Source organism: Callospermophilus lateralis, chromosome 11 (genome assembly GCF_048772815.1).
Source record: "Callospermophilus lateralis isolate mCalLat2 chromosome 11, mCalLat2.hap1, whole genome shotgun sequence".
In the NCBI taxonomy this organism is placed as follows: Eukaryota; Metazoa; Chordata; class Mammalia; order Rodentia; family Sciuridae; genus Callospermophilus; species Callospermophilus lateralis.
This window is the reverse complement of record NC_135315.1, coordinates 31288346-31359841: the sequence shown is the minus strand read 5'-3', so window position 1 is coordinate 31359841 and position 71496 is coordinate 31288346. Positions and strand designations below refer to the sequence as shown.

The following is a 71496-nucleotide window of genomic DNA, read 5'->3' as shown; positions in this document are numbered from 1 at the left end:
AGAACTACATGTAAGAACTACCAAACTCTTAGAATGAAACACATAGGTAAATCCTTGTGACCTTGGATTAGGCAGCCATATCTTAAATGTAACACCGAAAGCATAAGAAGCAAAAGTAAAAGTAGATAAGTTGAACTTCATTCAAATTAAAAATTTTGTTCAAAAAAGAACACTATGAAAAACATGAAAAGACAAACCCATAAGATGGGAGAAAATACTTCTAAGTCATGTGTCTGTTAAAGGTCCAGAATATATAAAGACTTCTTAATAATTCAACAACAACAACAAAACAAACAAAAACAGACAAAAAAAAAATTTAAAAACGAAAAACTTAAATTGACATTCCTCCAAAGAATATATACAGGTCACCAGCAAACACATAAAAAGATGCTCAATATCACTAGTAATTAGGAAAATGAAAAAACCAAACCACAATGACATACCAATCCACAAGTACAGGAATGGCTAAGGCATAAAAGACAATAACAAACGTTGGTGGGAATGTGGAAAATCAGAACCCTCAGATATTGTTCGTGGGAAGGTAAAATGGTTTAGCTACTTTATAGCATCAAAAAATCAAACACATGATTACTATATAATGACCCTGCAAGTCAATCCTAGGCATATACCCAAAAAGAAGTGAAACGGGTGTTGAAGCAAAAACTTGCACACAAATGTTCATAGCAGCATTATTCACCATAGCCAAAGGGCAAAAACAACCCATATGTCCATGAACTGATGGACAAATAAAAGGAAGTCCATTCAGACAGTGGAATATGATTCAGCCATAAAATGCAATGGCTGATTCATAATGTTAACATGGATAAACCTTAAAAATATTATGCTAGGTGACAATAGCCAAAGAGAAAAAGACCACACATGCTACTAAATGTCCAGAACAGGCAAATCCACAATACAGAAAGTAGATTGGTGTTTGCCAAGGACTAAGGAAGGGGGAACTGAGTGACTATTTAGTGGGGTTTCTTTTGGGATAGTGAACAGTTTCTGGAATTAGTGATCAGGTTTGCACAGCACTGATGCTAAAAATCAGTGACTTTACACTGGAAAGAGGGTAAAATGGTGAATTTTATGTTGTGCTAATTCTACCTCAACTTTTTTTTATTTCTTTCTTTTTGTACTAGGGATTAAACCCAGGAGCACTTTACCACTGAGCTACATCCCCAGGCCTTTTTATTTTTTGAGACAGGTTCTCACTAAATTGCTTAGGGCCTCACTAAGTTGCAGAGGCTGGCTTTGAATTTCCAATCCTCCTGCCTCAGCCTCCCGAGTTGCTGGGATCACAGGCATGAGTTCAGCCTAGTTTGTTGTTGTTGTTTTTGTTGTTCATTTGAAAGAAATAATAAATGGCACTTCAAGTTTTATTTGCTGGAAGAATCAGTTTCCCAACGTTGAGTCTACTTCTTGGCTCTCTGCCATGTGTATTGACACCAGCCTCTTGGGATTTGTTTTTTTGTTTTTCTTTTTTTGTTTGTTGGGGGGGGGTGTTTTTGTTTTTTGTTTGTTTTGTAGCTTTGGGGAATGAACCCAGGACACTCTACCATTGAGCCACATCCCCAGTCCTTTTTATTTTTTTATTTTGAAACAGGGTCTCACTATGTTGCCCAGGCTGGCCTCAAACTTGCAATCCTCCTGCCTCAGCCTCCCTAGTAGCTGGGGATGATAGGCAAGCACCATGACTCCCTGGCAGCCTCTTGTCTTTACTGGTGTGACTTGGAATATCTCTTCCCAAGATTGCAAGCTTCCTGAGGGCAGAGACAGAGACTGGATCCTAGAAGACTGTCACAGCACCAAGGAAATGCTGAAAACAGGCTTCAAAACTTTGAGAAGCCACCGAGACAGCGAGTCCAGGGAGGAAATGGGACTTTATTCCGTCCAAATATCCAGATGATCGCCCCCCCCCCCCAACACAAGACAGTGCAGAAACCCTTCTGAATTTCTCTTCTTCTTCCCTTCCTACAACATTCTAAGGCATCAGGACAGAGAAAGCAAACACGCTTGGTCAGGGGGTGCAGCGAGCACCACGGTCACTAAAGGAAATGGCATCCATCATGGAAACAAGAAGCTCCCTCCACGTGGCCCCAGGGAGCCCTTTCCACGGAGGAGTAAGGACTGACGGTGACAGAGCTCAGATCGTTCATTTTAGAGCGAGCAGGGAAAAAACCCAAGCCAAAGTCGTCCTTCATCGGCTGACCAGTCGCCCTTCTCCCGGGGCTTGGCCAGAGTCCCCCTCTCGGATTCTCAGACACTTAACTCATCTTTTCCCCTCACCACTGTGAAAATCCATCAAGGGCCGTGGGCGACCCAGCCCTTCTCAGAACCGCCTGGGTCTGCTGGGTCTCCTGCCCTGAGCCTCGGGTTCTGCACCTGGGTTCAATCTTGCAGCCTCTTGCAGGTCGCTAACCACCCACCTCCCCGACCTCCCCTAGAGCCTCAGTCCTCTGCAAGACTCAGCAGAGGCTCCCTCTCTGGAAGGAGGTCTTTCCTGATCTGCAGGCTGGGGGAGACCACCCTCCTCCCTACTCCTCTTGAGTTCTGTCTTGAAATCTCAGATGATTTGACAGCATCAGGGCTGTGGTGGGTGGAGCCATCGACTCCCCCACTCTGTCAATCTTCTGTAGGTGTGGGATGGGACCACGCCCACATCTCCACATCTGAGGCCGACTATGCAGAGTTCGAGTTTCCCTCTCTTTTTAACCAGTCAACACTGGATAACATCAACATCATCCTCATTTTTTTTTTTTTAATTACATGAGTCCAGTGGATAGCCAGCATACAATTTTGGGGGGTTGTTTTTAGGATTTTGTTACTTTCCTTGTATTCTAAGGCAATAACCACCAGTCTCCCTATTAATTTCTTTCTTTTTTTAAAAAAAATGTGATTTAATATATTTTTTAATATCTTTTTAGTTGTAGATGGACACAATACCTTTATTTTATTTTGTTTATTTGTATGTGGTGCCGAGGATTGAACCCAGTGTCTCACGCATCGCATGCTAGGCAAGCGCTCTACCACTGAGCCACAACCCCAGCCCCCTCTATTAATTTCATAAACAAATAATCACAAGACAAGATTTAATCATCCTCAGAAACAATTAATTCCAGTTTTCTGAAAAGCACCATTGCTTTTAGGTTATACAGCGCACACCCCTGCCCCTGGTCCTCCGCAACGAACCAGGCACAGCAAACTCCGATTTCAAAAGCACATTTCAAAGGCAATCCAACTGAATGTGGACTTTTTAAAAGTACATCAAATGCTTGAGCAAATCCTACCTATATGTAACCATTTAAGCAATTTCAAATACATTTCCATTGCATAATTACGCAAGGACCTCGGTCATAGAACATGCTGCTGCAAACTTAAGTGAAATCACCGCAGATTATTATTTGCAAGAAAAATGCCCACTTGCAAGGTAGACCTGTCATCAGCTTCTCAATGGATTTCCATCTTGTCATTTCCCACCAACCAGCTGGCCCAATCAGTTCACCCTCGGGTCATTGAAAAAGCCACACAGAATGCGTGCACCTAGCCCCAAAAGGAAACTCAATTAGCATCTAGCTGGGGCTGAGCAGATTGGCTCCTAATGCTGGGGATTTTGAGTTTGAAAGCAGAAGTCATTATGTCCCTGAATGTTAGGGAAAAGGGACCATTATTTTCCTTCAGGAGCCTGCTACTCCTCCTATACTCCCTATTGACAGAACTTAGAGCAGCAGTCTTCATCCCTCGGTGTGCATTAGTACATTCAGAGGGCTTTTAAGCAAAAAAAAAAAAAAATGCCAATATTGGACACCATTGCGGACCAATCTAATCAGACTTTGAGAGAGGGGAGCCAGTTGGCATCTGAACTGGTAAACGCTTGGGTGATGCCAGTTATAGAACCACTGGTTTATTTGAAGACACTGGTTCTCAAAGTGTGGTCCTCACATCAACAGCATCAACATCATCTGGCAGCTGCTTAGGAGTGCAAATTCTTGGGTCCCAATCCAGACCTATTGAATCAGAACCCCTGGGGGAAGCGGCGGTTTGGATGTTAACAAGTATTCCAGGTGATTTGGGTATGTAGGTGAAATGTGGATCATAGGTTCAATCAGGCTTGCGTTCCCATCCCAAATCCACCATTTATGAGCTCCCTGACCTGAGGCAAGGGCTGGTCTAAGCTGAGACTCAAGTTTTCACATCTGGGGATAATGAGGACTTAAATGCAACAGCACATCTACTGCACTTACTTTTATTTTCATTTATGTGTATTTTTGGCGCTGGAGATTGAACCCAGGGGCATTCGACCCACATCCCCAGCCCTTTTTTATTTCGAAACAGAATCTCACGACGTTGCTCAGAGCCTCACTAAATTGCTGAGGCTGGTCTCAAGCTTGTAATCCTCCTACCTCAGCCTCCCGAGACACTGGGATTACAGGTGTGCACCACCACACCTGGTTATCCAGTGCACTTGATACCCTATATCTGACACAGAACCAGCACCCAATTAAAATGCTGGCTGATCTTACCCAGGTGCCCAACCTGGAAGCCATCTTACATTTCACTTCCCATCATCCCCAGATCACTCCTCGACCCTGTCCACCCATCCTCCGCCCTTCAAGCTTCTCCCACCTCCCGCCGCTGCCTTGAGTCTGAGTCTTCACTAGCCCTCATTGGAGTGAGGGACAGATATGCACCTTGGAATCTGTACCTCACTCAGGGGCTCTGGTCCCTCCCAAGGACATGTGTCCACAGTCACAGAGCCCCTGTGGGTGGACTGGGTCAATTTCTTTTTCTCTTGAGATGTCAGGCTGGGTGACAACAGCATGGCCCTAAAATGTTGAGGAAACCCTTTGGACGGTGGACTAGCTGTCCCCGGAGTGGAGGGAGTCCTGCAGCCCCCTGTGTTACCTGATGGAGCTGAAGGCATCCTGAAACCCAGTGACAATGTCTCTGATCTGTCCTTGGGGGCTACTGCCCAGAAAGCAAGTGGCATGTCAAAGACCTTGGCCACAGAGCCTCAGTTCTCTAGTGGGACCACGAAGCAGCACTTACAGATGAGCCAAGGCTGACAGGCTATCAGTGGACCTCAGTCCTCACAAGCCCTGCTTCAAGAGCATGATCACCCATCAGGAGACGCGACCTCTTATTGACCTGCTCCTTCCTAAGTGACCATTCCCGACTTGTCTCCCCAGGCAATGGTCACATGGTTGGAACAGGAAGAAAGGGAATCGGGATCCAGAGGGTTGGAGACACAGGGATGTGGCTTCATTGCCAGCCCAATGGCTCCTTACTCTTCCTCACGCTCACCAGGCACCCTGTTGTCGTGGGGCCCCCTGTGCCAGCTGCCACCTCTGCCTGGCTGTCCCTTCTCCCAAAGAGCCTGTGGACAGCCTCCTTTTTCCTCCACAGTTTGGCTCAGAGGCCACCTTTTCAGGAGCCCCTCCTTGACCGTTGTGTTAGCTTCCCAGTACTGTAACACAACACCTGAGATAACTTATAAAAAGAAAAGGTTCGTTTTGACTTACGTTTTTAGAAGTTTCCATCCATGGCCAGGAGGACCCATTGATTTTGGGTCTTTGAGCAAGCAACGAATCATAGCAGGGAGCATGTAAAACAGCAGAGCCATTCATCTTGTGGACAGAGAGAGAGAGAGAGAGAGAGAGAGAGAGAGAGAGAGAGAGAGAGAGAGAGAGGGAGGGAGGAAGAGATCAGGGTCCACGAGCCCTTCAAGGACCTGTCCCCAGTGTCCTAAGACCTCCCCTAGGCCTTTCCTGTTGTTTGGTATTGTTTTTGTGGTGCTACTGGGGATGGAACTGGTATGCTCTACCACTGAGCTACATCTCCAGCTCATTTTTATTTTTTTAGAGACAGAGTCTCACTCACTTGCCTAGGCTGGCCTCAAACTTACCATCCTCCTGCCTCAGCCTCCAGAGTCGCTGGGAGTATAGACCTGTATCACTCCACCCTGCATAGACTCCACCTCTTAAAGATCCACTGCCTCCCAGGAACGCCACTCTGCGGGGACAAGTCTTTAACACGTGGACCCCTGCGGGACATTCCAGATTCCTACTGTGGTACCACCCAAATTAAAATCCACACATTTACTCCCTTCCGCCCTGGGCTCCTGTTCACCTGTGTGACTTACCACCTTTAGCTCAAGGCGTCTCAAAGGTAAGCTTCATCAGCATCACCTGAGGGACTGTGAAAGCAGCCTGCAGGACCGTCCCCAGGTTCTGGTTCCAATAGGTTCTCCGGGAGGCCGTGTACCAGAGACCTCACTGAGAAAACTCAAAGCCAGCTCTTCCCCAGTCCTGCCACAGTGGAAGCCCACGAGGGCCCACGGGGGCCTTTGTTCTGTTCGGGTGCATCCCAGGAGCCCAGGATAGAGATGGCCCTAGAGCAGTACTTGTAACTTTACCGTGTTGCTTTTATCTTTCTATCTTTATTTATTTATTGGCCCTGGGGATGGAACCCAGGGGCACTTTACCATTGAGCCTCATCCCCACCCCTTTTTATTTGTTTTTCTATTTTGAAATGGGCTCTAAGTTGCTTAGAGCCTCACTTGGTCAGTCCGCTGAGGCCGGCCTTTGAACCTGTGATCTTTCTGCCTCGGCCCCCTGAGCTGCTGGAATTACAGGCAGCGTGGCCACGGTGCCCTCCCCCCCCAGATTTCCTGTTTTGAGTGAAAAGCAGGATAACGTTGCGTAAGTTTGACCTTGAGAGTCAGACAGTTCTGGTTCAAGTGCCAAAATCCCCCGTGCCTAGGTGTGAGCTTGGGCAGGTGGTGTAACCTTTTGGAGCCTCAGTTTCCTCATTTATAAAGTAAGTGTGATCACAATCACTGCCAAATTTGGGGGGGCCCATGGCTAAAGGAAAAGGCAGAATCCCTTGTTCAAAAATGCTTCAGAATTTCAAGGTGGTGACAGCAGAACTTCGTCCGCCTCTGGGCCCAGGGCTCCGCGTGCTGCAGGCCACGATGCTGGGCTGGGCCTGGTGTAAATAGGATCCACGTCATGGGCTTGCTGTGAAGACCAAACAGGACAAGGGACATGGCGCACACAGTTCCTGGCATGGACGTCCCTTACACCTTACCTGCCTCTCCCACCCATCTGTTCCCTCTCGGCACAACGAGTTTCTGGGCTCGGGTGTCTATAGTCCTTGCCCTTGAGCTTGGTCCTGCTGGGGACTCATAGAAAAGCCCTCTGCTACTGTCAACTTGGCCTGGCCAGCTGTTCCTGGGCAGAAAGGGGGATGTCCCTCTGCCAAGGACACACTGATAATAGCACAAAGCCTGGCCAGCCCGAGGGAGGGGTACCGGGAGCAGCAGGCTGGGCAGCAGGAGAGACGCCCGTCTGTAGGATGAGAGAGCCCGTCCCACCCAGAGCTCATGGCTGCTCCTTCCACCCATCCCAGGGTACAATCAGAAGGAGCGATTATTTTGGGCACTGGAAAACATTTCCCATCACCTTACTGTGTGTGTTAGCTTACCTCTCAGACTCCAAAATAAACAGACCTGGCGGGAACGATCGGCCCTTCCACGGGTGTTGAGGTGGGAAGGGGAGAGGAGAGGAGGAGTAGGGAAAGAACAAGAATCTCCCCTCAAAAACCTCCTGAATCCTGTGGGCTACGGAGCCCTCCTAACCCCAACCTGGCTGCAGCGAAGAGCTACAGCTGGGGGCCTTGCCCACTTTGGGGTCACTGTAATCCAGGACAGGAGAACACTGACGTTCTTGCGGTTGTACACTTGATCGTGTCGGATTGGGATTGGAGACAGGAGGAGTGAGCCCTAGTAGCTTCTGCTTTAAGCAAATCCTAGCTATAAAGACCTATATAGAGACTTACGCACAGACGATATGATCACAGTTTCCAATGGCCTCAACCCAAGTCTCCTTTTAGACTTTTTTTTTTTTTGTCAGCTCCCCTAGTAAATAAAGTGATTCAATTTGCAATTTGCAAAACATCCATTTGTACATCAGTCTTTTTTTTTTTTTCTTTTTGATACTTGGAATTAAACCCAGGGGCACTTTACCACTGAGCCACCTACCCAGTCCTTTTTAGTTTTTATTTTGAGAAAGGGTCTTGCTGAGTTGCTTAGGGTCTCTTGAAACATGCTGGAGCTGGCCTTGAACAATCTTCCCTAGTCGCTGGGGTTACAGACATGCACCCCCCTGTGTGCCCAGTTCTTCTTCTTAGTCTTTGAGGTAAGCAATGCTAGTGGTCAAAGTGGCTTCACGTGCATACACCTGGGTGAAAGCGCGTATCGCGAATGCCTATACCTGCCAATAATAGAGGCTTCACATCCCGGAAACAAAGGGCTCCCAGCTGAGTCTGGCCCAAGGCCTGTGATGGCGCTTTTAATCATGTGAACCTACCAGAGCTATTTTGTCTTTCTGCTCTACTTTTTCCCCATTGGCCCATGGAGGAATCAGGAAGATGAGAGAGAATGAATATTAACGAGCTGCCTGGCACAGAGTAATAGTTGATAATAGCAAATTTGCAAGGTTGTTGGACTGGTCACCTAACATGTGCAAGTTGCCCCCAAATCGTCCTCTGAATGGAGTTGAGGAAACTCAGGGTCAGATATCCACACAGCTTTCCCAGGGCCCCCCAGAGAGGGATTTTCATATTGGACAGAAGCCCCCTCCTCCTACCCCTCTGGTTCTTTCTTTTGGGGTTTAGTTATTTAAGTTTAGTTTAGTTTTTGGTACCGGGGATTGAACCCAGGGTACTTAACCACTGAGCCACATTCCCAGCTCTTTTTTATATTTTTTTTAGAGACAGGGTCTTGCTGAGTTGCTTAGGGCTTGCTAAATTGTTGAGGCTGGCTTTGAACTCACGATCCTCCTGCCTCAGCCTCCCGAGTTGCTGGAATTACAGGCGCATACCACCACACCCAGCTAATCATCCTTTTTATCACCCCATTACAAATTAGTGGCAGTCAGTGCCCCCTCCCCTCCGCTCCCCAGTGACAGCTGGAGGATTGGACAGAAGGGCTGGGGTGGGCAGCTCCTGAGACCCAATGCTGCCTCTATTTGGTTTGCTTATCAGATATGAGCCCAGTGGGCACCAGCAAGCTGCTCAGGGTCCAAGGACTTCCTCTCTAAACTTCAACATATCTCCAAAATGCTGTATTCAGAGTGACGCTAAAAGGACCGAAAGAAGATGGCCTTCGAACTACAGCTTTCAAAGCCTGTCCACACTCTCATGCGTCGCTACGGGAGGGATCCTTGGTAAAACCGTTATGGAAAACTGTTTGGCAGAGTGTTGAAGCCGAACACGCGTGTACTCTATCCAAGAGCGAGGCACGCGCAGATCCACCAGAAAAGCACTCAAGAACGCTCCCAGTACCTTAAGCTTAGAAGCTGCAAACCAGAAACCAAGAGGATGAGTAAATTAATCGTAGATATTCATAATGCTGGGAAGCTACACAAAGAAAAAGAATAGACCACTGCTCCATGCAGAAACGTGGAGGGGTTCGCAGATAGTGTGGTCCCTGGAAGAAACCAGACACAGAAGAATGGACACTATATTATTCCATTTATATGAAACTCGAGAACCTGCCAACCAACCCACGAGGGTAGTCATCATGGTGGTTACCTCTTGGAGGGTACTGACTTTGAAGGGACTTTGATGTTGTAAATATCCTGAGTGGTGGTGACGGGGGTGCATGATAAAAACCATCCAATTGAGCAGGATGCCTGTAATCCTGGCCGTGTGGGAGGCTAAGGCAAGAGGATTGCAAGTTCAAGGCCAGCCTCAGCGACTTAGTGAGGACCTATCTCAAAATACAACATAAAAAGGGATGGGGTTGTGGCTTGGTGTTTAAGCACCTCTGGGTTCAATCCCTGATACAAAAAGAAACAAAAACAAAAAAACATCCAACCGACGGAACACCTAAGATTAATGCACATTTCTTCTTTTCTTTTCTTTCAGTGCTGAGGATTGAACCCTGACCTTGGATATGCCAGGCAAGCGCTCTACCACCGAGCTATTCCCTCAGCCCCAAGATTAGTGCCCTTTACGCATACTTCACTGTTTATATGTTGTACCTCAATAAAAATGGAAGAATAATTATATTCATTTACCCGATCCTACTGTGAACTATCAATAAATTAGCCCAGTAACTGTCTTGGGAAAATCATGCTTATATTACGTATACTGGTGTGTTTTGTGTGTGTGTGCGTGTGCACGCACATGCGTAATGTCTTAATTTTTAAAATGTGGACCACAATTTTTGTAGTCTATTTTATCATTTCTTCATTGTTTAATAACCCCAGGCTTAAAGAAAGGGTGACGGTCTGGACCCCTCTGAACCCCTGGGGGGCTCTGACACACCCATGGCCAGAGGATGAGCGCAGACCCAGGCAGATGGGTGCCCAGGACTCTGGAGGCCCAGCAAGGAGAAGAGTGGGGTGTGGCCACGTGCAGCCCCGGGCGCACAGACGTGGCAGGACGGTGGGCTCAGGGGTCCCGGCCCTGTGAGCGCCCTCTCTGCTTCTACCTGGAAGGAACCTGCAGCAGCCCAGGGTTTCAGGGTCCAGGCTGTGCCCGACCTTTCATAGTGGTCAGGGTGTCGTAGGGTCCATTTCCTGAGCCAGGTGGTTCCGTCCTGGAAACGAGGATCTGGAGATAGTTGCACAGTCAGGGAACTGCCCATAGCGGGAGTCCAGGCCAGCTTCCTGGGGGTGGGTCCTATGCGTGGCCAAGGCTTTGCAAACACTCTGGGGTCACCACCTTTTTCTTTCTGGGTCCAGGGGCGCTTAACCACTGACAGCAGAACCGGACCATTTTGACACCACCACCTGCCAGCTGGTGGCCTGGGACACTCTCTGGCCTTCCCTGTGTTTCCGCTTCCTCTTCTGTAAATAAGGACCATGACAGTACCCAACCTCCCAGGGTTGTTGAGGACAAAGCGAGATCCTATATGCAAAGCCCAGAGGACAGTGCCTGGAGCTTAGTAGTGGCTCAGTAAAGACCAGCTGCAGGTCCTGAGCATCAAGCCCCTGCCACAGCTCTGCAGAAAAAAACAGCAGTGGCAGCTACTGTTATTGTTATTTAGTCTGCCCCAGGACCTTTGGTCGGGTGGATACAGACCCCTTCTAGGGAAGCTTCCAAAGATAAGAGACCCCTGAGGACCACCAGGGATTGCCAAGACCTAGGGATGACTTCAGTCTGAGATTTCCTCAACCTCCCCTGCACTAAGGTAGAAGTCAAAGTCATTTTAATGTCAGAACAGAAAAGGACTTTAGAGGTCAGTGAGTCCCCATTTTTCATTTATAGATGAAGAACTGAGGTTCAGAGAAGGCAAGTTGCCTGCCCAAAGCCACACAGCAAAAATAGGGGCTGAGCTGGGAAGACAGCTCAGGGCTTATGACCATGTACAGTCCTGCCCTGCTCCTTCCTGCCCACACCCCATTCTTTCTCTCCGAACGTCGGGCTCCGGCCACTTCTCCGTCTCCCAGATGGGTTTCCTACTAGGTCATGGGCTCATCGAATTCTTGGCCACATCCTCCTGGAGACCCATTTTTCTTACTGAATCAGGCCGCCATGAGGTCCTGAAAGCCCCATAAGTCTTCTATGGATGAGCAGATCCTTTAATCTATTATTCCAGAGCCCTATTTATATATATTTATCCATATGGCTATATAAATAGGGCTTTGAGACGTATACGTGGCAGGTTATTGCTGTAGCATAGTTCCTCTCCCCAAGAGGAAAACAAAAATGATGTATGGCGGAGGCTCTTTTCCAGGCGGAAAGCTCCCGACTGATTTATGAAGAGTTAGCTTGCAGCCACATGCTCTCAACGGGAGATTCTATTGCAAAGTTATCTGAGAGCAGGATGCTCTCGGCTCCAGAGGCCAAAAAAAAGGCAGGTCTAGGGCCCGGAGGGAGCTCAGCACCTTAGGACTGTCACTTCCCAGCACTTGCCCGACCCCAGGGTGGGAAATAGGACTTCTGGGTTGCAAGTTTCAGCAAAAAAAGAAAAGGAAGTTATCATAAGGACGCTGGTGACCTCCGAGGACTCAGGGAGCGGATCTCACCGTGGCTGCAAAGGCAGGGATGAGCTGGGCGAGCCTCGCACTCTGCCCCTCGCCTCTGCTTCTCTCCAGTCTTGGCCCCACTTTTCTGGCTCCCCGTGGGACTGACATTCTCCAGATCGGAGAAAACATGCAGCCGCCAGTTCCCAGGTTTCCGCTCCTGCGGCTTCCAAGAACTGACTTCGTGTTTTCACTGGTGCCGGGGACAAAAAGATAAATCCCCATGAGGTGGAACTCGTGCCCTCCGATTGACACAGGGTGGTGAGGGACCACAGCAGTTGGTGCAAGAGTCACAGGGCTTGGATGGGGACTGGGAAGGAGCCCTCCCCCGATACCGGTCAGCGCCACCGAGATGCTTTTCCTCTTTATTCATGGACTTGAAAAAGGCCCTTGACCTCTCTGTGTTTTGGAATCCTGAAGTGAAACACTGGCCTAGGGTCCATCAGATGGGCAGCGAGTTTGACTGTTTTGTTCACTGATAGATCCCCAGTGCCTAATCCCAGTGCCGGGAACAGGATTGTGTTCAATAACTATCCACCAAATAAATAAAAGGATGGCAACTCCCTTGTAGAATTATTAGGAGGATTAATTGAGAGAATGAAAAGAGCTAACACTTGTGTTCCAGGAATTGTCCTAACTAAGCATGTAATATTAACGTGCGTCGGGTGCACTTCGCACGGTGCCCGTGCACACACCAAAGACAAAACTCAGGTCCCGGGAAGTTAAGCAACTGGTCCAAGCTCCAGAGCTAGTGAACAGCAAAATCAGGACTCAGATCTGGGGCTTTCTCAACCATGACGGTGCCCTCCCCCTGCATGGACATTCTCTAGTCCAGCAGTTGCTGACTGCAGGCCGTGAGTTTGGGGATGCGGAGAAGGGTGAGAATAAATGTGGGGGATGGAGTCTGTGTTCACATGTATAAAATGTCCTGATCTTAAACTGCACGAACGTGCTGACCACAGACACTTGTGATAGTGTTTGGTGAGATGCAAATCGAGAATGTTGATCATCACTGCTCTATTTTCTCAGTCACCGAATACTACAAGCTTATCTGCTATTATGGGGGAGATTTGTGAAATGTTAATTTTGGTAGAAACACTCACATAAAGAACCTCTGCGTAAGGCCAACCTCCTTGTGTGACAGATGAGAGTCAAGGTCCTCCAAGGTCACACCCTAAGCAGGGGTGGACTCAGGGCTAGGACCCACGTCCCAGGACCTACACCATTTCCAGACGGGTAAGGAGATCTCTTCCACTCTGGCAGCACCGAGAACCAGAGAGGCTGCCAACCACCCGGCAGCCAGGAGGGGGCGCTCCACTCTGGCCGGCCCTTGGAGCCCAATTTGGCACTTTCTAGTGAAGCTGACCAGCAAGTGCATTTCTAGGATTATGCCCTGGGCATGCCAACAAGGAGACATGCTTAAGACTCTGCATTGGCACTTTAAAAAATGGAAATAGGTAAATGACCATCCAGCGAAGAGCACATAGAAGTAGTCAATGACTTTCTATCCAGCAATTGGAAAGAATAATCCAGAGTCACGTCCCTCCACAGGAATAAACCTCACAGTGGGAAATACAACAACCTTGGCTGGTCCTTGACCGTTATTTATTTATTTTTTTATTTGCTGGGCTGGGGACCAAACCCAAGGCCTCTGTGCATGCCAGGCAACTGCTCTACCACCGAGCTATGTCCCCAGCTCATTGTCCTTGACTTTTTGTGAGAGAGCTTAGTCCCTTCCCCTGGCTGGGCCTCGGTTTCCTCATCTATAATATGGGGCCTTGTGATCAGAGCAATGGTTTTCCAGCCGTGTTTGGTGGAAGCCCCAGGGAGGCCTCACTGGTTCCATGAATGTTTGATTCAGATGTCATCTTTGAAAAAAAATATTCGAAACCTAGCTGGGCGCAGTGGCACATGCCGGTAATCCCAGCAGCTGGGGAGGCTGAGATGGGAGGATTGTGCATTCAAAGCCAGACTCAGCAACAGTGAAGCTCTAAGCAACTCACTGAGACCCTGTCTCTAATAAAATGCAAACTAGGGCTGGGGAGGAGGCTCAGTGGTCCAGTGCTCCTGAGTTCAACCCCTGGTACCCCCCACACACACACCAAAAAAAAAAAAAAAATCAAACCTGGAAATCACCATGCCCACTTCCCTGTGCTTTGTACCAAATGTCAGCCCCGTACAGATCAGCACAGTGATAATACATAACGTCCACTTTGCCTATTCTTCTAGAAAACCCGAATTAGCCTCTCCTGCCTTCTGGGTTTAATTGAATCATATCCTGAGACCGAGAGGAGAGCAGCTGTTAAAATCTGTTGCCTTTTCCCACTGTTTAGTGGGAAGAGTCAAGATTTTTTTTTTTTCAATATTGTGTAACAAAACCAAAACAGCAATAATTTGTATGTGGTGGAAGATGATCACTGTCATCCATCACCATAATTTCAAAATTGTACTTCTTCATTATTTAAACGCTATTCACTAATGCAATAAAAGTTTTAAATAAATTTTTTTCTTCGGGGATAATTTTAAAATCACAGAAAACTTATACAGGTAGTACCAACTGTTCCTATATCTTGGGGGGAGTTGAATCCAGGAGTACTTTACCACTGAGCTACATTCCCAGTCCTTTATAAATTTAAAATTTAAATTAAAAAATAAATCTTTTTATATTTTATGTTTATATATTTTTATAAAAATAAATCTAGTTTTTATTTTGAGACAAATTCTCATCAAGTTGCTGAGGCTGACTTTGAATTTGCAATCCTCCTGCCTCAGTCTCCGGAGTGACAGGAATTATAGATGTGGGCCATTGCATCTAGCCGGTGCCAACAGTGTCTAAATAGCCCTGTGCTGGTGTTCATTTCTCCTAATATTATCATCAGACACAACCACAGTACATTTGTCAAAACTAAGAAACCAGTTTGTCACGGTGGTGCACACCTGTAATCCTAGCCTGTAATCCCTCCCAGACTCGGGAGGCTGAGGCAGGAGGATTGTGAGTTACAAGCCAGCCTCAGCAACTGCGAGGTGCTAAGTAACTTGGTGAGACCCTATCTCTAAATAGAATTCAAAATTGGGCTGGGGATGTGGCTCAGTGGTTGAGTGCCCCTAAATTCAATCCCCGATACTAAAACCAGCAACAACAACAACAAAAAAAAAAAAAAAAAAAAAAAAACCTAAGAAACCAACAGGGGTCTATTACTACCAACTAAATTCCAGATTTCATTCTGTTTCATCAGTTTTCCCACTAATGTCTTTTTTCTCTCCCAGGATCCTATCCAGAATATCACATTGCATTTAATGAAATCTATATTTTCATCAATCTTAATGTTTTCATATAAGTAATCCTATAAGTGTAAGCATAGAAATTTATTATTTATTTATTACTTTTTGTGGTGCTACGCATTGAACCCAGGGCATCATGCATGCTAGGCAAAGCACTTCACCACTAAACTACAGCCCCAGCCCAAGCATGCAAATTCATACAAATAAAATATTAATTTTTCTATTTTGCACAATGAAGTTCCAGGAAGATCTCTTTGGGGGAGGGGGGTCTACTGGTCTTGTTTTGTGTGTGTGTGTGTGAGTTGCTGGGATTGAACCCAGCGGTGCCCTAATACTGAGCTACATCTCCAGCCCTGTTTTATTATAATCATTTTTTAATTTTGAGACAAGGGCTCTTGAATTGCTCAGGCTGAGCTTAAATTTGCAATCCTCCTGCCTTGGCCTCCAAAGTCACTGAGATCACAGGAGTGCACCACCACGCCTAGTTCCACTGTGTTGAGATTGCAAACAATCAGAGGAGCTGTCCCTTAGGGCCAGGTGGGACCCTGATAGGCTTCCACACCACAGCTTCAGCACAGAGCTACTTTACGTCAGGACTTACTAAAGGGAGCTGAAGACACCCAGCTCTCCGGGGGGAGTTACAGGGCCTTTTCAGGTTGAATTTGCCTTTGGCCTTTCAACCAGGAGGGACTGCAGTGCTCTTTTCCAACTGAATGACCATAAGTGGGTATTCTTCTATCCATTCGCTCTTTCAAAAAATCCTTGGGTACCTCCTTTGTGCCAGGTGTTCTAGGAACGGGGAGAGGTGAGGAACAGGCCAGACTGACCACTGGCCTGGCAGAGCAGAGAAGCTACAGGATGTGCTAGACAGTGATGCCTGCCAAGGAGAACACTCCAGAAGCGGGAAACGAAAGGGCAGTGGAGGGTGGAGTTTCAGATACGGTGGCCAGAGCAGGCTCCCCCACAGGGTGGCTTCTGAGTAAAGGCCTAAAGGAACTGAAGCCACAGGGGTCTGGGAGAAGAGCTTTCACATGAGTGTGCCCGAGGGTGCACCCCTAGGGAGGCTGGAAGAGCCATGATGGTGGAGTGTCACAGCTGTGTCCCTTGCAGAGCAACCTGGCAGAGCGGGGCTGGCCCCGGGCTCTGTGCTTGCTCTGTGTCTGCTGGGGCCCCTCCTAACCCAGCTCCCTGAGGATCGAGGGCCACAAGCACGCATGCCTTCGCCTGCCTCGTGTCCCCAGGTGCCCCACCAGAGAGGTCTGGCAAGTCTGCCTGTGCTGGCTGGGGAGAGTGACCCCTGCTGCTCTGGGGAAATGCTGAGAAACAGAAGAGAGAGAAATGGCATACAAGTCGTGGTGTGGACATGGGAGGTGCTTCATATGAATGTTAAACCCCGATGTCCTTCAGCAAGCCACTGGATGAACAGAGTGTGGCACATCTATTCCGTAGAACCCAGCAGTAAAAAAGGAAGAACTCTTGATACCGCAAGGCTGGGTCTCAGGGAAGTTCTGCTGAATGAAAGAAGCCAGACAGAAGTCCATGCAGGGTGATTCCAGGGAAGGCAAACGAATCTATAGCGACAGAAGGCAGATCTTGGGTTGGCTGGCGGATGGGAGGGCCGGGGTGGGGGAGCCAGGGAGATTACAAAGGGTGCGGTGAACCTGTGTGGCGGGGTGAGGGCCATATTCATTATCCCCTTGACTGTGGCAATGAGTTCGTGGGTGTGCACAGATTTTAAAACTTATCAGGCTGGTCATGCATCCCAGTGGTAGGGTGCTTGCTTAGCATGGGCAAGGCCTGGGTTCACTTCCCAGGCCTGCAAATAAAACCCCCAAAGCCAAACAATTTATGGAGTTGTGTACTTTAAATATGTGCCATTCATTCTATGCAAATCACACATGGAGAAAGTTAAAAAATGTAAATGAGCTAAACACTTGAAATAAAAGAGATTGTCAGGATGAGAAAGATATTTTATGTTATATGTATATTAGAAACAAGATTACACATTCTAGGGGCTGGGGATGTGGCTCAAGCAGTAGCACGCTCGCCTGGCGTGCGTGCGGCCCGGGTTCGATCCTCAGCACCACATACAAAGATGTTGTATCCGCCGATAACTAAAAAAAAAAAAAAAAAAAAAAGAATATTTAAAAAAAAAAGATTACACATTCTAATTTTATGTACTTTATATGCATGATTATATATTATGTACTTGTATCATATAAACATATTCCTTATATTTTATGTTTTATCTTTCCTAGGATTTTGGATCTTTGTACACTTCTCATATTTTATATCCATATATTATTTTGCTCTTATACATTTAAAATATCATAAGTACTGTATATCTGTGTGTGTGTTTATGTATAGAAAAGTACAGATGCCAGCTAGGGTCTCCTGGACTCTTGAGTAGGTGACACTGATTCCACCCGCACTCCAGTGTCCAAAGCTCTCCCCAAGATTTCTCTAGATTCCCAGGGGCCTGACGTTCTAAATCTCCAGCTTGGCATTGAGTGCCCTGGGGGTGGCTTTATCTCCACCCTGGCATTAGCTGACAAATGACATAATACCTCTTCTTCCACCCCCAACCCAAGCAACATCCAGGACAACAAGTTTGATGCTTACAAATCAAATTTGGGGGATGACTAGGAGGCTTACAGCTGTGTGGTGGGGACTCCGTGGTCCAGGACCTCCTAACCCACCCACAGGTGCTCTGGGCCCTCCCTCCCCAGCTCCACTTTCCTGACCCCTTTCTCTTCGCCCCTCCCTGTTGGATCACCATCTCTGCCTCAAATTCCTCTCTTTTCAGAGCAGGGCAATTTTGCTTGCCCAGAACCTCCTCCCAAACTCTCAAATGTTTGGCAGAACAAAAGGCCAACACAGGGAAGGAGCCCGGCCACAAATAGCTGTTTTTGTTTTTGTTTTCTGCCTCCTCTACACACAGGTTTGGAACTACGCGTGCATCTGTGTCCATGTGCTTCTTGCACACACGCCCCTGCATGAACTACGCAACCAGCTAACCCAGGAAGCAGAGCCCAGAGTCTGCAGTTCCCTCCTCCCTCCCCACGCTGCTCCTCAGTGATCCTGATCCCCATGGGGGGGGGGGGGGGCGCTCAGGATTCCTGTCTCGCCTCCTCTTTCTCTGAAGTGTCTTTCCTTCCTGTCCTAAACTGTTGTTCTGCGTCCCTGAGCTTTGCCTCTGAGGGCTGCGTTTCCTGAGTAAGTAGCAGGCCAGCCAGTACAAAGGCTGAATAAACAGTCTTGGCAGAAATTAACTTGAACGTTCGGGGAGAAGAACAAAGACTTCAACGGGAGCTGGGGAAGGAATTGTAATTGCCAGAGAGAGGGGGGGGGCGGCCCAGACACTCAGTTGCAAGAGACACGGAAGCAGGGATGTTGACAGTGGCAGAGACAGGCAGTCGCGATGCTGATTTGATAAGCAGAAGAAGGGTGAGAATTCTAATGTAAGATGCTGATGGAAAGGGGAATGGGACATACATGCCTGCCGGGACTCAGAGACTCAGGAGGCTGAGGCAGGAGGATCACAAGGTGGAGGCCAGCTGAGGCAACTCAGTGAGACACTGTCTCAAAATTTTAAAAAATTTTAGAAAGGACTGGGGATGTAGCTCCGTGGTAGAGTGCCCCTGGGTTCAATTACCAGTCACACACACACACACAAACACACACACACACATACAGAAGAAAGGGAAGTGAGGGCAGAGAGGAGAAGCAGGTGAGGGGCCCGAAGGTAGCCAGCTGAGGTTGCTGCACTGGGAAGGAGTGCATCCCCACAGTGGTATTAGGATGGTTATATCATTCTGGAGCCGTATTCTAAGCCATGGGGGAAGTCCACAGTGATTCTGGGAGGAAGGTCTACAACATGGACAAAATGATGGATCCTACTGGACCCAGAGAAAGGGTAGCCCCCACTGGTGGGAGGTGCCCTGCACACATTTTCCTTTACCCTCATCAGCCATAACCTGAAGGCCAAGTGGAGGACCTTCCAGACAGGGAGGTGTGAGGTGCTGGACTACAAAACCCAGCAGAGCCAAAGAGTTCCCCTTGGGGCATTTCACCTTCCGTCACTTGAGTCTCTGTCTGCTTGGGGTCAAGCGTACTCAATTGTTCATTCTTTCAACACAGTGTTCTTGAGCCCCCGTGGATGTCTGGGAGATCCCTGAAGAGCTCAGCCAGCTTCTAGGTTTCTGCTCCCAATCTGAGATCTGTCACCTAAAGCAGGGGTCCTTTAGTAACACCCCCTCTCCTCCATCCAGCTGATACCATTTGAGATGCTTTTCCAAGGAGGCAAAAATGCAAAATCTCCACCCAGTGTCTTGCTCCTTTATGGCTCCCTGTTTGGATGAGCTCTGTGGAATTAATGACCCTGCACCACTGACCTCCACCCACCCTCCCAACCTGTCCCTCCACCCCGTCGCCTGCCCCTGGTCCCAGGGCGCCCTCTCTCTCTCAAGGCTTACCACACATCTCCCAAGCCAGCTGAGGGTGGGAAAGTTGATTCTAGTTCTTTTATGCCTGGAGTCACAGAAGACAACACTCAGGCCCAGCTCTCAAGGGGTTTGCAAGACTAGGAGCCGATGTGGTAGAAAAAGAACACTGGGTATGTTCTGGGGACACAGGGGACTGCCACCCACACCTGGGGTGAGGGCTCAGATATATGCCCTGGGTGGGTCCTGAAGGCAGGAACCTCGGAACAGAATCTTCAAGAGAAGTGTGTTGGGCAAAGTGGGGGATGGCAGAGGGACGGCAGGAGACAGAGGCCTGGAGTGTAACAGGAACTTTCTGTAGCTGGAAGGACTAGAAGGGAAGACCCAGGGGAGGTGAGCCAGAGGATTCTGGGGGCCTCATGGATGGCATCAGGGGCCTCTGGTGAGGGGGGGAGAGTGGCTGGTTCTCCATCCAAGAAATGGGATAAAAGAAAGCTTTGGGGGGAATCTCTCCCTGCCATAAGGGAAAAGGCTCCAAAAAAACTGGAGGAACCCTTGGAGACCCTGCTGCTCCCTGTTTCTTGGGATCCTATGTCCCCATGCCAGTGGACGGGCCGTACATATGCATGGCTGGAAAACCCAGACAATGGTGCCTGAGCTCCAGAAGAATCTATGGGAGGGCACCTGGCTTTTGTCCTTCCGGTAACTTTGCCTCCTGCCTTTAAATGCCAGGTCCAAGCACCAGGAAGGGCGACACCTTCTAAAACCCAGCTTCCTTAATTTGTTTAACAAAAGACATCTCCAAGCTCTGTGGCCTCTTAATTTCCCATAGATGTTAAAGTGCAGAGAATTAAAGAATCAATGGGCAATTAAGGAGGCACTGGCAGGTTCTGGCCAAGAGCATATTATTTATTTATTCAGGCAGCCACGCTCATTTTTAAAGAGCTAACTTTCCATTTTGTTTCTGACATCAAAAATAAATCAAACTAAACTGTACACGTCATAGCTGAAAAATAATATTTGCATGATACATTGCCCCTTTGAAGCCTCAGTAGCCACCTGCAAAAGGATTTTTTTTTTTTTTTTTTTTTGGTCAGTGTCCAAAAGAATAAGAGAGAGAGAGAGAGAGAGAGAGAGAAGAAGGAGGAGGAGGAGGAGGAGGAGGAGGAGGAGGAGAGAGAGGGAGATGAATTCATTCTGAGACTGGCTTCCCCTTAGGATATAGATGGGATTGAAAAGCTAGAAATACGATTTTAATTCACTAGTGATTTTTTTCCACCCCGGTCTCAAGCTTCTTTTTGATTTCTGAGCATCCATTTTCCTGAATTGTCTTGGGAGGGTTGCAAGATTTCAGTCCATTAACACAGTGGTGGGTTGGTGAAATTTTAGAACAGGCAGAGATAAACAGCGATAGCAGGAACACAGGCTGGTCCAGGGCTCCCCCAAAGAACTCAGCCAGTCACCTAAAGCAGGGGTCCTTTAGTAACACCCCCTCTCCTCCATCCAGCTGATACCATTTGATATGCTTTTGCTAGGGGCCAAAAATGCAAAACCTCCACCCAGTGTCTTACTCCTTTATGGCTCCCTGTTTGGATGAGCTCTGTGGAATTAATGACCCTGCACCACTGACCTCCACCCACCCTCCCCAACCTATTCTTCCACCCTCTTGCCTACCCCCTGGTCCCCAGAGCGCCCTCTGTCTCAAAGCTTACCACTCATCTTCCCAAGCTACCCCAAAGTTGATTCTAGGACAGCAATTCTCAAACTGAAATGTGCATCAAGCCACCTTCATCGTGTTACAAGTTTCTGATTCAGTAGGTCTGGGGTAGGATCTGAGTGTTTGCATTTTTGATAAGTTCTAACAATGAGACTTTCTTGGAAAAACCACTGTGGGCAGGTGGTGAGGCAGTGGAGGGAGCCGGTACCTGCAGTAGCTTGTACTGTGGCGCCATCTAGTGGTCAAAGGTCACAGCGGCAGCAGCCTGTGCGGAGTGTATTGGGTGAGCCTGAAAATCACCCCTCTCCACACATCTGAAAACTTGAGGGCTTGCACCACCCAGATTACACAATAAATCCTAGTTGAACCCAACTTAGTTCTGAACCCCTAGCAGCAAGACTCCATAGGAAATAAGGGCTCCATCTTTTTTCAACCCCAAACAAAAGAAAAATCAAATTGTTGAAGAGGAAAATCAAATTGCCACAGTTCCAGCTGGGCATGGGGGTGCAGGCCCAGTCCCACCCATTCAGGAGGCTATGGCAGGAGGATGGCAAAGGGAGGCCAGCCTGGGCAGTTTAGCAAGATCTGTCTCAAAATAAAAGGTGCTGACAGTGTCCCTCAGTGGGTTCAACCCCAGAATTGAAAGCGGGGGGAATGCTACAAGTTCTAGGAGCAGTAGTTTCCAAATGTAAGACAACAGTGCTTACAACACACCTTCATAGTTCCACTCTTATTTTTCTGGTACTGAAGATTAAACCAGGGTCCACTATCACTGAGCTACCCCAGCACACCCCCATATTTTTTCCCATAAGGTGTTTTACACTGACAACACATCTCAGTTTGGACAAGTCACATTTCCATGCTTGACACAGTTTTAGATACAGTTCTAGATGCAGCAGGATCCCTGGATGGAAACATTCTACTCTGTGAGTCGACATCACTTACTGAGTACTTTTCTTTATACAGGCCCTCTGCCAAATTCTTATGTGCTTTATGGCAGTTCAGCCTCCGTGAAGGGTCTTAAGATACAGAGAATGTGCGAATCATCCACCACTACTGTGTCCATATGTGCAGAGGGCCCTGTTCAGCCTGACCCAGAGGGCTCAGGAGGAAGAACTGTATTGAGAATTGAGCAGGTCACATGCCTGTAATCCCAGAGACTCAGGAGATTGAGGCAGAAGGATCGCAAGTTCTAATCAGCGTAGGCAACTTAGCAAAACTCTGTCTCCAAATAAAAAAATAGAAATGGGCTGGGGATATTGCTCACTGGTAGAGCACTCCTGGGTTCAATCCCCTAATTCTGCAATAGAAAGAAAATTGTTCCCTGGGTAGAAAATATTGACCAGATAAGGTCATGAGAGAAACTCAACCTAAGAAATATCCCTCTGTAGTCCTCTGGTGAAGGTTATCCAGATGTAGGCATAAGAAGGCTTCATGTTCTCTCTCAAGATCTGAGCACTAATGCACTTGGTGCACATGTTATATTCCAAAGGCAGCGATTTTTAAACCCCTCTCAACGCACAGCTGCAGCCCAGGCCAGTGAAATCTACATCTCTCAGAGTGGGTCTCACGCGTCGGTAGGTTTCAACATGAGTTCAATATGCAGCCTGAGCTGAACGCCACTGCCCTGGGTCAGCCCTCACTTAGATGGACATACAAACTGCCTGCAAGTCTCTAAAATGAAGATGAAAAGCTGGGCACAAAGCAGTCCCAGCTACTCAGGAGGCTGAGGATCAGGAGTTCAAGGCCAGTCTGGGCAACACAGTGAGACCCTGTCTCAAGATAGGATTTAGAAGGGTGGGTCACCAGGACCACACTTTACTACCCCGCAGAGGGTCTTCCTGGTCTATCCTGGGTTATGTGGTCTATCTTCCTGGTCTATCCTGGGGGCGGAGGGTCCTGTGCCTGATCACTCTTTTAAGAGTGAGGCAGGAGGGAGGTCACAAGACACAGCTGCCCACTCCAGAGAACCTTATGGAAACAGTCTACTGTTTTCAAAGTCTGAAGAATGCTCGATTGGAAAAGAGGCAGGGGAAAGTAAGGTTACATCCAAGTTTGATTAAATGGTGGGCGGGACAAGAAATGTACAAGAATGTTTATAGCAGGGGTTGGCATGTTGTCTCCGAGACTAGACATTTAGCTGGATGTGTCGGGCAGCACTTGTCACCCCTGACTTGGGAGACTGAGGCAGGAGGATAGCACGTTCAAAGTCAGTCTGGGCAACATAGTGAGACCCTATTTCAAAATTAAAAATAAGAACTGGGAATGCAGCTCAGTGGGGAAAATAAACAAACAGAAAAAAAAAAAAAAAAACTAGATATTTTGGACTGCAGGGCCTATAGTCTTTGTCTCAGGTAAGCTGTCCAGTGTTGGTAACACGATGCCATCAGGCAGTATGCAAATGTCTGTGGCTACGTTTCAATAAAACATTATGGCAAACAGGTGTAGTTTGGGACTGTTGGTTTAAATTATGCTGATAATTACAGACAGTCTCCTGGGAAGATGTGCCTGCAGGTCTGAAGTGTTGGTGGCCAGCCCTACAGGATCAGCCCCCATCTCAGCAGGGGGGTGCCTACCCCGAACGGGAACCGGGCCCCACTGTGCAGCTTCTGCCTTGCTTCGGCCTTTTCTCGCCTCAAGGTCTCTCAGAGGCCACCAAGAGGAAGCTTCCCTCTGGTACAGGATCCTGCCTCACTCACCCTCACCCACAAGGCACCACTGGGACCTGAGCCACCCTAAAGAGCAGCAGAGGCACCACGGGCAGGAAGGACATGGAGGCTGGTGCCCACAAAACCAGGTTCAGGCTGTGAGCCTGTGCCCTGCCCCACTGCCCCACCCAGGAGAGCACCATCCGTGGGAGTCCCAACGGAGGGGACTCCTACAGGCGCTGCGTTTGTCTGTCTTTGCATTCCCTCTAGCATGATGCTTGGCGTCCAGCAGGCACTCAGTGAAGAGAAAGACACCACTGGGAGTAGTCAGGGCTCCTTCCTGTCACCAAGCCAGTGAAGCCAGGGAAAAACAAAAACTCCATCCCAGCTCTGGGTAGGCGGTATCTGCCTTTGTTGCCCAGAGCATCAGAACACTGTCTGTCCCCACCAGGTGTCAGCTGGGCCCATTTCTAGCAAGAAACAGCCAAGATCTCTCTTAGATCACTTGCTTTGGAAAAATACAAGGCAGTCTCATTAAGAGGAATCTTCAGGAAGGTCCTTATTTGCAGATTTACAGGCCAGGAGTTTATGGGAACAGAAAGAGCAGGGAACTTTCTGGAAGTCAAGCAGAACTTGGTGTAGACAGCCTCTGGGCAGGGTTCTGAGTGCAGAAGATAGATTTGGACCTAGAACAATACCACCAAAAAGGCTAAGCCAGGACGGGCCATGGGTGACACAACCCCAAGTCTTGGTGGCTTACAACAGACTTCTGTCACATCATACATTGAAGACTGGCTATAGATCTTTTCCATGGCATCTTAACACAGGGACCCCGGTAGATGATGTCTCCCTGGGACACGGCTGACACTAGGGCAGCAGAAATGGAGCACATGTGGCTTATGAAGCCATCAGTCCAGGTAACGCAGGTCACCTCTACCCCCTACATTTCACTGACCAGAATGAGACCTGTGGTCACACTTGAGTCCAACAGAACCAAGATGTATGATTCTTGCTGTGGGGAAGAATAATACAATTTTTGGCAAGGACTGCTGGTATCAGGACAGTCATTTTGCCAAATGACTGCTAGTGTCAGGATAGACAGACAAGCATGTTCAGATGTGAAGCTTCTTACATGTTCTGACTACAAAAATTCTAAGACACGCAGACGTGCAAGGACCCATCGTGTGTGTCTTTGTTTGGGACAGGGTCTTGGTAAGTTGCTGAGACTGGTCTTGAACTTGTGATTCTGCTGCCTCAGCTTCCCATCACTGGGAATACAGGGGTACACAGTGTGCCCAGCTAGGACCCATTATGTTCTAACAACAAACAGAGGAAAGGTGAGTCAAAATAAAGAACTTGGGAACACCGGTGAGGCAGAGTTGGGCCAAAATGCTTTTTATAACATTGACTGAGTTAATGTCATCATTAAAAGATTCTTGAGATAGATCCATTTGTGAAAAGTTTAATAAGAAAAGATTATATTGGATAGAGAAAAAGGATGGGAGAGGAGGGGAGGAGTAGGAGGGATAGGAAGGGCAGCAGAATAGAATAGACAATATGATTGATGTATGTACATTCTATGTATGTATTATATGTCAAAATACATTCTGCTGTCATGTATGACTTAAAAAAATTAAAATAAATCATATGGTTAAAAAAAAAAAAAAAAAAAAAAAGAGAGAGAGAGGCCTTACCAGAAACTAACCTTGCTAGCACCTTGACCTAAGCCTTCCCAGCCTCTGGAACTGTCTGTAAATACAGTTTTGTTGTTTAGTCTATAATATTGTATTAGGCAGCCAGAGAAAACTAATAAAGATTTTACAATTAAAAAAAAAAAAAGATTATAGAGGACTGAGGTTGTGGATGAGTGGTAGCGTGTTTGCCTTGCATGCGTGGGGCACTGGGTTCGATCCTCAGCAGCACAAAAATAAATACTGTGTCCTACAACTAAAAAAAAATTAAAAAGATATCAGAAAATTCTGAACCATATTCTAGATAATTCTAGGATTCTAGGAGGGCACACACATACGTGCAAAGTGCTCTTATAGAAAGAACAGCAGAAATCAGAATTTCTACCAAGTTTTTCTGTACCCAGAATAGGGAGAAGGGAAGGCTATGATACACGAAACAAACATAAATCCAAATATATTTAAAACTGTTTATTGGTAACAAGAACTAAGATGTTAAAGGCTAAATTTACCATAAGAAAAAAATTAAGCAAAAAATCAGAAAATATAATGAAAATGAATGAAATAGCAAATAACATTGTATCAGTGATTATAATAAATGGGCTCATCTATTAGATTTTCCAGCCAGGTTCAGTAGTGCATACTTATAACCCCAGCTACTCAGTGAGGCAGGAAGATTTAAGGCCAGCCTGTGCAACTTAGCAAGACCCAGTCTCAAAATTATAAAAATAAATAAATAAATAAATAAGTCTAGGGATGTAGCTCAGTAGTATATCACTTGCTTCACATGCGTGAGACCCTGTTTCCTGTACAGAAGGGGGGAGGGGGGTGCATGAGACATTTCCCTTTAAAAAATAAAAAAGTTGGCAATGTTCCATTTAGAAGCCACCCACCTAAAGTGAAGTGTCAGAGAAAAATGATATCAACTTCAAAACAAAAAGCACTAAACTATATCACCAAGGATATTTAACAGTGATGAGAAAATTCCATTCAAGGGCCTTTTTGAATGGAAGAAGCATAACTGAAACTTAAAGAAATAACTGTTTAGACAAAGTAGACAAAACAACACTGACAGAATCACTTAATATAAATGGGTAGATATAGTATAGACCAAGACGGGAAAGAGAAGGAGGGGGAAGGAAAGAAAACCAACAGATTTCAATAATTTACAAGCTCAACATAATAGATGGTATAAAACTTTATACCAAACTGACATTATGCATTATTTCCAACTGTTACTTAAAACATTTACCATCCTTCTCTTCCCCTGAAATTTATCCTAAAGATAACCTTCAGACAAAATGTGCAACCCAGGCACAGTGGTATGTGCTAAGAGTTCCAGGTACTTGGGAAGAGGAGTCCAGGAGTTCAAGGCCAGCCGGGGCAACATAATGAGACCCCCTAAAAAAAATTAAAATGGATTTTAAAAATAATAAATGAACAAAAGAACCTAGAGCTTTTTGAGGAAGAGCAGTGGTGTGATGGAATAGTCTAGTCTTACACTGTCTAGTTTGTAGCCTCAGCCCAGTTGTGATTATGGAGCCCCTGAAATGTGGATAGTCCGAACAGGCACAGAAATGGAAAGTACACCCCAGATTTCAAACACAGTATGAAAAATACCATAAGCCTTCTCATTAATAGTTATATGTCCATCACATGCTGAAATGATATTGGGTTAAACTATCATTAAAATGAACCATTTTTGGCTGGGGATATAGCTCAGTTGGTAGAGTACTTGCATCACATGCACAAGGTCCTGGGTTCAATCCCCAGCACAACCAAAAAAAAAAAAAATTTACCATTTTTTGGGGGGCTGGGGTTGTGGCTTAGTGGTAGAGTGCTCACCTGGCATGTGCAAGGCCCTGGGTTCGATCCTCAGCATCACATAAAGATAAATAAAAATGAATATTGTGTCCACTTATAACTAAAAAATATATTTTAAAAAATTAACCTTATTTTTATGTGGTGCTGAGGATCGAACCCAGGGCCTCACATGTGCTAGGAGAACACTTTACTGCTGAGCCTCAACCTCAGCCCACCATTTTTGTTTTTTTATTGAAGCTCTCGGAAGATCCTTTATTTGTGACTCCCATTGTTTCGAGAGCGCTGGTCTAGAAACATCCACATTTTCTATTTTCTGTCCATCTCCTTTATGATATTTTTCAGTGGAGATTCAATTTTTCTTCTAGAACATTACACACTAAAAACATTCACCTTTGGCCCAGATGCTGCAAGTTTTCCCTGGCTTTATTCACGTGAGTTAACTTTTTAACTTTCACAGAAGCAAAATCATTTCTCTCCCCCATCATGGCAATTTTTTCCACTTTAAGCTTCAAAACTTTCCTTTGGGTTGGCCATTTAACCACCAGGGCACTTACTGGGGGACACAAACCAAGGCAAGATGAATCCACACTGGGTTAGTGGCACACTGGTCACCTGGAGTCTCAGCATTGTCCAACTGCAGGCTACTTTCTGGGTCTCTTTTACCACTGAGGTCAGTCTGATCATCTGTGAAGGAGGTTCCTGCCTTGCTGGGTTGTCCAGAGGACAAAGTATCACCTGTCACAGCATAGTACCCGACACACAGTAAGCACTCCATAACTTGTTTCAATCTTAAGCTTGTGAGGGTTAGAAATGAACTTCCTCACTCAAAAATCAGCTGTCATCTGACGGATACTGATCTCAGTGAGTGGTGTAACTAAAGTTGTACAAGGTCTAGCAGGAACGTCAGAACTCAGTGTCTATGAGAACTGTCCATTCCTCCTATTCTCCTTGGGGGCCCAAGGACACAAACACCTGAATGAGAACAGGAGGAAGCTCTAGCCTTCCACATCTCTTCCACTCACCCCTGGTAGACAGCCAAATCTCTCTCCAGTGCCAGCTTCTTCCACAAGTTTGCAATTCATACTAAGATCCCCTGGATGGCCCACAGCGCATTCAACAGAAGTGTCTAAAGGCACTTGCCCAGAGGACTCCACAAACCAGCTCTTCCATTAAGAGAGCAACAGAATTTCTGGCAAAATGGCCAAAAACAAATTAATCTTCAGAACTCTGTAAATTAATCAAAAGCAATCTAAGAAGAATTTATTCAAAGAATACACGCCCTTCACCATCTTCCAGCTTGCTTTTCCCCCCAAATACTGAGCCATCCTCAAAAAATATGACCCTACGACCTTGAGAGCACAGCCCCTGCCCTCACCTCCACTCCCGTCACCAAGCTCCGCCGGTCTTACCTGAGGATCCTGCCTCATCGCCTCTTGTCCATCCCACAGGAAGTTCTTCTGTCTTGTCAGGACCGCCTTTGGGCTTCAGTCCTGCCCTCCCACACCTCCTCCCTGTGCCAGAATCCTGCTCTCCTCAGCTGGAGACCCCTCAAAGTCCAATCTGTACACCAGGATTCGCCAGCTCTCCCCAAATGTGTCTGAAGGCCCCATGGACACCCTTGCACAGCAGCCAGACTAGATCATACACACGAAGCTTAAACCCAGTTGTTGTGTGGCTGGGCCAAAGTCACACCCAACGACCACTAGGTCTCAGGCAACAGCAAAGACTACCGGAGAACTTGCCGGGGCCCAGCTCTGGATAAACAGGGGACAATCCTGAGATTTATTTCTTATGAGATTTGTAGCATCATCTGATCTTACAAATGAGGGAAACTGAAGGAAAGACGGGCCAACTAAACGATCCAACTCAGGGTCCAGAGCAGCTGCAGCCTTTGGGTGCAGTGGAACTAGAGAATAGCTGAGCCTGTTGTATTGGGCCTGGGAGAAGCTCCAGGAGGGGGGCAAGAGGTGGGGTGCTTGGTCACCAGAGAGAATTCCACAGGACATACCTTCTGGCTAAAAACCCTCAGGCTGCCTCTGCTCTCCAGTCTGGTGCTGAGGCCCACTGCCCTGCAGTGTGGGCACAGCACAGGGAACATGGGCCAAAACTAGGGGGGGACACACAGGGGTGGGTAGTTTACCCAAGACAGTGGGAATAAATTAAGGCTAGGTACCTACTCTCCTGTCTTCAAAGGGTCATTTAGTGTTTCATTTTACTATTTAAAAAATTTTTTTTTAGTTGTCAATGGATCTTTATACCTGGTGCTGAGAATGGAAACCAGTACCTCACACGCTAGGCGAGTGCTCTGCCACTGAGCCACAACCCCAGCCCCTTCATGCATTTTTATAGCCTTCTCACTACAGCAGACTAAATGACATCATCAATCTACTAAAGCACAACCAAAGATTGCACAACTAACTGGTTTCAGAAACCAGTGCTTTACACAGATACCAGGCTCCTCCAGAATTCAAGGGTAGAAGTCAAAGCTTGGCTGCCACCTGGTGGGGCAAGGAGACAGGAAAAGGCCAGACAGACAATTCTGGCTAAACTGTCTTCAAAGAACTGGGGGGGGGGGGGGGGGTCTCCTTTAGTTGCAGCCCTAGGGGGCACACACTGGGACCCTCCACGCTCACAACCACCCTCTTCACTTCCCACCCCTGCCCCCAATATTTTCCACCCCTAGGAAAAGAAAGGACTCAAAGCTATAGTTTATACAATTCGAAATTTATATATGCTCAAGTTATTTATGTCATTTATTCTTAAATTGCACAATGCTGAAGCCAGTCTAAAAAAGAATCAAACACACCACTGCAAGGTATTCACTGAGTTACTTTTTTTTTTTTTTTTTTTAAACAAGTGTGTACAGCAAAAAATCCCCAAATGACAATCTATCCCATACAGCCACCTGTCCAATATGCAGGAGTCCCCGAAACTCCTGGAAGAGGAGCAAGGATTGGCAGCTGCCATCTACAGGATTAACTTCTACTTACAGGTGAAGTGTGTGGAAAAACCTTGAGTTCCCTTTGTTCTCCAGTGTATCTTGTACAAAATAATACATTTTTAAACATTATTTACAGAGTTTGCACAAATAGAAAATGGTTATAAATTACAACCAGGCTTGGCAAGATAACAGTTCCCCTTCCCAATAACAAGGGCCAGAGGTGTGACAATTGCTCCATATTTACATCTGCATTAAAAAAGTCTGGGTTCTTAGAGACCTAGAGGAAGTGTATAAAAACTGATCAAACACCACCAAATTCATTTATGTTGAGCAGTACAGGAAATTGATACCAGTCAGTCAGTTCATGGCTGGCTCCCTGAAGAAAAACTGAAGTAAAAGAAACCCTTAGTGGCAAGCCACGCATGTCCTGCGGCCAGCCCACTAGAGTCTGTGGGGTTTTGGTGGAGAGGGAGGGAAGGAAGCAGAATGAAGGGGGAACAGGACAACCTGGTTGAGACTGCTTCCCTTCAATATCTCTTTTTAAACAGCTCAGGTTAACACCATCCAATGGCTTTGAAAAGAACCCGCTGTTTCATCCTTTTTCCTCGGAGAGGAATGTCTTCTCCATAGGACCTACAGAATGGGGAGAAAGAGAACTCGAGAGGATGATGTTTATTACTCTGATGTTAACTCTTTGCCTTCAGTGCCAAGCCCAATTTCAACAGTGCAAAAAAAGACTCAAGTGGTGGCTCTGGGAGCCAGGGTCAAAGGCTTGAGTAGTAGCTGTCTACCCACTGTGCGAGGCCTCGCTCCACCAGTGACCGGTTTATCAGCACCACCTAGAAAACAAAGTTCTCTTGAGAGCTTTGCCTGGAGCCATTCTCAAGCCAACACATTCTCCCTTCTACGTGTCCAGTTGCCAATGAGGCGACAGGTGCTCACGCAGGGCCTGACACCAACAGGGGCTCCCTCTTTAGTGTTCTGCTACTACCTAAGCTTCCAGAAGACCCAGGGAAGGGTTTCTCCACCTCGGCAATTTGGGTAATTCCAAGAGGGACTATTCTGGGTGCTACAGGATGCTAAAGCAGCAACCCTGGCCTGTATCCACCAGATGACATTAACACAACCACCCCAGTCATAGCACCCAAAGTGTTCCCCGGGTGGCACTGGCTTATAGTTTATCCTCTGATTAGGAAGGAAGAAGCAGGGCCAGAACCAGCTCCAGCCAACACGCTGCTGCTGGGTGACAATTCCAACAGAAGGGCAGGACTTACTTCATCTCCAACCACACTCCACAGCTGAATCAGGGGAAGGCCAGTTGGACTGTAACTTGTCACCTAGAGGAGTGGGGGGAAGAAATACGTAAAGCTGCTCCATGAACCTTTTTACTTCAATTTTTTTGAAGCGATGGAGATGGAATCCAGGGCCTCACACATGCTCAGCAACTGCTCTACCACTGAGCTACATCCCCTTTTTAATTTTATTTTGAGACAAGGTCTCACTAAATGACCCAAGCTGGCCTCAATCCCTCCCAAATAGCTGGGATCACAGGTGTGCGCCATCACACCCAGCCAAACACTTCTTTTAAAAGCCTGCTGATTGACCCAAGTTCCCTACCATGGAAAGGAAGGAGTTTAAAGGTCAATTCTTAACTGAGCGAGGCAGACAGCTCCCCAGTGACCCTGTCCAGCTGGCCCCACCTCCAAAACAGAGCACACACCTGTGCCAGAAGCGCCGTGTTTCCTGTCATCTCACTCATAGCTGCATCTGCTTCAGGCGAAAAGTGGTCATCATCTTTACAGGGAGAAGGAAAAGCAGCATTTAGACTCTTATCGAGGCAAAGCACTCCTGTCACCCAAGCGACCTGACCGTCATTGTATTCTGAGCAGGAAGCTTCAGACGCTGCAGGGACTTGAGACTGCTCTCGGGAACCACCCATCAGGTAGAGACTAGACCTCCACAGGACTCCAGGATGCCCAGATGCATGTCACCCTCAGAATGACAGAGGATAAAGGAGGAAACTTCTGCCTTCAATGGAAATACCATCCCCACAAATCTGGGGACCAACAGTGCTAGCTCTTCCACCAAATCAGCAATACCCTAAGAAGACATGTCTTATGCCCGTTTTACAGGTGAGAACACTGAGGCACAGGCTAATCACCAGAGGCCATCCGGCTCCCAGGGTGTGCAGCTGGAATTCAAATCCAGACAGCCGCTCTCTAGTGGAGGCAGCACTGAGGCAGCATTCTGCTCTGTTGGTTAAAGAAGCAACAAGAACAGGCCCAAGGCAGGGAGTGGGAGGGATGGGAGCAGGTGTTTCTGAAGGTGTGGGAAAGTCTCATGAAGAAGGGAGCATTTCAGCGAGTCTAGACAGATCATTCAGTTTGACAGAAATGGAGAGGAAGGTTGGGCAAGAGCAAGGAAGGAAAAACTCCAAGACCTTGCCCAGTGTTTTGCCTGGTGTGACTCCAGCTACAGTGTAGTGTTTCTGATGCACTTAGATTGCTGTAGACAAGCCAGAACAAGATCCCAAGGGGCCAGCCCTGGAAGAGAGTGTGATGGGTGAACACACGTATTATAGCCATATTAGCTGCTATCTGCCCACCTTCCACACACCAGTTCTTGGGTTTTTATAATCTGCACAGCCACCTTGAAAGATAGGTGCCACCCCCATTTTCCAGAGAAGAGAATGGAAACTAAGTAATGCCAGCCCTCTTCCTCCTGGCAATACTTTCACAGCTTTAGACACTAGACAGCCATAAGTGTGAGCTAAGTCCCCAGGGTGCCCCAAGCACCTGTGAGGCAGCTGAGCAGTGCTGCTCACCTAGCACCTGCCCTCTCGAGTCTGGACTACGCTCAGGAAGTTGCCTTTGCTGAAAGCCTCTTAATGCTGGCACCATAAGTCCAGAAAAGTGGACCCCAAAGGACAGTCTATGGCACAGCAGCACTAGCTTCACCTGGGAACTCGACAGAAATGCGAGTTCTCAGGCCCTGGCCCCAACCTATTCAATCAGGAACTCCGATGGCAGTGGCAACTGTCTGTATAAACCCTCTAGGTGAGACCGAGGCTCTAAGAAGACCTCTGCTCAGCCACTACCCGCCCCTTGGCCAGAGGCCCCCCCATTACCTGACAGAGGCATCACACTATCCAGAAGGACTTCTGCTCCCTGGAACGGCAAGGTCACAAAGTCAGACCTGGAAAGCCAAGAAAAGGGCAAGTTAACACGGACTTGAAGGTCAACTCCACTGCCAGTCAATTCACCTTTTGCTTAGCACAATGACATCCACACTCCAGGATGGCACTATAGGCCACAGCACAGAGCACACCTAAAAGCAGGCACACAGCCCTCCAGCAGCCCGATGTCACAAGGACTCCTGCATCAAACTCAAAAAGGAGCCTGTCTCCTCCCCCTCCACATCTGATACTTGGGGGTCTCTTCCACTAGACAGCCTTCTAAGCAGGTTTGACTCAGGTGAGTCACCAACTTTGTTAAGCTCAGTAGCAGCAGGAGGGAAGAAGGAACCCTGGTGGGTAGCTGGGCAGAACTGAACCACACCCTCACACCAAGCAGGGCACAAGCCCAGGGGGTCTCGACTCACCGGATCTGCCGGAGCACATCTACTTTCACCCTCTTGTATCCACCGTAGTCCACATAGCGAATCTCCACCTCGTTGGTCTCCTCGTAGGAGGCAACCACTTGGGCACGCCACCAGGCCCCGTCCGCACCAGGGGCAGCACAGATAACGGTGACTGCAAGAGCAGGAAGAGTGTGTGGACATACCTGACCCAGGGCAGGGCTCCAAGGGCCATTCTGATCACTCCTACATGCCTCTCAGCATTACTTCTCAGAGGCCTATCTCTCATGATTAGGGGACAGAAATGGCATGGGTCCCCAATAAAGCCTCCCCCTGAGCCCAAGAAGAGCTGAGGGAGGCTGCTGGACATTGAAAATTCAATCTAACAAAGCTATCCAGACCAAAAAAAAAAAAAAAAAAAAAAATTCAATCAAGATCCATTACTTTGAAACTTACTTACGGAGGCCTAAGATGGACACATTAACCACAATAAACCAAGTATGATACAAAATCAGGGAATGTTGGCCAGGGCCTGCCTCGCATTCCTAAGGGAAAGAACCTCTGAATGCAGCAGATCTCAGTGGCTTGGTATCTACAGTTTGCTCTGGCCCATGGCAACTCAGATCAAGAAGGGCACTCCTAGGCCTGTGCCCCATAACTAAGCCTTTGCCTCAGTAGGTGGTGCAGAGCACCTGGGTAGCTACCAAGATTGTGCTCTAAGATCACCAAGTCCCTCCCAGGCAGCAGAGGGGTAAGGATCACCCAGCTAAACCCCTAGCTATGGGGTAAGGATCACCCAGCTAAACCCCTAGCTATGCCCCAGGCCCACATGGGGCTGACCACTCTGGGTCCTGACCCTTGGTCCCCGGTGCAACCACTTCTTAGACTCCAGGATTTATTGCTGGGTTGGCACACAACTTTAGAGAATCTGATAAAAACTAAACCTGTATTCCTCCAAAAGAAAAAAAGGCCAGGCATTGTGATTCAGGCCTACAATCCCAGCAACTCAGGAGGCTGAGGCAAGAGGATCGCAAGTTTGAGGTCAGCCTCAGCAACTTAGTGAGATCCTAAGCAACTTAGTGAGACCGCATTTCAAAATAAAAAATACAAAGGTCTGGGGATGTGGCTCAGTGGTAAAGCACCTCTGGGTTTGATTATCAATAGAAAGAAAGCAACGGGGGCAGGGGAGGAGAAAGAAAAGGAAGGATGGACACAAAACACTGCAGATAACTTGAGAGCTTTCTTGGATGCCTCAAAGCCCATCAGGGGGGCCCCAAGTTAGGAGTCTTTGATGGGGATTGGGGGGGGGGTAAAGGGTGGGAATGGTTCTGACATTTGATCCCCATTGATAAACGCAAAAGAAGTAACAGTGAGGAAGGTTGGTTTGGATCCAGCTCCTGCTCAGGGGCTACCCGAGCAAATCACTTGAAGTCAGAGGCTCAGTTCCCTCACCTGTCATGTGGGATGGCCAACCCACTGCCTGGGTTTGCTGGGCTCTGGCTCTTTTATCATAACCAGTTATGCATATTTCACATATTGACAGAGTATCCAACCCGACTTCCTGGAACAAGTGGTATCACCCCACTAACAGACATAAAGTGGCAGGACTGGGATTCTGAGTCCATGTGTCCAAACTCCACTCCAGTCCCGCTGCTCTGTCAGCCAATGGAAACACTAGCTGAGCTAGCTAGGAGACTCAGGAATGCTGTCCCATGAAGGATCCCAGTACAGCTCTCTCCTGGTCAAGACAAAGGACAGCACAGGCAACCCCCAGAAGTTCTTTCTCTGGCCTAGACAGAGCCCAGAACCTCCCTCCCTGGCCCCCAGGACAGCACTTACTTTCCACAGGGGTGGGCAAGGTGGGGATTCCAGGCTGAGAGTAGCAGAGGTACATCTGCTGGTCCAGGCTGCGCAGTGCATGGAAGGTGGGGTGTGTGTGCTGCTGCACAAACAGGTGCCCGGCATTGACCTGGTTGACCACGATTACCTCCACAGTGATGCCATCAGGCAGCATGAGCTATAGAGAGGAAGGGGCAGCAGGCACAGCATCAATCCTCCTCTCCTCATCTTTGGGATAAGCTCTGAGGCCCCAGGATATGTCTCTCAACTGGCACATCTTTGAAAAAGCACAGCAACTCCAACTACAGCACTAGGCAGCAGAGTTCAAGAACCACTTCAGCCACTGCAGCTGCTATCCTGCAATACCTTGAGCAGCCATCAGGGGCAGACTAACCTCAGGGCCTGGCAGGGGAACCCCAGCAGAGCCTGGGGAGCCAGGAGCTAACTGGATGTAGTGTGGGCCTCCCACAGACCTGGGCAGGCTCCATCCTCTGGAATTTCCCCTCCCTCCTCCTTCTTTTGATGAGTCTGTAAGACCTAGGGAAGGCAAACATGGGAACTCTGAGTGACCACTGAGAATGAGGTATCTGATAGGAGGTAGGCAGCCCTCAGGCCTCTCAGCCAACTCCTCTGGGTCTGTAGCTGACCCCAGCTTACTGCCAAACACAGTCTGCCCTGCCTTCTGAGCAGGGAGCGGCAAGCCTTGAGCCAGACCCATTGACAAGGTCAGCCAGAGTCTGTATCCTAGTTTTTCTCCTATGACTTTCTCTTGTTCCCTAAGTCCTACTCTTCTCTACCCTCCCAGTGTTGTTCTGGTTCATCCTCACTTTGGGCCTTGGTCTATGGGTGCTCAGAAGCCAGGTCTTATGGTAAAGGGCCCAGCAGAGGCCACTATGGTCTCAGAGCCTTCATATTCAAGAACTGGTTTTCCTAATGCTAGGCTACAGGCAGCAGATAGGGCTCTAGACAGGTGCCTATTCCGCCTTAAGGCCTGGAGGCCCAGGGGGAACAGGGCTAAGAATCCAGCCTGGCATGGGCACATGCCAGCCCTGCAAACCCAGAGGTTCTCCTCCCTAGTCCCACTGAGCCCAGCAGAGTACAAGGGAATGAAACCATGCACACAAACCACTCCATCATTTAAGGAGTGTCTAAGGCCAAGGATCCTGAGGGAAAAAACGCCACAATTCAGGAGCAAAGTAGGGAACGTGGTTCAGCCCACTTCCAAAAGCCCATTCCTTCCTCCACAGCATAAGGGTCTCAACCCAGGGGACAATTTCCATGAAGCAGCACATTTAGCCCATCTGTGTGAAAGGCAGTCAACAGCCCTTGGCCTACAGAACTTGGCATGCCTACTCCCATGAGAAGAAGCCTGGCTGGGGCCAAAGGCATGGGTGCTACAGAATATGAGTGACAGGCCCCAAAAGACCTTGAGCAACCAGCACACAAGCCCTGGAGACGTCAGCTTCTCCTCCTGCCAACCCACGGGGCTTCCTGGTGGGAAAAACTCTGGATTTGCAGGATATAACCTGGATAGTTCCTGGAGAGAGGAAAGAAAGGAACCTTCACCAGGGCTACTACTTAGCCTGGCTCAACAAGAAAGGATAGAAGGGACAGAATGACCCATCACAAGCCCCTCCAAATCCCACACAGGCCTCTGGTGCTAGGTAGTGATCCTAACACAGCAACGGCTCTAAGGAGCCCCCACACTGGTCCAGCACACCCCACCTCCTGGCTGAACTATCCTTAATAGGCAAATGCCTGAAAAACACAAAACACACCCAGATGGCAGAGCCAGGGGAGTGCAGTCCTCCCACGTGGGACTGAGAGGCCCTGGCTTCTTGCTGGCATTTTGCCTCATCCCCAGAGAGTACAAGCTGGCAGCAGAACTGACCAGTGGAAGCCAGAGTTGAGAGGGCATGGGCAGTAATGTGCCTGCGGCCTTCTTGGCCCATAGTCCGGGGAGTCTCTCATTTGAGGAAGACTCAGGGGAAAGGGCGCCAGGAGTCCACTGACCCAGGAGCAAGCTTACCCAGGACGTCATTGGTAGAGAAGGCAGTGCCAGTGAAGGCAGCGGAGGAGCGTAAATATTGGTGAGGTTCAGTTCCTTGAACTTCTTTCCAATCAGGTTCAGAGCTTTGTCTACATGATGCTGAGAGCCTAACGTGGGGTGGGGACAAGACAATCACTAATGGGAAAGAGAAAAGTCACAGCAGAAACAGACTCACCTGCACACCCCACTGCACAGGACTTCTAGAGTTCAAGGGCAATATTTATTTTTTAGTTGTAGTTGGACACAATATCTTTATTTTATTTTTATGTGGTGCTGAGGATTGAACCCAGGGTCTCAAACGTGCTAGGTGAGTGCTCTGCCACTGAGCCTCAACCCCAGCCCTCAAGGGCATTTTTAAGTTGTCAAAATGCCAAGCTTTGATTTAGGAAGAAGGTCATCTAAGCCCATTAGCCTTTCAAGTGCGATCTCTGTCGCTTTGACCCAGGCTGTGAATGCAGAGGGAGGCAGATAGATGGGAAAGGCCTGGCCCTCTTGTGCTCCGTGAGGGAGCCTGTGGGCATGATGAGCACCATGAACCCAGGACCCTGGCCCTGCTCTCCCACCCCATGCTTCTCATGGCCAAAGATCTGGTGAGGAAGGACACACATATCTCCTTCAAACCCCTAAACTGAAGAAGAAAGCTGGAGGGAAGGCACCCAGTGCTTCTTCCACCTCAGGCAAGAAGCCGTTTCTAGCAACTGGGACTCAAATGCTTCCATGTACTCACACTGCAGGTAAGAAAAACAAGCACTGGGCAACAGGCACCACTGACCTTCTATGTGGCAGATCTGGATGTTCTGGGTGTAAGGCAGGGTGGAGATGTAGATCTTGGCACCAGATGTTTGCTTCAGGAAACTCACATACCGCCCCTGCTTGCCGATTAGCCGACCAACTAAGTGCTTCCCAGGAGAGAGAGGGAGAGGGGAGGGTTAGCAGGAAACCAATTCCCCACATCCCAAAGACCTACTTTTTTATTATTATTATTATTTTTTTTTTAGATGTTGATGGACCTTTATTTTATGCATTTACTTGTGTGTGGTGCTGAGGATCGAACCCAGTGCCTCACACATGCTAGGCAAGTGCTCTGCCACAGAGCCCCAGCCCCAGCCTCCCAAAGACCTACTTCTCTTTTACTGTTTAGCTGTTACTATGTCAGGCTTTTTTTGCCCAGACTGTTCCAGGCACTCATATTCACTCACACTACCTGTGAAACAGATAACAACTTTATCACCATTTTACAGAGGAAAGAACAAACCCAGAGGCCAAGGAACCCACCCCGGGTCACACAGCTGCTCAGCAGTTGAACAAGGCAGTCTGGCTGCAGGACCCAACAGCTCCCATCTGGTCCCAACAAGGTGGCCCAGACTGAGAAGCCTTGGGGGCAGCCTTGCTTCCTCCAGCTCACGCGTGAGTAGTTTCAGCAGCAGGAGGGCTGACGAGGATTCCTCACAGCCCTGTTTTTCCAAGTCTGCTCAGGACCAAAGGAAAAGGGCTCTGTTTCCAAGTAAACGCCTAAGGACACTTGGGCTCTTACTCAAGGGACGGCGGCCTGGAACCTTCAGAGCACAAGGCATGCAGAAGTGCCCAGTGCGCCAGAGTTCAAGGCAGGCAGGCAGAAGCCAAACTTAGCCATGATGTAAGACAAGCTGTGGAACAATCCCAAACGACCCCTCCCCAGCAGGGCTAAGAGGGACATTTCCCTCCTCACCCAGGGCCTGCCTCAGCAGTCGGTGTTTACAGAGGACATGGCGACAAGGAGACCAGGGGAGGAAACCACCACGGGAGCCAGCAGTCTGGGGTCAAAACAGCCGTCCTGACTCGGGTTCAGGGCAAGCCAGGTCTCTACCTCTGCACGGAGCCAAATGCCCTGGGACTGCAGTCTAAGCAGACTGCCAGTTATTTCTGAGTCCCAGAGATAAACCTAAAGATCAAGCTAACAAGTTGTTAAGTTATAACAGCAAGGTTAGACTGCTACAGCAACCCAGGAACTGGGGACGGGCGAGGCAAACTGCCGTTCACACAATGAATAATGCGGTCAAAATTACGTTTTCAAAGAATAACAAGTAAATTAAATTGTTAAATATTTAAAAGTATTAATTAAAGCAACATAATCTCAGTTTTGTTTAAAAACCACAGGGTGTGAGACGAGAAGGAATTAAGTCTTTGCAGTCACTCTCAAGGGTAGGATTAGAGCTGGTTTTTATTTTCTTCATACATTTCTATACCATTCAAGTGTCTCTGAAACACGGGTTTATGCTTTGCTTGATTATAAAATGCACTTTACACGGGAGAGCTGGAGTGGGGGCTCAGGGAAGGGGAATTGCTGCCCCAGTCCTCAGTCTGATTTGCACTAGCAAATCTGCAGACAGAATCCAGCCCCAGCAGGAGAGGGCAGGCCCGAGACTTAGAGGACAAGAGTAAGAGGTCACTGGAAGAATCCTATCCACAGCACAGTCTGAACCTTGGCAAGCTTCAGGACTTCGGCTCACTAGGGACCCCTTCTGATTCACTGGCCTCCCCTACCCTGGAGGACAGAGAACTTAAGCTTGCCACAGAACTTGGCCCTGGGGGATGCAGCCTTCCTTACCTTTGGCACTTCAATCTCCCAGATGATGAGGTCAACCTTTTTAGGGTTGGAGCCTGCCTGGGCATTCTGGAAACTGTCGGTCTTCTTGAGGCCACAACAGCTATCCACAGAATCCATGCTGTTCCCGTCGGAACCTGCAGGAAGGAAGCAGCATGCACACACAGACCCAGCTCAGAGCTGTCGATATCCACGACTTCCAAAATCCACATTACTGGGAGTTCCCTCCACCCCCCAAGTTGGCAGGTGACTGTTAACTCATTCTAGAAGGTTCAGAGAAACCCCAATGAAAGGAGGCCTAGGGGTATCAATACTCCTAATTTTAGCCTGTCACTTATAGTCCCACTTGCTTATTTGGCAGCCACACCCAGCCACAGCTGCTGGAACCGAGACACAAGTGGTCAACTGGGAAGAAACTGACTTCACGCCCAGGGAGGGGAGTCCATGGTGGGGGAGGGGACAATCCACTGGTCCACATGGTCCCAGGAGCTGATCTGGACTGCCACCTCATAACCATCTTGCCACCCTTCCAAGTGTCCCATCCCCCCTTCAGACCAAAAGTGTCTAGTTCCAAGGCCTCAGGCCTGGCCTCATCAAACAGAATAAGACAGAGTCTCTTTGGCTTGTCTAGTGGCCCCACTCTCATCCCTGATAGGGACCTCACTTGTTTCTCTGGCAGATGTGGACAAAGGAAGGACAGCCTTCTTTCCCTGACACAGGCCTGGCTTGTGCAACTCTGAATTCTTTGGGGGGCTCAAATATCCCCTGTTCAAAAGATGGAGCTAAGCTCATTCCCAAGAGCACAATGGGAAGGGGGACCCTGACACCAACTTGAGCCCAGGCCACAGCAAAGGAAACACTGCAGAAAAACAGGGGTCCAGACAGTTTAAGAGAAACAGCTCTGGCTTAAATATGGACAACTCAATACCTAGAAACAGATCACTCCTGCGAGTCTTCTATTTAGGTTATTTTTCATGTAGATTTCCTGGACCTTAGACATAAGCCTCTGCCAACCAATCCATGCACTGCCTAGATGCAAAGGACTAAGGCTAAAGAGAGTCTGCTCCCAGCAAAGTCACCTTCAAAGTGACCTTTTCTCTCTCAACACCAGTGGCTTGGAATAGGCTTCTAACAGGGAAAAACCCTCCTGAGGGAGCTGCTTGACCAACTTGCTGGAAGCAGGACAGGGTGATGGAGGCTCTGCTCATTTTCAGCCATTGTCCAACAGAACTGGAATGACCAACACCTGTACCCCAGTGGCACCCAGGAGTGGCTCAGAATCACACCAGGCATTCAGCAAGCTGCATTCAAAGGCCAGCTGCTAGCTCCCTAAGCTTCAGCTTCCTCACGTTCCAAGCAGGGAACCCTTTGCCTGGTGCTCGACACCCCCTGAGCAACGATGGTCGGTGTCACATGCTCTGACTGATCAGCTACCCCTAAACTTCTCCACCTATCACAGGAGACTCAGAGCCTCCTTGTCTGCAAAGTTACACTCAGAAGCCCTCAACCCATCAGAACAGGTAGGATGATCAACCCAGAGCTGAAACAAGACTGGGGGACTCATTAATTAAGCTGAAGGGCAACAGGCAAAGGGAAATTCTTAAAAAAAGAAAACAAACAAACAAATAACCTTTTTTTACCCATTTTAAGATACAATTTTTTAAAAAGCATTTTAACATTAAGCTATTGGTGGGCAGCATCTTCTTCTAGAGGTAAACAATAGTGGTCTCAGTCAACAGCACTTGGAGTGATAGAACAGCGCTGTGTACACCAGATGCTGCTGAAAGCAGTAGAACACCTTAGAGAGAGTCCCAAGCTTCCTGGACGGAACTGAAATGGTAGGGAAGGGCTCCAGGACAAGCAAGTCAGAGAGCCACTTGGGAAATCATGACATTCTCTAAAATACATGAAAATATCCCAGGGGGGAGCCATAGAAGCAGGACCAGGAGCTGCTGACCTGTAAGTTAGCGGTCTGAACTGTCTACGCTGGGGTCAGCACTCGAAAAACCCAGTGGCACTTCGTTACCAAAGTGCCCCTCTTTCCCAGGGTGGAACTGCAGCTGCACAGAAAAAAAATGGCTGAGACTGTGAAGGAATAGGTGACAGCGACAACCGAGGAGCGCTTGAGCCTCCCCAGGGACTCAAGGCTGTGGCCGTTCATGGGACACTTACCCTGAAAGAGCTTCTGGAGAAGGAAAGCCGGTGAAGACATGGAACAAGCACAGGATTAAATGGAGGTCAACCACTGAGCAACACTCCCCAGACCTGGCACTGGGGGAGACAGCTAAGAGGCCTTTCGATTAAAGACCCACTAAGAGTTCGGGCTCTGAGGAGAAGAGGCACACCAAGGCTAACCGGTGGACCCCACTTTGAACTGGTTCCTTCTAAAAGGCTAAGGAGGCTCCCTGGCTGGTGAGCCAAGCCACAGCTCCTGTGGCTTTGGGGTCTCAGGACAGTGTGCCTTCTCATCAGGTCCCCGCCAGCTCTCTGCCACGCCCACCTCTCTGCAGGCCCCCTGGGACACAGAGTTGAAGAGTGCCTTCACTTTGCTGCAGAAGTGTCCAGAGGGAGGGACAGTCTAGCAGCTTTTCCCTAACAAATAAGGGAAACCCTCCCCTGATCCTCCAGTGTGCCCGAGACCCACCTACCTCCTGAGTGATCTGCTTCTACATCCGCGGTCCATCCGTCCTCAGTCCCCAAGTCTGACAACTCCCCTTTCAGCACCCCATTACTGAAGGGCACAGTACTGTCCGGCAGCGGCGGGGTGATGGCCTTGTCCCTGGGGCTTGAGTTGGTCTCTGTGCAAGAGTCTTCAAGCCCTGAAGTGCTGACGGAATCCGAGCACTGCCCGGAGGAGGCCGCGGAAGGAACACTCTGGCTGGATGACACACAGGTAGCACAGGTGGCATCTTCCGCCAGGATGCTTGCCTCGTCCACCGACTCTCTGAAGGGGCTTGCTGGAGGTGGGCAGGGAGCCAGGGAGATGTGGTGTGCAGAGTTCTTTGGCTTACTGTCCTTGGTGGGGCTGGACAGTGGGCTGCTCAGGCAGCTCACATAGGTCTTTGGTGAAGGCAGGTTCTCAGCTGGTGGGCCTGGCAAGGGAAGGGCAGAATCCACTGGACCAGCGGTTGCCCCCACCACAGCTGGAGCAGCCTGTGCAGTGTCTTGCCCCAGGACAGTTTTCTGGCTGGCTGGGGCACTGCTCTCCGCCTGCCCTACAGTCGGACTGCCTGAGGCCTGATACAACTGATCTGCCATCTTGTCCCCCGTGCTGGCCAGCACCTCTTCGGTTGCTTCCAAGATCACCTGGGAGATTATCTGGAAGGCAGCCTGCTCAATCCTCTCATTCTTATCTAAGCTCTCCTTTTTGCCTAGTTCTGCTGCCACGTCTCTGTCCCAGGCACTGTCATCTTGGACCTCAGATGCCTGCATCTCTTCATCCTTTGCCAGCTCTGCATGAGTCAACTTGCCAGAGCTACTTAACAATTTTCCAACTGCGGACTCTTCTCTCAGAGGGGAGAAGGGGCCACCGCTCCCCTTCTCTCCTCCGCCTCCCGAGGCGGCCAGGCTGAGGGCCTTGCTATTCTCCAATTCTGAGACACGTTCCTGGGACAACAAGCCTTCTTCAAGCACGTTTCCCCCCAACATTGCGTCACCGGTCCCCTCGGCTCCACGCGTCTCTCTTGCCTTCTCCCCAAGGCTATGCTTCTCTGCAGCACAAACAGACTGGCTGGGCCAGCCCCTCCCTGGTGCCTTACTGAACACCACCTCTTGCTTACACACCTCTATGGCTTCGTGGGGGAACACCACATCCTTGGGAGATGGGAGGGGACACTCAAGAGGAACAGATCTGGTTTTGTCACCCATCAGGGTGAGTTCCACCTTTGCACTGTCATCTTTGTGTGTTCCTGGTTGAGATCTTGTGTCCGTGGGGTTAGAGAGGCAGCCTGAGGACTCTGATCTGCGACAGGCTGGGTGTGTGCGCAGCGAGGCTGGGGGCTCCACAGAAGGCTTGCTTGCAGTGGACTGTTCCTTTTCTAGTGGCTGTGTGACGTTGTAGGGTGTGGACACAATTCCAGGACAGGCTTCTTGTATGGGGAGCGATTTCTTGATGTCAGGGCTGGCCCTCAGCACCACACCACCACCAGTGTCCACCTTTTTATCATTGCTGCTGACCTGCTCTTTTTTACGAGAGAAAAACCACCACCAGCCGAGGAGCGCCAACATTCCAGGCAATGCCAAGGGAAAGAGTGAACGGAAATGGATTGCCATCCTGGAGGCCTGAAGTAGTTATGCCTGGGAAAAGCAGGAAGACAGGGAGAGACATGGGGTTATGAGAGTACAGGCACTGCACATGAACATGCTGAATTAGACCTTCATTTGGGTGTTTTGTTGCAGAGATAAGAAACATCAGTGCTTCAGCATTCTCTGGGTGGTTCTGACATTCAGCTGAAGGTTGGGAACCAATGCTCTAGGACCTTTCATTTCAAAGTATAGTTCAGGGACCAGAATCCTGTGCAGCACCAAGGAACCTGACAGAAATGCAGCACCTTGGCCCCACCCCAGAACTACTGTATCAGGGCTGCATTTTAAGATGCCCAGAAGAGCATGAGCACATTACAATTAGAAGGAATGCTAGGAGATGGGATCTACCCTTGGAGTGCTGGGGTGAGGGAGTGCAGCGAGGTCATCTCCAGGAAGTCCCTCTATGTTTAAAAATGAGCTTCCTTGCTAATATCTAAAGATAAAGCAATGAGACTGGAAAGTACAGAGCAGGGCTAAGCAGTGGCCAGGGCTCAGATGACTTTATAACCCACTCCTGGATGGAAAGCTTCAATGATGCTACCTTATCACTTCACAAATGAATAACCTTGATACATGCTTTCCTTTGTATCACTTAATCCTCGGACCACTTGGTAATACAAGAAATGTATTACCTTGAAGGCTAAAATACACTCAAGGTCATACAACCAAGGAATAGGAACACAGCTTCTATTCCACATCAAATCTGGAACTCACTAGTTAGTTCCACTAGTTAGTGGGAAAGACATATTGTATGGGCCAAGAAAAGGAGAAGTCTGTACTACCTTTTTGGAAAGTTTTAGTAACAGTTCATAAAACCTTATGAGCCATACCCTAACAACCCCAAAATCCCACACCTGCAAGCTTAAAACAAAAAACTCTGTAGGCTGAGGTCTGCCTAAGAATGCCCATTAGGATATCATTTGAAACAAAACTGGAATTACTTTTTCAGGGAAAAATGACCGCTAAATATATTGTAGAATTCATGAGTAGATATATTAGGGTTAGAAAAAGAAGCTGGTTTTGCCAAGTGTTGTGGCTCATGCCTGTACTCCCATGGGCTCAGAAGGCTGAGGCAGAAAGATCATGAGTTCAAGGTCAGCCTCAGTAATTTAGCAAGGCCCTAAGCAACTCAGTGAGACCTTATCTCTAAATAAAATATAAAAGAGGGCTAGAGATGTGGCTCAGTGGTTAAGCACCCCCGCCCCCATTCAATCTCCGGTACCAAAAAAAAATGTTGGTTTCATGCATGGAAAAAAGCAGAAAACAGAAGTTAAAGACTACTGTTTATGCAATGTCTACTACTGTGTATAGTAAGGACATAAGGAAGCACATACACATGGCCATCCAGCTGGGGGAAAGGAAAAGTTTTTGCACTTTTCATTTCATATCCTGCGACCTTGATGAGTTCATTTGTTAGCTGGAATAGTTTTATTTTGGGGTAGATTTCTTATCTACAAATATTTCATAGTGGTTCTCCAACTTGAAGCATTACTGGAGGAGCTTTTAAAAGCCAAGGCCAAGAAGGGGATATAGCTCAGTGGTAGAGTACAATGTGAGGTCCTGGTTTCAATACGCCAGTACCTCAAAAAAAAGGAAAGAAAAAGAAAAAGTTCAAGGCCAAATCAATCTCTGAGGGATAAGAATCAATACCAGTTCTTTTGTTTCTGTTTTAAACACAGATAATTTCAAATGTAGTCAAGTTAGAGAATCATTGTTCTGTAACCTCCCCCTCCCCAAAGAAAGTAGATTACAGGAGATCTGCTATGTAGTTGCTTCATGTTCAGTGTCTTTCATACAAAAGAGTAAATAATTTGAGACAGGAAAGAGGGGGACTGGTACACTAGGATGTGTCCAGTCTGTTGGCAGAGAGCAAGTCCTACCCAAAAGGGCATGCTAACAGGAAGTGCAGCTGGGGTTGATCCCAGGCCAGTACATTTAGATTCTGACTGCTTATTAATTAGGCAATCCTCCGGCACCCCTTTTATTTTAAACAGTGCTAGGGGGATTGAACTTAGGGGACTTGCACATATTAGGGAAGCACTCTACCACTGAACTACATGCCCAGCCCTTTTAAAATTTTATTTTGAGGCAGGGTCTCACAAAGTTACCCAGGTAGGCCTCAAATTCATGCTCCCCCTTCCTCAGCCTCCTGAGTAGCTGGGATCACAGACATGTGCCACCATGCCCAGCAGGCAATTCCTTTTTAGCAGGGTTTGTGGAATGGGATCAAGAAAACAAATCCTAGCAACCACCGCCATAGAAGGCAGTGGTTAACACACCAAAGCCCAAGGCTGCAGATTCAAATTGGAGTATGTGAGGAGGGGGCTGTTCTCCAAACTATCTCCTAAACCAGGTGGGAAAGCCCTGCCCCTTCCAAGCTAAAAGCTGATCCCCAGAGTCCTGCTTCTCCAGCAGTTGCTAGTGACAGCACCCCACCTATGGGGGAGCTGGCTACACTTCTATAAGGAGAGACTCCACATTCAAACATGCACTCCAGAGTGGGCCTGGGTCCTTCACCCTGGGTGATCCACACTGTGATTCAGTCCTCAACCCACCACATCACTGTCTTCTCCCCAATCATCCTCTATGTTCCCAGTCCTCACTCAGAACACCAGGGTCACAACACAGGCCCTGCCTGCCACTCTAGCATATCACACCACCACTGCCACTCCACCCAAGTCCCAGCCCAGTTTGCTCCCTGGAAATTGGGACCCTAAGCCCCTAGCTCTGTCACTCCAACAGAGAGTTAGCTGTAGCTACTCAGCTGAGACTACAGCCCAAGAAACATGGTTGCTGTGGCATTTCCATGCCAGAGAGCCCCTGTTGTGACAGGAAGGTTTCCTAGAAGGCCTTAAATACTATTCACCTGAGACCACCCAACCAATAAAATCCAGAATGATCCACCGGGATTCCCAGTGCCCACCACTCTCCAGCCTCCATCCCTTAGAGGCTGGAGCCAGAGACCCACTGCTGAGGAACCAAGAGTCACCTCATCTGTGCAGGGCATGGCTCTGGACCAAGTTCTTCTCCCGGTACCTCATCACACTCAAGACCAGAGGCAGGACATCTCCAGAGAGTCTAAACATGGACAGGGTTTATTTTTTCTTAGCTACCTGAGCATTGTGATTAGAGATAGGAGGCATCCTCCACCAAGAACAGCTCCCCTGGGATCAGCAGCCACCTGCCCAAAGGCCTTGGATGCAGCCCACCAAACCTTGTGGGATCTCACTAAGGGTGCCCACTGCCAGGAGGCATCTGATGCTCCTCCCCCAGCCCCCACTTCCCACCAGTCAGAAAATGGCTGGCCCCTTGCTTCCTCACTGAAGGCATCTCAGGTCAGCTAAACAGACTCTCTGCCATATTCCCCAGCTGACATGGTCTGACAAGCCTACTGGAGGTGGCATAAGATACACCAACCTTTCCCAAAGGTCCACACTGGGCTGCCTGCACACACATGCAGCCTTCAGCCTCATGAGGCCTTCCTTCTCTGGTAGACTGAGTTGCCATCTTTGTTGTGGGTGTTTTTTAAACTTGAATTTCTCAGGGCTTAAATGATTTGAACACCACAGGTCCCAAAGCTTTCATGTTCACAGTCTAGCTGGAAGCTGCCTCCCAGGACATCTTTTTCTGCAGCCAGGGAAAGCCGCCCACAAGATGCTGCAGAACCCTGCCCTAGGGTTGGTGGGGAGAACTCCTGGCTATTTTGAATCTGTTGGAATTAAATAGCTGCCTGCTTATTTTTAGCAGGTCCATTTGCCAAGAAATAGATGCACGCTGGTTCACTGCCAAACGGTCACACAGAGCTAAAGGCAGGCACGAGCTACACCACAAGGCCTTCACATTCTCCTCACTCCAGGTTCTAAAAGGACCCCTTCTTTCTCCAAAGAGGTACCGGCAGCTTCTCAGAACAGCCTTTGGAGAAGTAATGGCCTCATCCCAACCTAGATCCTTCTGGCTAAACAAGAAAACAAATCCCTGGGAATGGGACAAAAAAGTGTTGGTCCCAGTGACTAAGCCAATTTGGCTACAGTTACTGTGAAAAAGAGCTGCACATAATTGACAGGAAAATCAAACGTAACAACAGTGTAGGAGCCAAAACCCCAAGTTTATTCTGGGTTTGGACCTGGTCAATGGACCCACATCCACTTTGTGTTCTGAATGAACATTTACACATCCTGTCAACCGGAATTTGAACATTTCTGTCACCATCCCAATGTTCATTTTGCCAATGGCTGTTCCAGGGTGTTAACCACCAGGAAGGCGCCTACCCAAGATATCCCTCCAACAGAGTGCCCGGCACAGCAAGCTCTTGCTGAAGGCAGATCCCCTGGAAGGGGGTCTTTCCCTGCAGGGAATCATAACTGAATGCCCAGTGCTCTGCTCCAGCATTCAGAGAACCAGCAGGCTGTGAGCCAGGCAGAGGCACCTTCCCTTTGCCAGAGGAAACTCACACGCTCAGAGATGTTTCCCTGTCCACAAGAGTACCTCCTGCTATATCCTAAGTGTTCTCCTAAGTCCTCATAAGGTGTTCACCTTACTCACATATCTGAGTATGTGTAAGCTGCCACACAGAAGCCCCATTCCAGATGGAAGACTCGATCTCTCTCACAGACACTGTCTCACACTGGCATCCCACACCTCGGGCAGCAAGAAGTAAACCAAGAGAACCCAGGGAGGTGCTTTCAAAGGCTAGGATTTTCCCAGGCCTCAATGAGGGGGAAGGGAGATGCCTTGAAAGGTGAGAGGGCAGCAAGTCCCAGAGCTGGGCCAGAACAAGTCCTAGGAACGGAAACTAAAGAGCTGGTAAAGGGCCAGACTGAGGAAGGAGTCTGACCTTTCTGGTCAAGGCAACGGCAACCATAGGATCTGCATAGTTGCAACATGGTCAAAGTGGAGCAGGTCACCAGAGGCAACGGTCCGGGCAATCCCCCTGCAGCAACTGCTATGCACTACTGATAGCCACAGGAGGTTTACTGAGCACTTGAAATGTGACAAGTGTGACTGAAGAACTGAATTTCTAATTTTATTAAAAGTTAATTATAAAAGCCACACGTAGTTGGTGGCTACCGACCGCACAGCAGGTTCTAGTGGGTGCTGCTGGACTGGACAAAGGCTGCAAGGCCATCACCTACCTTGCTGGCAGTGTGCAGTCCTACCACTGAGGGTGGGGGGCGATGGTGAGCCAGGGTCACTCTCCTGCGGCAGCATGGCTGGGCCCAATAATCAGAGCGCTGGAGCCATGCCTCAGGTGTGCTGATCTTGGCCCAGCCCCGGTGTCAATCCTTTCATCCTCAGGGCCTGAGTGAGCTGTGACTCATGAGGGCACTCTCAAGATTCCATGTTAGCTCACAGTGGGGCTGTGAAGGCCTGCCCAGGACGTCCCCACACCCTCCATTGTGATGGCCCCGCAAAGCACAGACAAGCTGGGGGCAGCTCCAGTCCTCCCAGGTGGACCAGCTGTCAGGATGTCATAGCCTATGCTGCCAGCCCTCTGTGCAGGACGCCTGAGGCTTAACCAACATCTGGGTGGGAGAACCTGCTCAGTGAAGCCTTCTCTGGCCAAAATGGAAAACCAGAGTCTGATACCAAAGGCGAGTACCAGGTAAGAAAAGCTAGAAGCCCCAAATCCTTTCTGGACATGGACTCTTCTTCCTCCAGTCCAGTTACAAATTAAACTAACTTCTGGTCTGGAAAACTTGGTAATAAGGAAAGCCACACAAGGATGGACAGCCATCGCCTGTCTCTGCTGACCAAGCCTCTTCCTCTTGAGTGACAGGGGAAAGAGCATCAGCATCTCCTGCCAAGGTCTTCCCAATTGCTTCATTGGTGATACAGGTGTGACTTTAGAAAACTCTGAAGACCATGTCCTGTTCACCCTGCCCCTAATTTCAGGCTCATAGCAACCATCTGGCTTTACAAGTGAATTCTATCAGGCTTCTGAAGCTGGTGACAAAACAGACACAGGAATGTCCTTTTGGGTACATAAGTTCCAGCCCATGACCACAGAGGGCTGGAACCAAAAGTACAAGCAGGGATCTGACAGCAAGAGAAAGCCAATGAAGATGGCATATGCCTTCAGAGGAAATCAGAAAAGATGGTACAAAGGCCCCTTCATGCCACTACCTCCAGTGGTCAGAGATAAGACCATGATTTCCAAGCAGCAGACTACAATACCAACCCAGAAGTCAAATGAAGGCTTAAGAGGGCAATTTCTATTCAACAAATATTTATTGGCACCTACAGGGTACCAAGCACATGACACAGAAATGAGTAAGACGAGGCGCTGACCTTGAGGCATTTTCAATCTTTTACAGTTTCTTGGGAGGCAAAAACAATCACCTCTTCTCCAATGAACTTCTTCTGCCACCTTCTACCACAGACCAACTCAAAGTTTGGTCCAAGAGACAGCCGAGTGTGCTGTCAGCACAGGGGAACCAACAAACTAGGGTGGCCACTGATCTAGACTAGGATGTTCCACGGTCCTAAGGTGGGGGATGAGAAGACAGTAGCCTGAATGCTAGCATTATGGGCACCCAAGGGCTTGGATTGCCCCATTCCATAGGCAGACTTTCATTCAATACCCATTTTAACTACCAGGTTCCAAATCCAGGCCTCAAAGTAAAGTGAGCTCTTCTGCTGACCTAGTGGAAGGGAACTACCAACCTGGTTGTCTTTGCCTACTTTCCACTGACCTCCTGTGTTCAGCCACTCACACTCTCATGCATGCTTTCAGAGGTACCTGCCCTTCTGCATGCAATAGCTGGCTTGTTACTGGTCACAAACCTCTGTGCATACTCTGAAGAATGCACTCCACCAAGACAAGGAAGTAAACCAAGAGGGGAGGTTGCATCAGATCCAAGAAGGAACACAAAAGAAAGGAGGAGGAAATTCCCAGGAAGAAGGGGAATCAGAGCCAGGGGAAAAGGATACTTCCCAAGAGCAACATAGAACTGTTCGGCAGAACTGGGGTGTTAACACAATAAGAACAGCTTTCCACCAATGGCTCAGGTTCCACGGCATTGTCAGGGGCTCAGGGGAGAGTCAAGGAACTGACTGGAGAGATAAAGAGTAAGCAAAAGTAAGGGAATTAACTAGAAGAGGAGGAAGGAGGGACAGGAAAACAATGAACTACACAGTCATAAGCGATGTTTATATTATAATACATATATGCCCAGAATAGTAACTTGACCAATGATTGTGCTACCTCTATACTGAGAGAAAAAGGAAAGAAAAAAAAGTGTAGGAATCAGCTAAGTTCTTACTTCTCACATTAGAAAAATCAAATAATATATTTTTTTTTAAAGTATACTATTTAGAAACAGAGGTAAGTAGCCCAAAGAACTGAAAGCAGCTATTACTGGAAGAGCACAGGAGGTAGGCCTCCTTTTCTTTTGTTGTTGCTGCTGCTGCTGCACTGCTAGGATTTGAACAGGGCTAGGCAAGCACTCCACCACTTGAGATACATCCCTAGCAAAGGAGTATCCTTTTCATAGTCAAAAAGTTGTATCTTTCTACAAGCAACACTGCAGATTGAAAATGCACTCTAAAGCTATAAACAAGTAGCAATGGATTCTTGTTAACCACAATAGTACACACTAGTATCAACTCATTTATATATACAAACTTATGATGTTTTCTTTTTCCATAATAACTGATGCCAATTTTACTCTAGATACCCTCAAATTGCCCACAGACATAACAATAACAACCCAAAAGAGAATATGCCTACTGGTGGACCTTTTCAGAACTAAGGCAACAGTCTCCCCACCCCACTGAGGCTAGTCAGCACCCGGTGGCAGGTTCCTCCTTGGGACTGGTCACTTAAGAAAGATTTTTATACCCACTGTAAGGGTTCTATGAGTCACATAAAGAAAGGATGGAGGAAGGGGTAGGGACTCAAATTTCAGGAAAGATATTACAGAGAGATTCAGAACCTAATGTATGTAATACACCTGCAGCCTCTGGCAGTTGGTGAGAGAGAATGGGACGCTAAGGCACCCCTTGCACATGTAATGTAGTGAATTAAGTACACAGTCCTGTGTGGAGCAGGGTAATGGCAAGGTTGAGAAATGTCCTCTCAGTCCTTTTCTGTGCACCCTGGTTTAGATGAGAAAGGGAGGGTGTTTAGGAGGGAAGAATGTCAGGGGAGAATGCAGAGGGAATCAAGGGAATGTCTCTTGGAAGCAGTGGCACTAGAGCTAGAATAGTGAGGAGCCATGCCAGCACCTGGGGGAAGGAGAGAGGGAGGGAGGGGCAGAAAGTTCCAGGCAGGGTGAACATGTGCCAAAGTCCTAAGGCAGGAACAAGCGTAGCTGACTGGAGACGGCAAGATGGGGTCTGAGCTCTGCTGCTGCCAGAGAACAGGTTCCTGGCACACTCTGCAGAAGCAGTGCTGAAGATAAGAGCTCACAAGCACCCAGAGGAACTGGGGTCACAGACTCTCTCCTGAGGGGGAACTCCCGGACCCAAAGGGCTTTCATTCTTAATTCATAAATACAAGTTGCTTTCAGAATTTATCCCAGAGAGAGAGAGAGAGAGATGTAGCTCAGTGGTAGACAATTGCCTAGCATGTATGATCCCCAGCACCACACACGCACAAAAAAAAGAAATCTATTCCAGAAACAAGATGCCCTTGGCTGGGACCATGACAGGTATTCTGTGTGAAAAACAGAGGCTCACTTTTTACTTGGAGTTCTCAGAAAATGTGTGGCTGGGAAGCCCTGCAGCTATACCGCACATTAGCTTAGGGAACCACTGAAACCCTACCTTCAGCCCCCACTCATCAAATCAGTCGGTTCCAGTAAGGTGCCCTAACCCCCAAGGGCGGGTGAACACCCACCCAGCACAGCATGAGCTCTTGCCACTTCTTTGAATCAGACTTTACAAAAACAACCTTGCTCTCCAGCCAACATAAACCATAGGCAACTGAGGGCCTTATATGGCACTAAGCTTTCTTAATCAGAAACAGATAGATGGGCTAGAGTTGGCAGGAGGAGGGAAGGGGGGGACACACGAACACACACACACACAAATACACGGAGGGAGAAAGGGAGGGGGGAGGGGGAGGGAGAAGAGTGGGGAGGAAGGGGGGGGAAGAGACAGATAGAGAAGAAGGGTGGAGAATAGCATGGGGAACAAACTTGTTTGTCAAACAGTTTTTCATCCCTCTTCAGCCTTAGTAGTTTCCCAGCAAAGAGTTCCTACTGGGAGCCATGGTTTTGCCTTCTCCTATGTATGTTAGTTTAAGCCAGGAGACACCAGTAATCAGACTGCCAACCAAGCCACAGTTTTAAGAGTGTTTTGTCCACTTAGTCTATGGCCCTTAGGTTGAACACTTCACATGAAACAGACTTACTAGGTTTCCTGAGAAACCAGCAACTGGAGAAAAAAGGGGTCCAAGCTGCCCAGGGCAGAGGTCCTGACCCCTAGTTCCCCAGCTCACTGGATGGCCTCAGTCACATGGCTGCCTGGCCCAGGAGGAAGCACTGGGCCTCTGCCACAGACCCAGAATAGAAAAGGCAGCCCCAGAGGCCTCTTAAGCAGCCAACCCATCCACAAAGACCATGGCAGCTTCTAGGGTGGCTTATTCTCTCCCTCTCCTGATTAGGCAGCCGCAGCAGCAGGACTTGTCTTGGACACTGCAACCACAAGCACTTGGCTCTCCTAAAGGATGCCACCTGCTAAAAATAGCACCAGCACATGCTTGGCCGAGTGGGCCACACCAAAGTCAAAGGACAAAGCAGCGAGATTATCCTCAGCCCTGCCTTTCCTCCTACAGACAGCTCCAGGCACACATGCAAGTGCTGTTCTCTCCAAGGAAGCTCAAGAAGTGGGAGTCACTATTTTGTCAGAGGGGCAAAGAAGAATCACAGAAGATGGAGCCGCCTTCAGAAGGGTTGCTGTCCCTGGTACTCACAAAGGCACACCCAGGTCAAGGGCAGAGGGAAGGGGTGGGGGCTGGGACAGAACTTGCTGCCTCCTCCAACCAGGACTGGGATACTCCTGGGTGACAGCCTGTTGAGGGCCAGGGGATGGTCTCATGACCTCCATGTGAGGTCTGACAGGCGTGTTATTATTAGCTAAAGAATGAGTGTCTTCAAGGTTGTCTTTTCAACCTGCTCAGTCTTGGAGGAGTTCTTATTCCATTTTACAGGAAACCAAAGTTCATGATTTTTAATTCTTATCTTTCCAAAGTCTTATTTTGCCATAGACTTTTTTTTTTTTTAAGAGAGAGAGAGAGAGAGAGAGAGAGAAAATTTAATTTTAATTTTTTTTTTTTTTTTTTTTTTTAGTTTTCAGCGGACACATCTTTGTATGTGGTGCTGAGGATCGAACCCGGGCCGCACACATGCCAGGCGAGTGCGCTACCGCTTGAGCCACATCCCCAGCCCCTTGCCATACACTTTAGAAATGGGCAAGTAATGTCTATAATAAAAAAGCCTCAGACTAGGTAGCTGTGCCTTAAGGTCTGAGAAACTGCCTTGGATTTTCTGCCTTGAGGCTCAGTTTGTGAGATAAATTATTTCAATCCTTTAAAAACCCATTTTTACTTTCTGGGTGACTGATAATGGGGCAGTAAATAAGAAACAGTCTTTGAGCATGGGGTAAAGGGAGAGGGGAAAGAGGGAGAGAGGGCAGATAGTGTGGGGAGGGAGAGGGTATCTTGACATAGGTCAAAAGCTAGCCTAGGCCTGCAGAGTGGTGCACACCACCTACTGGGGAGGCTGAGGCAGGAGAATCATAAGTTAGAGGCCAGCCTGGGCCAAAACAAAAAATAACCAGCCCAGTCCTCCCTGTATCCTGGGATCAGCTTGCCCTCCTCAGGGACTCAGTTTCCTGAGTCCTCACAGAGTTGAGAATATAAAAACAGTACTGTTCAAAAAAGAAAGAAAAAGATTCCATCCTAGCCAGTTATGGTGGCACCAACTGTAGTCCCAGATACTCAGGAGGTGGAGGCAGGATTGCTTGAGCCCAGGAGTTCAAGAATAGCCAAAGCAACCTTGAATCAAAATTAATAAAAATAACCTTCCTAAAGTGACACAGGTATCTGTTATGCATCTGTTGCATCTGGCTCCAGGAAAAAAGAAAAAAGAAATCTCACGCTATATGTCAAAGGCCAGTCTAGCAAGGTTCAAACAAAGCACAATCAAGGCTGGATCAGGAGGGCACCTGAAAAAAGTGCCCCCCCAACAACTCCCTAAACCCCCCCCTTCCATGTTTCAGGATCAGCACTCTCTCCAATGGCCCACTCTCTCCAATGTCTTCTGTAAATACAGAAAAACATTCCATAACATTTAGATGAACTGAAGGGAACAGAATAAAAATCCAACCTGGTTTAGCTGAGGACCTACACTAGGGTCCTATAGGAAGTTATCAGATCAATTAGCAGATCTGATGACATCTGCCTTTCAGAGACCAGGGAATTAAGAACAAAGGACCTTTATGACAATAAATAGGCTCTTGAAGCAACACAGCGTTCTAAGGACCTGTCCCTTCTGCTTCATGTGCATGTCCCTAGCCCCTTACTAACCTCCTCTCTCAAACTGTTTCATAAATGATCACTCCTCTCCTAAGTAAGTACTTAGTACCAGAAGTTGCTTATCATGGAGAAAAATAAAGTTGATGGGTTTATGGACTATGGAAGCCTAAATCCAAACACATGATGATTTAGAGATTTATAAGTTGAAGCAATTTGTTTTGTTTTAATTTTGCAGTACTGACAACTGAATCCAAAATACTCTACTGCTAAGTTACATGTCCAGTCATTTACTTTTTGAGACAAGGTTCAACACTGGCCTGGAACTTGCAATTCTCCTGCCTCAATCTTCCCAGTTGCTGGGATTATAGTGTGCACTACCCTGCCCGGCTAGCAATTAAGCTTTTAAAATTGTTTTTAAAAAGAACATACTAGACCAGTACTGTCAGAAAGAACCATGATGCTGAAAACATTCTTGACCTGAGCTGTCCAGGACAGCAGTCCTCAGGCACCCTATTCAACTCCAAGGTTCCTAGGGGCATAACCTAAATACCATTAATGTTCACCAATCCTCCTTTACCAGGTGAAGAAACTGACACCCCAGAGGGCCAAGAGGCCTGCCTAGACTCATAGCCAGGGTTCAGCACTCAGAACTACACTAAGCCCAAGGTTCTTGCCACTAAGCCCAGAGGTAAGATAAGCCTCACTGGCTCCAAGCTCTGCCTACCTTAACTTCCAGAACTCACCTGGGTGCCCTGCTTTGTTCCCAAGTACAAATGGGCCTTAGTGACACATGGCTAGATGAACATGACCAGCCAGTATTACAGGACGGGGAACAGAATGTTTACTACCTACACCTGTAAACTTAACAAACCAAGCTGCAGACATGTCCAGATTGCAAAGACCTGGACAGAATAACTCTGCTAGCATTTAGGAAGAGGAAAAGAAAGTTAAGGAAAAGGACACCTTGAAAGCTACTTATGACTAGAAAGCCAGTCCTCAAACTGCTGATGATGATGTGCATAACTTTACTACAAAAATCTGCTTAGAAAGCAGCAGAAAGATTAGAAGGAAAAACAAAAACAAAAACAAGGAATTAAGAATATTCTTTGGTTCTTCTCACAAGAGCCCTCCAGAGGACCTAGTTCAAACCCACACTTGTTTCTCTACCCCTCACTGAAACAATCTGGAATGGCCTCCGGTTTCAGTGGTGCTCAGAGGTATGAGGATTAAAAGGAAGGTGAAGGAAGAGGCAGCCCCTAAATCTCAGTTTCCACATCCCCAAGAGCTACTTCTCCAGCCAGACTCTGTCCTGCTCCAAACATGTTCAGTGACAGTACTTTCCATTGCCCAAGTTTAAAATTAGGTATCAGGTTCACTCAGTGGAGCACCACACATGCACATGGGTACTTGATATTAAATGTGCAAGTGAAACCTGGGTGAAGTAGATACACCAAGAAGGGAGAGAGGAGAAACAGAGCTTGCCCTAGGAAGCAAGGTTTAGGATTAATAGGTGCCCCCACTATGGAGATGAACAATTCCAGAGTGTATGATTTCAGTGGACCAAGAGACCCAGAGAACTCAGCACCTCCCCCATAGTACAGGAAATTTCCTCAGAATAACAAACCAAAGGCATTAACCCTCAGCTGACACAACTGTCTGGCTTCCCCACAACGGGAAGAGACCAAGCAGCAGAGAGGTCAGTAATCCTAAACACACCAGGAAGAAGTAGCGGGGAACCAGTTCTCCAGGCACTCTGGCTGCCACTCTTCAAAGCCCTAAAATGCCCACCCAATCATGACACGCTGAACTAGGAGGCTAGCCAGCAAACTGGGGAAACCAATTTGTCTCCCTCAGCACTTTAACCAAATCTCTAGATCAGAGGCTAGGAGGAAAGGGGTGATTTTAATAAAATTCAAATCAAGTGATTCAAGTGAAATTTAACTCAGTCTCGGATTCCTAGGAATGAGAGAACAATGTTTAAGCACCTATCATGTACCAGGCACAGTCCAAAGTCTCACAAATATGAAATCCATCTCTCTTTAGAATGGGAAAGGAACACTGTGAAGGTTAGAACTACCTTCCTTCATAAACTATGGCTATGACCAATCTAGGTCCAAAGCCCAAGAATAATCTGGGTTACCAGGCAGCAGGACAAACTGCCCTAAAATATTGATGCTCAGCAACCTTACACTGGAGATATATCAACTTCAGCACCTGAGCAGGCTACTTAAAAGAGATACTTAACCTCCACTGTCACCCTGCACTGGCCAAGTGAATGTAAATGCATTTCCCTGAAACAGCTGGAAGACAGGAGAGACACCCCTGCAGGGGACTCCACCCACACACAAATCCACTAGACCTGTCTCACTCAAAGGCTTGCATCAGTTACCCGCCTTGGTTCAGTTTTCTGCACAGAACACAGAATGATAATGGAGCCTATTTAAGCCAGAAACCACCAAAGCTTTAGTGATTCGAATACCTGAAGGATACAGACCTCTAATGTATGTTCATTTTTCACAAGGCTACACACAAATTATTATCCATGACACATAAAACGAAGTGAAACAAGACTCAACACAAGTAAAAAAATCTCCCCAAAAATAACTTCACTTGTTCCCAGTGCTCAAAAGAATCTTCAATAATCAGCAGGTGAACTCTTGAATGTCAAGAACAGAGGAATCAAATGATCAAATCATGATGCCTTTTTCATTTCAAAGATGCTCTATACCTTTAAGAACAGAGTGGCTGAGTGCTAAGAGTTCAAGCTTTGCTTTCCACATAAAGGGTTAACAGGGGGTACTAATTTGGGAAGGACTTAGCGGTTACATGAACATGTAAGGTTATTAGTTACCAGAACTAATAGCTTTTCGTGAACAGTGTTCCTAATCAGCAATTGAGACATGGAGAAGGTGGAGGGGAGATAGGAAGCAAACCATCTAACAGAGGTGGCTGCACCAGGTCCAGGGGCCCAGATTTCACTGCAAAAGATAATTTAAATTTCGAGTAGCCTGCACTTCAGCAGGGGAAATACAAGCAGTTTAACCTCACTAATTGCCCTGCACACACACCTTACCCTACCCAGCTTGAGAGGCTTCCACTCTCACCTGGAGCGAAGTCCACCGGGTTTGTGTTAACCATAGCCCAGGGGCAGGAAGGCGCCTGCCACCCTGCTGCATCTCCTCGGGAGAGGAGGGGCAAGTTCCTCAATGCTCAGGGCTTCCCATGGGTCCAGGGTCCCGTCTGTACAATACACCATCACCGCACTCTTCCTCTCTTATACCTCCCTACTTCCTAGCAAGGGAAATGGTCAAGAACTATAACCTACGGCACAAAATAGTTGAACACTTAGAAATCCCATCCCTGAGGTGTCCAGCCCCATGGTCTAAGCACATTTTAACCCATACCCCAGTGCATGTGTGGACCTTGCAGATCGCGAACCTGAGTTAGGGGGAGCACGTGACTCTCGGCGTCCCAGGGGAGTGAAGTCAGCGAGCATACTGGGCTGGACGGCCTCCACCTCTCCGGACCGCTTAAGGGGGTTGCAAATGCTAACTCTCCTCGAGACATCCAAGCCCTTGTCCTCTGGATCCTCACTGGGTTCTAAGCGTCCCTCCGCTCCAAACACGGTTCCGGGCACAGCAGTCGCCCAGCCCATCCTCCCAGCTCGGTCCGCCGAGCCCTCTTCACTGGTTCACAATGCTAAACTCCAGGGGTTGGGCTACCTGCTGGGGTTTGCCACCGCCATCGAGCCAAAGAGGCCGAGAAGTTGGGTTAGGCTCCGGAAGTGAACAATTTAACTCCCATCCCCGCCCCAGCCGGAGAACGGCTCCCTGCGGGATTTGGAGGACCTCCTCGCCCTTCTGAGCACCTGGCCCTGCCCACAGTCCGCCCCGCGGCCGCCTCTCCGGGCTCAAACTGGGTACACACGACCTTTGAAAAGTAAACGCGAGTGGGGCTGGGCGACCTTGGGTGGGACGCTCAGGCGGTGAGCGCGCTCCGGCAAAGTTAAGGCGCAGAAGGGGCGCCCCGGGTGTCGCGTCCCCGCCCCCGCCCCGAGGGCGGTGACGCGCGTGGAGGGAACCGCACGGCTCAGAGCGCCGCCTCCATCCACGCACACGCGACCTGTCAGCAGGAGCCCTCGGGCAGACAACCCCGCGGGGGAGGACCATTGGGCGCGCAGGCTACGGAGGCAAGACGGGCCTGCTTGACAGCAGACTAGCGTGAGCCCCCTGCACACGCTCGGGGTCCGGATCCTCTGCCTCCCACTACCTGGAGCGCGCGTCGCGCCCGGCACCTGCACCCCAGGCGCCCCAACAACACGACGGCGCCCTCCCAGGGCCCAGGCAGGGGATGAGCGGGCCAGGCGACCCCCCTATACCCCTGACTTACCAGCTTCTCTACGACCGTCGGGGTGTGGAGCCCTGGCGCCGCCGCCACCCCCCCAGCCCCCGCCTGGCCCCACGGCCCAGCCCCGCAGCTCTGTGCTCGGGCTGCTCCCCCACGTGCTCGCCCAGGCCAGTGGAACACAGAGACATTAAATACTGAGGACGCGCAGCGACGTGCCCGCGGCGCGACGCAAAGCCCCGCCCCTCGTCCTCGTGCCCCCGCGCCCCCGCTTCACCCGCTCACCTGCGCGTGCGCGCGCCGGCCGCTCCCGCCCGTACCTCGCGCGCCTCTCCCAGCTGCGCCAGAGGGGGCGCGGTCTGGAGTGCTCAGCCAACATCCCGCTGCCGCCGGGAGCCAGCCTTGCCTGTGCTCTCGCGAGAGGAGCTGTAATCTCGATAGGCCGGGAGAGCGGCCTGGCTGGAATGTCGAGGTCCCGGAAAACTCTGGATTCTCGGCCCCACGATCCCCCACGCCTGTTGCCTCTCTTCGGCCTTGGGAGATTACAAGGGGTCAGATTGGCTGTCTTCTCCCTGGGGACCGAGAGTCCTATGGAAGAGGCGGAGAGGCTAGTGATGGGCAGCACCCCCCCACACACCCTCTTGCATCGGGGCTTTAGCTTCCCAGTAACTAATGTAACGTTGTAATGCATAATTCGGTGGTCATTAATAATTGCTCAGTAAGTGTGCACCGGTGGTACCCGGTGCCACGCGAGTGCAAGTTTTTGGCCCATTTTTGCAACTTGGTGATATCGAAGTGAAATACTTTCCTCCAAATGGGTTGGGTCACCGTGAGTCACTCCCTCCTCCAGGAACTTAGAAAAAGAAATTCCCTCCAGACAATTGACAGGGTGGGGTTTGCGGCTGGCCAGCCCTGCTCCGATCCTTAAGACGCAGGGACTTTGAGCATTTGTTTAGACAAAATAAAAGATCGTGCTAAGAACGTTACCATTGCTTGGGGAAATAATCTTTATTAATGATCAAGTGCAAATTCAAATGACAATGAGATAAGTTTGCCTGTTGAGTTTAAATTCATGCATATGTGAATCCCAAGTGCATGGTGGGATGGGTGCCGTGAGGGAAACAAGAGGAAGCTGACAAAAAGAAATAACAAGGCTTCTTTTAGTTCCTGCAGTAAGGAAAGGCCCAAGGTGAAATTCAAACACATCTACTGGGACAGAAGCTGCCAGCCTTGGAGGTTGAATCTATGCATAAGGGGTGGGGGAATAGTGTGCAGAGGCACAACAGGGAAAATCAAGAAGTAGTTTCTGGTGAACTGGAAGATAAGGGGGGGGGGACCATAGGACAAAGGTCAAGGTTGAAGGAGGGGTTGTTTCTTGGTTGTGGGTTTGTTTGTTGGGGGTGTTACTGTTTTTTCAGGGGTGGGGGAGATTAGACCATCTTATAACCCACAGTCAAGCTTGGATTTTATTCTACTCAGCCCCAAAGCCAGTCATAATTTCACCTCTGGGTCTTTGCTCTTCAATCCCTTCCACCTGAAATCTTAACTGCAGAGGTTATCCCATCCATCGTCTCTTACTCAAGGAACTGGGGGTGTGGTTTAGTGGCAAAGATTTTGCCTGGCATTCCTGAAATCATGGGTTCAATCTTCAACACACCACAAAAAATCACAAATCATCTCTTTCTCAAGTATCACCTCTATAAAAAATAAAATTGTAAACAATAAACACAATTCCTCTTCCCTTGCCCCTTCCTTTTTTTTTTTTTTTTTTTTTTTTTTTTAATAGGCTTTACCAACATCTACTATCTACATTTACTTAGGAGGCAGGGATTATTGAGGTCCTGGCACCCAGGGGCTGCTCAGTAAAAATATGTTTAGTGAATGAATATGAAGCTACTAACGAAGGTTGAGAGTGACACAATATTAGTTCTGTTGTAAAGAGCGAGCTGTAACTGCTATAAGAAGAATGGATGAGAGAGAGACCAGGATAGAAACAGAGAGTGGGCAGGAGGCTAGAGCAAGTGGGTCAGGTGGGCAATGAGGCTGGCCTGAACTAAGAGCCTAGAGCTAAGTGACCCTGGCATGAAGGGTCTGTTTTATTCTCAAGATATATTTTAAGAGTAGAGTAACAAGATCACTGGTGTTGCAGTTAAGGAGAGGGGAACAATGAGTGACAATTCCTCTGGCTCAGTTACTATATGAACTGAGAAGGGAGAAGATGGGAGCAGAGAAACATTTGTTTCATTTTGGACCTACTTAGTTTGTGCTGTTTTTATGACATTCAAGTGCAAATTGCAGTTAAGTTGGATATGCAAGGCTGTAGCTCAGAAGAATAGTCTGAATGGGAAATACAAATATGTATCAAAAATCATGTAAAAAGGGGTATTTTAAAGATAGGTAATGCTTAGTGGTAGTGGAGGTAGGAAAGGGAAGAAACTGAGAAAAGGATATTCAAGGAATTAAGCCCTGGGAACACTGGCAGAAAAGAACAGGCAGAGGGAGGAAGTTAAAAAAGGGAGACAATGTTATGAATATGGTTATGAGAAAAACAGGTTGAATGAGATCAATATGTCAATCAAAGCCAATGTATGAGGACATGGGCAAGACCTGCCAAGAAAAAGGATGAGGGAAGAAAGGAGTGGGTTAACTGGATTCAGAGGGAAAGTGCAAGCTACAAGTCAAAGCAGAAACAAGACCAAGATAGTGGCCACAAGGTCAAGGCAGTGTAGAGGGCAGAAAGAGGGTCTTACGATAAAATTAGAGGAAAGAAAATGAAGGTGACAACGTAAGGTGATCCTAAGAACTTGACCAAGAGGAAAAGATTACGTGGTTAGCCTTCAACTTTAACCTCAGCTCAAGATAGGCAAGGTCTGTTTAAGGCAAGATATTTTTTTTGGGGGGGGGGTGGGTGCTGGGGATGGAACCCAGGGTCTCTTGCATGCCAGGCAAGTACTCTATCACTGAGCCCCAAAGCAGGAATTTTAGGATGCATAAAACAGCTTCAAGGAGGTCCATGAACCCTCCTGAAGTTGTTCACATGGTATTTTAAGTATCATATGACATTTTTCTGCAGAGATTATTATGGATAGCTTCTCTCAGATTCTCTGATTCTGACCTTAAAAAAGGAAGAAACCCATGAAGAGAACAAAACATTTTATCCAAAAAGGGAATGTGCTGATCAGAGGGAGGAGGTTTAAAAAAAAAAAAAATGGAAGCATTAAAGGAGATATTGAAAGAGGAGGAGGAGGAAAAGACAGAGCCCAAGGGGCCTGTGTGCCTCTCTGATATGTCAGAATGGTCAGTTAAGAACCTGATGCTATTATTCATTTAATGCTTGTATCTTGAGCCCTTCAGTCTGAATCTACACCCACCAAGCAGCCTTCTTGTGATTGGAACTACAAAGGCACTAGGACACCGGTGACTTTTTTGTCATTGTAAATTATATAAAGTGTCCTTTCATTTTCTACATCTGGTACATCTTGCAAATGTTTTTAGTGTGAGTCAGCTTGCAGTTCTGGGACTAAAACATGGGAAATTCTCTGAACCTGTTGTAAAGCTGAATGAGAGTTTGATGCAGGACCATGGGGAAAATTCTCCAAGGTGGACATCCCCTTGTAAGGCTGTTTACATAGTCAGCAGTTTATTTTTTTCTTTTCTAAGCAGTCCTTCCAACTTCAGGATTGTGTATTTGAGAAATGTCCTACTTTTTCTATTGGACGAATCTACAAAGGAACTTTTGAGATGCTAGTAAATTATCTCCTATATGGCTATACACTAAAGGAGTCCCTCCCACTCACACCCCTCCACTCTACTCCTAATTCCCTTATTAAAATGAAGAAGCAGTTGGGCATAGTGGCAACACACCTGTTAATCCCAGATATTTAGGTTGCTGATGGAAGAGGATCACAAATTCGAGGCCAGCCTCAGCAATATAGTGAGTCTTTGTCTCGAAATAAAAAATTAAAAGAGCTGGGGATGAACTTCAGTGGTAGAGCCCATCCTGGGTTCAATTCCCATACTGGGTAGGGGTGGGGTAAGGATACATTTGGTGAGGCCTGAGGTCCATGTGTGTGTGCAGGGGAGAATAAATGAGCTGCTACTAGGAAAGTCAATGGGAAGAGTTGGGGGTGGGAGGTGGATAACATTAATGTCACTTAAGTAACTAATAGTCAATGAGCACTTAATGCCCAGCACTATGCAAAGTACTTACCTTAATCCTCTACCAACCTCAAAAAGTCTTACTATAATGTATTCCAGTCTCATAATCCTTAGTCACACAGCAACAAAGCCAAAATTTTAACCAGAGCAAACAAACTCAGAACCCATGGATTAACCAGATCACTTTACTGTGGCTTAAGGCAGACTGAGAGATTCAGGAAATTTTTTTTTTTAATTTCATTTTATTTGGGGAGTGGGGTACCAGGGATTGAACCCAGGGGCACTTAACCACTGAGCAACATCCCCAGCCCATTTTTTTGTTTGTTTGTTTTTGAGACAGGGTCTTGCTAAGTTTCTGAGGCTGGCTTTGAACTTGTGATCCTCCTGCTTCAGACTCTTTAGCTGCTGGGGTTATAGGTATGCACTACTACACCCAGCTAGGAATTAGTTTTCTATACAGAAATATGCTATGGGGAAAATGGTGTTCCCTAAAACAGATATGTTGAAGTCCTAACTCTTGTTCCCTCAGAATGTGTCCTTATGTAGATGCAGGGCTGCCACAGATGTTGAGGCTTGGTGGAGTGGACTGGACCTCTAGTTCAATATAACTAAGGTCCTTATAAGAAGAGACCCCACTCTAATATAGCCACCATGACTGAAGGAAGGCAGAGAGACACAGAGAGAACCTCAGGTGAAGAAAGAATTGGACTGAGGTCTCTACAAGCCAAGGAACCTCAAGACTATCAGCAAACCATCTGGAATTAGGAAGAGGCAAGGGAGGCTTCCCCTACAGGTTGCTGGGAGTACAGCCCTGCAGACACCTTGATCTTGGACATCTTTTCTCCAGAAGTGTGAGACAATATAACTCCTACATAGGCTCTGGCACCATCACCACCACATACTTATTGGGCATTTGTCAACTATATATTTATGATCTTAATTCTAGCTCTGTTCCATGGGTGGCTGGCAAGGGTATGGTTAGCTATTTCCCAGGGCCCCTCTACTCTTCCCAGCTTCTTCCAATGGCAGTTCAGCTTGGAACTGGAGCATAAGGAACTTTGTAAACTTCTTCATGCCAGGCAAAGTCCACTCAAAGCCAATCCAGGACCTTCAGTGACAGCAAAGCTCATCCAAGTAGAGAAGCAATTAAATGTGGGAGATTGTTACCTATTGTATTTATTCTGTGGGAGATACCTTCTTCTGGTCCAATAGTTGGGATCCTCCCAAAGCCGCCTGAGCATGCTGGGTGCCTGTGTATGAATGTGGGGAACGTGTGAATCTATAAGAAAGCTGCAATGAGCCTTCTCTAGGTGAAGTTTGTAATCTGCTGTACTGTATTTACTTTGGTAGTTTGAACACCTTTCTGTACACAGCAATCCAGAAATCTCAGATAATGTCAAGGAAATAGGAACTTCCTTGGAGATGAGACATTTAACCCACTCCCAGGAGCGATGGGCAGAGTATAATGCAAAATAGAAGCTCTAACCCTGCACCTTAATTCTCCATTGTCTCCAACTTTGCCATCTCTCTGGAACCATTTATGGCTCTTTTTATTTTTATTTTTATTTATTTATTTTTTAAAGAGAGAGTGAGAGAGGGGGGGAGAGAGAGAGAGAGAGAGAGAGAGAGAGAGAATTTTTAATATTTATTTTTTAGTTCTCGGCGGACACATCTTTGTTTGTATGTGGTGCTGAGGATCGAACCCGGGCAGCATGCACACCAGGCGAGTGTGCTACCACTTGAGCCACATCCCCAGCCCAATGGCTCTTTTTAAAAGTGGCTAAGTTTCTTAGTAACCTCTGTCTCCTGTTTGATCAGACTAACAGGTCTCTACAACAGACTTGTCAGTTTCCCACTCAGGATGGCCACTAGCCCCTTATGCAAATTAGACAGCATGTACCCCATTTCCCAAACATGCACAGCCCTGTGGCAGGTGGAGTGCAGTAGGGCCATCTAGATAGCAGCCCCTGCTTGCTCTTGGGTTAGATGCCCATGTGCCCAATCCTCTGTATTCCTGCATTGGGATTGAATCCTAACAGGAAAGAGCACTATCTACTGCCAATCAACCAGACCTCTTGAAGGTTTTGTTTGTTTGTACTGATGATGCTTTACCACCGAGGTGCTTTACCATTGAATTATATTCCCAGGACTTTTTATTTGTATTTTCTTTTTAAATTTTGAAACAAGGTCTTGCTAAGTTGCTGAGGCTTGCCTCAAACTTGTGATCCTCCTACCTCAGCCTCCCAAGTTGCTGGGATTACAGGTGTGCACCACCACGCCCAGGTGAGACCTCTTAAAGTTTTGTGCACCATGTTGCAACAGCTTCATTAATTGCCAAAGACTTACAAAACACTGAAACTAATATCAAAACTAAAACATGTTTAAGAGAGTGGAATCTAGAAGTGAAAATCAGTACCACTTTGCATGGCAATTTGGCAAAATCTAGTAGAATAAAAGATATATATATGGTATAATGGGGTAAGTGCTTCCCTGGGTGGAAACTGTTGCAGATCTATACAAATGTCCATTGAAATATTGTAATAACACTATATATTGTGATAAATAAATAAATACATATATATTTCCATCAGCAAAAAATGACTAAATTATGGCATGCTTCTTTAATGAAATACTATATAGCATTAAAAAAGCTACAAGTTTATAACATGGATGAATCTCAAAAACCACATTTATTGAGTGAGAAAAAGATGTTTCTGGTACAGAAAGGTGCAAACATTATGATTCCTTTTGTGTAAAGTTTTAAAGAATCCATGATACATTACTTATGAATGCATGCATATGTTGAAAAACATAAAAACAGGCACAGACTTGGGCTAGTAGTTGTCTTGGGATCTTGGGATCGAGGATAAGGAAGAAAGGGAAGGATATACAGTCAACCCTCCATATCTTTAGGATCTGTATCCATGGAGTCAACCAAACAAGGATAGAAAACATTTTTTGAAGAGTGTGTCTATAACCAAACATGTTTGGACTTTTCCCCTGGTCATTGTTTCCTAAACAATACAGTGTAACAATTATTTACACAGTGTTTACACTGAATTAGTTATTATAAACAATTTAGAGATCATTAAAAGTGTGATGGAAGATGTAAGTTCTATGTAAATACTACATTGTTTTATATAAGAGAGTTGAACATCCATAGATCTTGGTATCTATGGGGGTCTTGGAATGAACCCCCTGAAGATCTTGAGGGCTGACCCCCCTCATTTCATGTGTTTTAGTCTGCTTTTTCCACTGCTGTGACTAAAGGATCTGACCAGAACAATTTTAAAGGAGGAAAAGTTGATTAGAGGGCTCAGGGTTTCAGATGTTTTAGTCCATAGAAGGTTGGCTCTATTCCTCAGGGCTCAGAGTGAGGCTGAACATCATGGCAGGAGAGGGTGGCAGAGGGAAGCAGCTCACATCATGGTGACCAGGAGGCAGAGAGAGAAATTCCACTCACCAGATAATACCCAAAGCCACGCCCCAATTCCCACCTCCTTCAGCCACACCCTGCCATTTCAGTTAAAACTCAGTTACTCCCTATCAGGGGATTAAATCACTGTCTGGGTTAAGACTCTTACAACACAATTGTTTCTCTGAACATTCTTGCATGGTCTCTCATGTGAGCTTTTGGGGGACACCTCCCATCCAAACCATAACACCACGCTATTGGAAAAGTATGAAGGGGACTTTAACTGAATCTTCTTAGTATTTTATTTCCTTAAAAGCATGATAAATATTTGAAACAAATAAAGTTAAGTCTTCAGAGAAATAGACATATGTCTCTGTAGTCTCTACAGTCAAGTTGTATGATTGAAATGTTTCATGATAAAATTTTCTCTGCGCAAAGTGAGATCCCTGGCATGAGGTGGCCCACATTTAAATCTGTGCAGCTCCACAGGAGTGTAACCTCAAACAAGCCCTATAGCCTCAGCCTACTTCATGGGGTTGTTGTGAAGATAATACATGTGAGATAATACATTCTCACATGTAAATAGTTGGCACAGTGCAAAGCACAATAAATAAAACCATTATTCCTTTCCAAGGGCTCTTATCAATTAGTCAAGAGGGAGTCAAAATTCATTTAACAAATAAGCATCAAAGAACTATTTTGTGCCAGGCCTTGGCTAAGAGACTGTGGTTACCAAAGTGAATTGCGGCCAGTCTGGTAGGGAAGGCCGGTGTATGGGTGTATGCGTAAGTTAAGGTCACATGCAGGGGGGTCAGAGTTGTGATAGAGGTGAGTGCTAGGTGGCATGAGAGGTGGCAAATGTCAGTGAGTTTCACTCAGCAGAGTGAGGGTTAGGAAGACTGAACATTTTGCTGTTACTCTTTATTTAAATTTGACATTCACCAAAATAAGCCCTATTGCTTCTGTTGTCTTTGTTGTAAAATAACCACATCAACACTTAATGTGTTTTAAAACAACAACAGGACAGTTTGTTTCTGCTCCACATGTCAACTGGGTGATTCGACTGGGGATGGATATCTAAGATGATGACTCTCCTGTCTAGTGTCCCAGCTGCACTGTGGGGTAGGGGGGCAGTGGGGGGGAGAGGCTGGGCTGGCCAGGAATTTCCTTCTTTCTGTAGTCTCTCCAGAAAGGGAACCTCTTTACATATTGAGTCTCCAAGAGGGTGAAAGCTGATTCTGCTAGGTCTTAACAGGGGTGGGGGTGGAGTTCAGGAGCAGAGTGCTTACCTAACATGACTGAGGCCCTGGGTTCAATCCCTAGTGCGGTAAAAATAAATGAATGAAACCATAAAGCAGCTCAGTGTTCATAGCAGCTCAATTCACAATAGCTTAGCTATGGAACCAATCTAGGTGCCCTTCAACAGATGAGTGGATTAAGAAAATGTGGTACATATACTCAATAGAATATTACTCAGCCTCAAAGAAGAATGAAATTATGGCATTTGCCAGTAAATGGATGGAACTGGAGACAATCATGCTAAGTGAAATAAGTCAATTCCCCAAAACCAAAGGCCAGATGTTCTCTCTCGTATGTGAATGTTGACACACAATAAGTGGGGGATGGGGGAGAATAGAAATTCATTGGATTAGACATAGGGGAATGAAGGGAAGGGAGGGGAGGGGAGATGGGAACAGGAAAGACAGTAGAATGAATCGGACATAACTTTCCTATGTTCACATATGAACACATGACCAGTGTAACTTCATATCATGTGCAACCACAAAAAATGGGATCCTAATTAGAAGCAGAATATGTATAATATGTCAAAATGCACTGTCATGTATATCTAATAAGAACAATTTAAAAAAAAAATTTAAAGTTACCAGGCCATTTCAGATTCAAGGGGAGGCTCAGTAAGATCCACCTCTTGATGGAAGAAATAACAGAGAACTCTGGGGCTATTTAATCTACCCCATCCATTGTATCAAACTTCATTTCCAGCCAATTTACAATTTAGGAGAAATCTAGGGAGATTCTAGAACTGCTTCAGGAATCAATGGTGTAAAATGCAGCAAGAACAGCACTGTTCAGACACAGGGTTCAGTAGCCCAGCATGGCGGCACATGCCTGTGATCCCAGCAACTTGGGAGACTGAGGTGGGAGGATTACAAGTTTTAAGCCAGCCTCAGCAACTTAGTGAGGCCCATCTCAAAATTAAAAAATAAATAAATAAAGAGCTTGGGATGTGTCTCAGTGGTTAAGTGCCCTTAGGTTCCATTCCCTGTACCAGAAACAAACAAAAACCCCACAGGGTTCAAATTCATGTCTTAGTACTAACTCCCTTGGGCAAGTTATTAGACTTCTCTTTCCATTCTTTGCTCATCTGTAAGATGAGGGCCAGTAAGATCTAACCTCTCAGCATTCTTCTAGAAGTAGAAAGGATAGAGGAAAAATGCTAGTGGTGGTAGCAGAAATGGTCAGGCAGCACTATGATCTGCCCTCTTGTTATTATTAGGTTTCTTGCCTATTCTTTAAAGAAAAAAAAAAAAATTGTGGTTGTAGATCGACAGCACGCCTTTCTTTTATTTCCTTATTTTGTATACAGTGCTGAGGATAAAACCCAGTGCCTCACACGTGTTAGGCAAGTGCTCTGCTACTGAGACCCAGCCCCAGCCCTCTTGCCTATATTTTTGAGTGAGATAACCTGAGTGTTACATCTGAAGTCACGTTTTCTGTCTGTCCTGGGAAAACTCAGCATATCTCTGGTGCTGCCAGTGTCTCCCTGAAACCTCAGCAATCATGCCAAGGAGTAGGGCACGGCTCTGAGGATTTGTTCAACCTTTTGGGAGGCAATTTAGTAATCATTAACAAGAGCCATAAAAAACATTCATATCCTTTGACCCAATAACTAGATTTCCAGAAAAATGTTCCCAAGGGACACTGATTCAAAAGGAAAGCAAAATCCATATACATTAAACTCCTCATTGCCATTTTCTCTATGGCAACTAAAAATAAAGTCACAGCTTAAATGTACAATAGTAAGAGGGAGGCTAACTAAATTATGATACAAATAAATACTTGCTAGAATATTCTATAATTACTGAGATGACTATTATCACTGTATGATAGTATGAAATTTTTTAAAAATAAAAGGCTGACAAATTGA

The 71496-nt window shown here is 47.5% G+C and overlaps 1 protein-coding gene across 5 annotated transcripts; it reads right to left on the bottom strand.

Moving 5' to 3' along the window:
• Positions 1 to 30341: 30341 nt before the first annotated feature.
• Positions 30342 to 60905, bottom strand: Akap1 (A-kinase anchoring protein 1). Of its 5 annotated transcripts, none has more exons than XM_076869844.2 (12): positions 60800 to 60905; positions 43275 to 44922; positions 40630 to 40763; positions 38815 to 38941; positions 38022 to 38149; positions 37419 to 37529; positions 35993 to 36170; positions 34178 to 34328; positions 33705 to 33772; positions 32298 to 32371; positions 31852 to 31914; positions 30342 to 31416 (listed from the first exon to the last, which is right to left on the bottom strand). In XM_076869844.2, exons 2-12 carry the CDS (start codon positions 44896 to 44898, stop codon positions 31342 to 31344), a joined length of 2733 nt encoding a protein of 910 aa, XP_076725959.2. In that variant the 5' UTR covers positions 44899 to 44922; positions 60800 to 60905; the 3' UTR covers positions 30342 to 31341. The 5 variants fall into 5 exon arrangements, with proteins under 5 accessions (XP_076725959.2, XP_076725962.2, XP_076725960.2 ...); XM_076869847.2 differs by lacking the exon at positions 60800 to 60905 and adding an exon at positions 60133 to 60154; XM_076869845.2 differs by lacking the exon at positions 60800 to 60905 and adding an exon at positions 59849 to 60110.
• Between the last annotated feature and the right edge of the window lie 10591 nt (positions 60906 to 71496).

Coding starts and splice junctions, on each gene's coding strand:
- Akap1 (XM_076869844.2), bottom strand. CDS start 44,898: ATGGCAATCCATTTCCGTTCACTCTTTCCCTTGGCATTGCCTGGAATG. Junction 40,764..43,274: donor AGAAGCAGATCACTCAGGAG/GTAGGTGGGTCT, acceptor TCCTTCCTGCAG/GTTCCGACGGGAACAGCATG. Junction 36,171..37,418: donor TTGTGTGCTGGTTGCTCAAG/GTCTTTTGGGGC, acceptor TCCTCTCTATAG/CTCATGCTGCCTGATGGCAT.